We start from the raw sequence: 72,089 nt of genomic DNA on the forward strand, positions 1-72,089 counted from the left end.
TTTTCATGGATGAACAAAGTGTCTTCTTGAAAGAAATACTTTGCTGTTATTGTTGTTCAGTTGCTTAACTGAACAGTACAGTACAGTACAGTTACAGTACAGTGTAAATACACTTTTTGAACACTGGGAACCCAAAACTTTTGTGTGACTCACTTTACTGTGATATTTAATTTATTGATGCTATCTGAATTTAAATTCACAATATATGTTAATATCTTCTTCGAGTGTTGCTGTGTGGTAAAGTAATAATCAGTAAATCTAAAGTTTTGATAAAATAAATGCTCTATAAATCTGAAGTACGGATAAATAATATGCATACAATAAAAAGATGCATTCAAATTCTTTATGCTTATCTGATTTTCCCCACTTCTTTAGCTGAATTTACCCAAGTTGGTATATTCACTCATTCAAAAAACACTATCCTTATCACTAGAATATGGTTCCCTTACTTTATAGGCCCTCCTCCTCTCCCCATATTTAGATTTGCCATAGTAGAAATGTAATATTTGTTAAATGATTAAAGTCATGACTGAATTATATAGTGCCACATTTTCCTGATTCTTTTGCTCAGTGCTTAGGAAGAGATGAATAAGAAATATCCCTTGTCCTCCTAGTCTTCATCTTTTTCTGTGTTGATATATATTATTAAAACTTTTGTTGATATATATTATTATGTATATTATATTATATATATTATATATATACTATTTGTTGATATATATATTATTAAAACTTTTAATCACTGCATTTTCACTCCCTAGTTTACCACCAAATGAGGTTCTTTCAAGTAAGGAAATGCATCTGTATGGTGAAGCTCACATTTTATGCATATTTAACAAGGCCAGTGTTCTGGAACCTGTGTTTATGTCTTACCACATCGTGGTGCCATTGTTCATGCTAAATACAAGTCCAGCGTGCTTATCTGGCTCAATTATAAATGAAGCACATTTTTTTCAAGATGTGTTGCCTATGAACACATCTTTGCTTTCAATGTGGCTACAAAAAGGAATCTTAGCAAAATTAAATCAACAGTTTTTTAAATTGTGGTTCTCATAATTCATAATGCTATGCGAATTTAGCAAGTGCCCTTCAATAATCCCACTCTAGCTGCCAACAAAGGATACACGGTTGCTGGAAGACTAGCAGAATACCTTCCTCATCCTGCTGATAACACGTGTGAGGGTGGTGAGACGTGAAGGTAAAATAAATAATAAGGAACAAAAGGCCCTTCTCACCCTAGATGATGTCTTAAACTTCAATCGGTTTCTAAAGGCCACTTCATAGAGAAAAACGGGTCCTGTCAAGTGAAAGCCTGCATTTTAAAATGGGTCTCTCTGAGGCTAGTTAAAGCATGATTAATTGCATCTTCTTACATCATTTCTCATATCCTCTCATTTTTTTTCCTTTATTTTATTACACGTTTCCATTCAGTCAGTGCTGGTTTTCTTCCCGCTGGGTGCCTATCATTTCCAGTGAAGACATATATGGAAAAGACAGTAGTTAATTACTTTGGAATTTTAATTTTGCCATAAATTTATTTTTGTATATAAAAATAAAATGCTAGCTATTTTATCTTATGCCATAACTAGATAATAAAATGCCATTTTTCATTTGTGTAGTGACTTTCTTAAAATCTCCAAACTCAGCTTAAGCAATGTTATCTACTTTTATCATGTATGGATCAATTTACCATTTGTTTGTTCATAGTTGTTTCTAGTTTTTGAAAACTACAATGAGATAGGGCTTCCCTGGGGGCTGAGATGGTAAAGAACCTACCTGCAATGCAGGAGACCTGGGTTTGATCCCTGGGTTGAGAAGATCCCCTGGAGAGGAAAATGACATCTCACTCCAGTATTCTTACCTGGAGAATTCCACGGACAGAGGAGCCTGGAGGGCTATAATATGTGAGGTCGCAAAGAGTCGGACACAACTGAGCCACTAACACCTACTACTTACAATGAGATAAGTAAAGCAAATGTGAAAACACTTAATAGGTATAAATCTATTTATTTTCATTATAATAATTTAACATTTGATTTTGATTTTAAAAGTGTTCCCTGAGAAATCTTGAATAAGAATACAAAAAAAGAGATTAAATTTTTGATAATTTTAATATCCAAAAATTAATATTTGTTATACGGACAATGTTTTCACTCATCAGATGAAAAATGAAGAAATGGATACTAATAGATGGATAAAAATAAAGTAGAAAAGATATATGTTAGTAAAATTGGCATTAAATTATTATCCTGAAAATGCATTATTATATCTTTTTTTAATTCAATATTTGCTTTTAGCATTAGGCTATATTAAGTATTCTTCAAAAGAACGATATATTTGATTAATAAAATTCTGTAACATATGAGCAACATAAATTACTGAACAATCCCTTTATCAATTTGTAAATTAGTTCTTTTCCCCTGGTCACTGACCTACAGCCAGACATTCTGGAATGTGAAGTCAAGTGGGCCCTAGAAAGCATCACTATGAACAAAGCTAGTGGAGGTGATGGAATTCCAGTTGAGCTATTTCAAATCCTGAAAGATGATGTTGTGAAAGTGCTGCACTCAATACGCCAGCAAATTTGGAAAACTCAGCAGTGGCCACAGGACTGGAAAAGGTCAGTTTTCATTCCAATCCCAAAGAAAGGCAATGTCAAAGAATGCTCAAACTACTGCACAATTGCACTCATCTCACACGCTAGTAAAGTAATGATCAAAATTCTCCAAGCCAGGCTTCAGCAATATGTGAACCGTGAACTTCCTGATATTCAAGCTGGATTTAGAAAAGTCAGAGGAACCAGAGATCAAATTGCCAACATCTGCTGGATCATAGAAAAAGCAAGAGAATTCCAGAAAAGCATCTATTTCTGCTTTATTGCTGTGCCAAATTCTTTGACTGTGTGGATCACAATAAACTGTGGAAAATTCTGAAAGAGATGGGAATACCAGACCAACTGTCCTGCCTCTTGAGAAACCTATATGCAGGTCAGGAAGCAACAGTTAGAACTGGACATGGAACAACAGACTGGTTCCAAATAGGAAAAGGAGTACGTCAGGGCTGTATATTGTCACCGTGTTTATTTAACTTATATACATAGTACATCATGAGAAACGCTGGACTGGAAGAAACACAAGCTGGAATCAAGATTGCTGGGAGAATTATCAATAACCTCAGATATGCAGATGACACCACCCTTATGGCAGAAAGTGAAGAGGAACTAAAAAGCCTCTTGAGGAAGGTGAAAGTGGAGAGTGAAAAAGTTTTCTTAAAGCTCAACATTCAGAAAACGAAGATCATGGCATCTGGTCCCATCACTTCATGGGAAATAGATGGGGAAACAGTGGAAACAGTGTCAGACTTTATTTTTCTGGGCTCCAAAATCACTGCAGATGGTGACTGCAGCCATGAAATTAAAAGATGCTTACTCCTTGGAAGGAAAGTTATGACCAACCTAGATAGTATATTGGAAAGCAGAGACATTACTTTGCCAACACAGGTCCATCTAGTCAAGGCTATGATTTTTCCTGTGGTCATGTATGGATGTGAGAGTTGCACTGTGAAGAAGGCTGAACGCTGAAGAATTTAGTCTTTTGAACTGTGGTGTTGGAGAAGACTCTTGAGAGTCCCTTGGACTGCAAGGAGATCCAACCAGTCCATTCTGAAGGAGATCAGCCCTGGGATTTCTTTGGAAGGAATGATGCTAAAGCTGAAACTCCAGTACTTTGGCCACCTCATGCAAAGAGTTGACTCATTGGAAAAGACTCTGATGCTGGGAGGGATTGGGGGCAGGAGGAGAAGGGGACGACAGAGGATGAGATGGCTGGATGGCATCACTGACTCGATGGACGTGAGTCTGAGTGAACTCTGGGAGTTGGTGATGGACAGGGAGGCCTGGCGTGCTGCGATTCATGGGGTCGCAAAGAGTAGGACACGACTGAACGACTGAACTGAACTGAATGCTCACCTAAACTGCCATAAAGTTCTGAGGAATTTAGTTCTGTCACAAAGGATATAGGAAATACTTTTGTTCTCTCTATGTGGACTCCCAAATAATTTCCAGATCTGTACCACAACTTTATGTTTCACCAGCAGTAATCATTTCTGGTCACATTATAATCTCTCTCACAAAATATTTGTCCTAATTTTTTTTTTTTGGCGGCAAATAGTATTACTTTTTTAAAAATAATTATTACAATACTAGAGTAATATATTTCTTTTAAAAACATACCTATTCTTTCGCATCTATTTCTGTTTTTAAAGCTATATATGTTAATAAATTAAGGTGTATGACATTTTTATATATTAAAATTTAACTTTGATCATACTTATTGCAAAATTTGCAAGCTTATTTTTTAATCTTTTAATGTTATTTCTGATTATTCTGGGGTTTAAAATATTTACAAAACTTGCACTTTATATGTCACCCTATTCCTCTCTGATTATTTTCCCATAGAGTGTCATCCTTTTATATTTATTTTTCCTGCTTAAAGTATTGTAAGACTGCTCATTTTTACACATACTTCTAAGTTTATTGGGCAGAATATAGACTAGGTGTTCTATTATATAAAATAAAGATCCAACCTTACTTTTTCCAACCACTTTTCTAAAAACTGTATTTTAAAATAATGATATGTTTAAGATAGCTTTATATGCCAAAAAGAGTCAACATCTGCAGGTTTCTCCTGGCTTCAGAAAACACAGGAGACTTACTCTCAGTACTGCTAAGTCACTTCAGTGTGTCTGACTTTTGTGACTGAATGGATGGTAAACTTCCAGGCTCCTCTGTCCATGGGATTTCCCAGGCAAGAATATTGGAGTACGTTGTCGTGCGCTCCTCCAAGGGATCTTCCCGATCCAGTGATCAAACCAGTGTCTCTTACATCTCTTGCATTAGCACGTGGGTTCCTTACCACTAGCACCTCCTGGGAAACCTTCAGTTCAGTTCAGTTCAGTCGCTTAGTCATGTCCGACTCTTTGCGACCCCATGAACCACAGCATGCCAGGCCTCCCTGTCCATCACCAACTCCCAGAGTTCACCCAAACTCACGTCCATCGAGTCAGTGATGCCGTCCAGCCATCTCATCCTCTGTCGTCCCCTTCTCCTCCTGCCCCCAATCCCTCCCAGCATCAGAGTCTTTTCCAATGAGTCAACTCTTTGCATGAGGTGGCCAAAGTACTGGAGTTTCAGCTTTAGCATCATTCCTTCCAAAGAAATCCCAGGGCTGATCTCCTTCAGAATGGACTGGTTGGATCTCCTTGCAGTTCCTCTTAAATCAGACGAGAGGTGCCATGGGGACATTTGCTGTAAACGTCAGCATTGACCTCGGTGCAGTTGTGTGTTGCCCTTGCCTAATCATTTCCAACTTGAGTTAGTGGAACACTGAAAACTCTAGCTTCTTTAGGAAGTTTCTTATTTAGCCTGAACAAAGATAAACAAATGGTGTCTAGGGGGAGAAATGACAATAACAGGGTACTTTATTATGAACAATTATGTCTCTGGATATAGTTTGGGAAAGCCAGATAAAGGTATAAATAAGATTGAAATAGCTTTGCATAATAATATAAAAGAGTTTCTTCATTTGTGGCATGTAATATCTCTACTGATTATTGCTTTAGGAAGACAATCAGTCTTTATTAATATGGATTTAGACCTCGTTGAGTCTGAGAATAATTGTATTTCCTTAGAAGCTGTATGTGAGTGTCTGTCTCTGGAGTGTGTATGTGTTTGTGTGTATGTTTGTGTTTTATTTGGTGATTTCTGGAAGAACACTTGAACTTTTAAGAAGAGTAAGGTGATATCCTTTCTCCTTTGATAGGAAAAATCGGGGCAGAACTTGGAGGGTATAGTCTAGCCCAAACAACTCCTTTGCTGAAATTACTTTGCCCTTCAATACAACATATTGAAAATGATTTTATTTTTAAACTGAATATTGCAATTTGGGAATATGTATTGGTGGAAGATTTTGGAAAAATGTTGAAAATATTTTTCTTTTTTTTGACATTTTTGTTGAAATATAACATATACAGAAAAGTACAAATTTAAAGTGGGGGGATCAATAAACTGACTACACCTGTAACCAGCAATGGGATGTAGGAATAAAACGTTAGGAACATTCCAGAAAAATCTAACATGCAGTCATCTATTCATTTCTTTCCCTGGGTAATCACTATTTTGATCTTCATATCATAAATTAATTTTGCCTGTTTTTAAACTATACATCAATAGAACCATATATTATGATATTTGGTTCTTTGGCACAAAATAATATATCTGAGATTTAACCATGTTGTTTCAGGCAGTTATAAATCATTCATTGTCATTTATGGAGTGGTCATACTTTATTCCTTTAGCTCTTAATGGGGATTTGTATTGTTTCAATTTGTGTCTCTTCTGAATAGTGCTGCTTCAACACTCTAATCGGAGAAGGCAATGGCAACCCACTCTTGCCTTGAAAATCCCAAGGACGGAGGAGCCTGGAAGGCTGCAGTCCAGGGCGTCGCGAAGTGTCCGACACGACTGAGCGACTTCACTTTCACTTTTCACTTACACGCATTGGAGAAGGAAATGGCAACCCACTCCGGTGTCCTTGCCTGAAGAATCCCAGGGACCGGGAGCCTGATGGGCTGCCGTCTATGGGGTCGGAGACGACTGAGGCAACTTAGCAGCCGTAGCAGCAGACTGCATTCAGTGTAGGTTTGTACTACCAAGCAATGTTCTAAATAGTTTGTTAAGAATGTATTACCACCAGCAGTGTAAAATAAAGACGCCCTATCACTTCAGTTCCCTGATACCTCTTGCTATGATCACTTTTACATTTTAGAATGTCCCTTAAGTATCTAGTCAAATTTTATTGTAATTTAAATTTGCATTTCCCTGATAACAAGTGAAATAGGACATTTTTCATATGTTTTTGCCCACTTATATTCATCCTTTTTTTTATAATGAAGTACCTCTTCAAATTTACTTTATTTTAAACTGATTTTTGATCAAGTTGTAAAAATTTCCTCTGCTATCTTTTGCGAACTAGATGCTTATCAAATATATGTGCTATAGACATCTTATTTCATTCTATATGTTGCCTTTTCATTCTTAGAACCCATTTTGATGGAAAAAAGTTCTTCATCTTCTTCATACATTGCTATGTATTACCTCCCTCCTTTTTAGAAGTATTTTTAAAAATTCAGCATGAGATAGCTATGTCTAATCTGAGTTTAGGAGGATTCTCTGTTTTCTTCAAAAGTTTGTATTAAATTTACCTTTCATAACAATGTCAGCAGCACATCTAGTAATGAACCTTTGCTATCATAGGAAGAATGAAGTTCGTTTATTTCCTATATGGATGTCAACTTGCGTAACAGCCTTTATTTAAAATATTGTCCTTTCTCAGATGCTGTGGCACATATATGCGATGGAATGTTATTCAGCCATAAAAAAGAATGCATTTGAATCAGCTTTCACAAAGTGGATAAACTTAGAGCCTATTATACCAAGTATAGTAAGTCAGAAAGAGAAAAATAAATATCATATATTTACACATATATACGGAAGCTAGAGGGATTTCTAGGTTGCTCAGTGGGTAAAAAATCTGCCTATGATATAGGAGATGCAGGAGACATGGATTCAATCCAGCATTGGGAAGATCTGCTTGAAGAGGTCATGGCAACCTACTCCAGTATTATTGCCTGGAGAATCCCATGGACAGAGGAGCCTGGTGAGCTACAGTCCATGGGGTTGCAAAGAGTTGGACATGACTGAAGCAACTGAGCACACATGTGTGGAATCTAGAAAGACAGTACTGATGAACCTGCTTACAGAGAAGCAATGGAGACGCAGATATAGAGGTCAGACTTGTGGACACAGTGGAGGAAGGTGAAGGTGGGATGAACTGAGAGAGTAGCATGAAAACACATACTTTACCATATATAATATAGATACAGTGGGAATTTTTGGAGAAGGCAATGGCAACCCACTTCAGTACTCTTGCCTGGAAAATCCCATGGATGGAGGAGCCTGGTAGGCTGCAGTCCATGGGGTCACTAAGAGTTGGGCATGACTGAGCAACTTCACTTTCACTTTTCACTTTCATGCATTGGAAAAGGAAATGGCAACCCACTCCAGTGTTTTTGCCTGGAGAATCCCAGGGACAGAGGAGCCTAGTGGGCTGCTGTCTATAGGGTTGCACAGAGTCGGACACGACTGAAGCGAGTTAACAGCAGCAGCACCAGTGGGAATTTACTGTGTGACACAAAGAGCTCAACCCAGTGCTCTATGACAACCTAGAGGGGTAGGATGGAGTGGAAGGTGGGAGCGAAATTCAAGAGGGAGGGGACATAGGCATACCTATGGCTGATTCATGTTGATGTATGGCAGAAACCAATGCAATAGTGTAAAGTAATTATCCTCCAATTAAAAACAAAGTCAAATACAATTAAATACTCTCCTTTCACCATTATTCTTAATGAATTGGTTTAACACATATGTTCATATCTTTATTGTGTTTCATTGCATAATTTGTGTATTCTTGGTAAATTGCCACACTCTTTTGAAGATTATATTTCTATAGTAGTTTGTTCTTTCTCATCTTTTTACTTTTTTGGCTGCACCATGTGGCATGTGTGGTCTTAGTTCCCCGACCAGGGATCAAACCTGCATCCCCTGCACTCATGCACTGGAAGCAGGGAGTCATAACCGTTGGACCAACAGGGAAGCCCTTCACTTTGTTCTTCTTGAATAATACCTTGGCTATTCTTGGCCTTGATAGTGCAATTCTGTCATGCTTTACCCTGCTGATGTTGGTCATGGAAAGAAGAATGAGAGAAGGTTGACAGAATTTATAGAGCCAAATCATATCCTGAGAAAAGATATGTGCTTGGTTTTTTTAAATTTCAATCTGGTCCTATTTCTCTTAAACAGGTGTGTGTGCTAAGCTGCTTCAGTTGTGTCTGCCTCTTTTCGATGCTATGGGCTGAACAGTTTCCTCTCTCCATGGAATTCTTCAGGCAAGAATTCTGGAGTGGGTTGCCGTTTCCTCTACCAGGGGATCTTCTGGACCCAAGGATCAAACCCACGCCTCTTATGTCTCCTGCATTGGCAGGTATGTTCTTTACCACTACACCACCTGGGAAGCTCTCTTAAACATCAAAGAGGACATATTTAAAATCAGGGATGCTAGTCTGGATGTGGGCTAAGTATATGAGGAGTCCATTCTAAAGAGTTTCTTTTTTTATTTTAAAGCTTTTTCCTCCAACTAGACATGATTTACTTTTGTCTTCCCCCCAAGAAATCTATTATGTTTCATATATAGAATGTTTTATTTAAACTAAGTTGAAGACAATCTGTGGAGAACACTGTGAAAGGAAGGGTTTTTTCCTCTGAGGTTCTGTATCTAGAATAAACTTTCACAGCTGCAAAGAAACTTAAAGACTATTCTTCATTCAACCTTAGCATAAGATGAAGTAAAGAACTTTAGGAAAATGGCAAAATTTGAGGAATCTATATTTTAAGTTTGAAGATTATATGCAAGACATTATTTGGGGAACTGCTAACAAATGTCTCATTGGTTATTACTAGTAGCAGGGCACTATAAACTTGCCTACACAATATTCCATGTTAAGATAATAGATGGAATTGTCAAAGGTGGCTTTAATGTTAGCTTCAAAATACATTAAAGCAAAACTAATGCCATTTATGGGCTTCCTAGGTGATACAGTGGTAAAGAATCCACCTGCCAATGCAGAAGATGTAAGAGATACGGGTTCGATCCCTGGATTGGGAAGATTCCCTGGAGATGGAAATGGCAACTCATTCCAGTATTCTTGCCTGGAAAATTCCGTGGACAAAGTAGCCTAGCAGGCTACATACAGTCCATGGGGTCGCGTAGAGTCCAATACAAACAAACACACACAAAATGTTATTTATAGTACTGGAATGGAATCACTTCAGTGTACTGATTTCATTTTTGTCACATGTCAATAACTAATAGTTTCTCTTCCTAGAGTTAAGCCAATCATGAAAGAAAGATAGAATACTCATCGTTTATAATAAATCATTTACCACTATATCAAGCAAGTAAGGTTTTATGTTACTTTCTATAGCTGTTCAGTTCAGTTCAGTCACTCAGTCGTGTCCAACTCTTTGCGACCCCATGAATCGCAGCACGCCAGACCTCCCTGTCCATCACCAACTCCCGGAGTTCACCCAGACTCAGGTCCATCGAGTCAGTGATGCCATCCAGCCATCTCATCCTCTGTTGTCCCCTTCTCCTCCTGCCCCCAATCCCTCCCAGCATCAGAGTCTTTTCCAGTGAGTCAATTCTTCGCATGAGGTGGCCAAAGTACTGGAGTTTCCGCTTTAGCATCAGTCATTCCAAAGAAATCTCAGGGTTGATCTCCTTCAGAATGGACTGGTTGGATCTCCTTGCAGTCCAAGGGACTCTCAAGAGTCTTCTCCAACACCACAGTTCAAAAGCATCAATTCTTCCGTGCTCAGCCTTCTTCACAGTCCAACTCTCACATCCATACGTGATCACAGGACAAACCATAGCCTTAACTAGATGAACCTTTGTTGGCAAAGTAATGTCTCTGCTTTTGAATATGCTATCTAGGTTGGTCATAACTTTCCTTCCAAGGAGTAAGCATCTTTTAATTTCATGGCTACAGTCACCATCTGCAGTGATTTTGGAGCCCAAAAAATAAAGCCTGACACTGTTTCCACTGTTTCCCCATCTATTCCCCATGAAGTGATGGGACCGGATGCCATGATCTCCGTTTTCTGAATGTTGAGCTTTAAGCCAACTTTTTCACTCTCCACTTTCACTTTCATCAAAAGGCTTTTTAGTTCCTCTTTACTTTCTGCCATAAGGGTGGTGTCATCTGCATATCTGAGGTTATTGATATTTCTCCCAGCAATCTTGATTCCAGCTTGTGTTTCTTCCAGTCCAGCATTTCTCATGATGTACTCTGCATATAAGTTAAACAAGCAGGGTGACAATATACAGCCTTGATGTACTCCTTTTCCTATTTGGAACCAGTCTATAGCTGTATGAAGCTTTAATTGTTCACACAATTGCATCTTGGGTTATGGGTTCTTAGAGTTATGGAGCTGATGATTTCTGAACTTCCATCAGTTTAGTTCAGTTCAGTCACTCAGTCGTGTCCGACTCTGCAACTCCAAGGACTGCAGCATGCCAGGCTTCCTTGTCCATCACTACAAGCAGATAATAGAAAGTTATAAGCACATTTTAATCATTCTTACGTTCTCTCATTTGAGACCCAATAGTGACAAGATTATTATTCTTCTATATTTGCCAAGATTTAAGTTGTATCTTTTCTTTTGCTGTTGTCTGACCTCAGTATTTCAACTAGTCAAGTTTCAACCCCAGATGAGAACTGTTCTTGAACCAGTTCTGTGAAATCTGAAGGAAACAAAGATTGGATACATGGTCATTTAAGCATTCAGTAGCCTGGATCCAAAAGATTAGAAAGACATTTTCCAGATTAAATGGGTAAGTAAGGAATATTTTAGAAATGCGTAATACACTATTTATTGCAAATATATGCAGACTATAAAGCATGATAAAGTATTTAAATTTTGGAAGTAAGGACAATGTGAAGAGCATGACCTTTAAATATCTTAGTGAGAAATTATTTAAAGCACGGGTCCCGAACCTCTGGAATCTAATGCCTGGTGATCTGAGGTGAGCTGATATGATAATAGCAGAAATAAAGAGCACAATAAATGTGATGTGTTTGAGGTATTCCAAAATCATCTTCCCCCAGCTCCAGTCTGTGGAAAAAGTGTCATCCATGAAACCAGTCCCTGGTACCCAAAGCACTGGGGACTTCTGGTTTAAAGCACCCAATAATCAATTTTTAGAATAATTAACTTTATTTGATTTGACTATTTGTTATTATAGGACAAGGCTACAAATTAATTTGTTAACTTGTAGACCTAGCTAGTCAAAATTACTTTCTGCTGGAAAACAGAACCCTAAAGATTACAATTTTATTGCCCTGTAGACTATAACAAGTTTTGTCTCTGATTTAGTACACACATTTCAGACTATGTTTCCAAGTATAAGTATTTTGTTTCCTAAAGTATCATTTGAACATGCTTACTAATTAGTAAACTACCTGTTTGGCATACATTTATCACTTTTTAAAGTGTTTATAAATTGTATTTTGACAGCTTTGAACAATTCACCAAAAGTTTAAAGGACTCACCTGCCAGAGGCAATTAAATCATCTTGTCTGAGAAAGACACTTCATGGGCTCAGGCAAATCTTGCCACAGCCCCTGAAATGATTCTCAGGAGACACTAGAATCTTAATTTTGTTGACTCTATTTCTCTAAGCCTGTGTTCTGGCTTGTAATTTTGATTTTTTTCTGATAGATTATTTTGTTTTCATCTTGCCTAACTCAGGGTCATGGCCATGCCTTTTCCATCACAAGGTCCAGTGACTTACGAATCCATGTCTTAATTTGGGACATTAGGTTGTCTCACATATTAGCAAAGAGAGCGCTATAGGTACATGTCAAGTTGATTTGTACACAGTTGATAATTTATTCCATTGTGGGAGCAGCAAAGTTTGTATTCTGGATTATGTGACTATATGACAATTTCAGTTGAATGGCAAGATCTATTCTTTGTTGGATATCCTATGACCATGGATCAAGTCTTTTTAGACTATTTTATGTTAGTCAATTTGTGAAATTTACTGCCCACTGGAACGGAGAACAGCTCTTTGAGATATGGAATTGTGATTTCTTATGCTTCTGGGTTTACTTTTACTAGGCTAATCTCTAAGCTTTCTGAATGTCTGCTGTCTGTAAATCCTTGTATGCATGAGAAATCTTTTTATTCATATGTTTAAAGCTATTAATAGATTAAAGTATCTCTTAATTCAAGAAAACTTTATTTTATGAGTGTATATAGATTAAATATTTCCAATATTTCCAGGAGATAAAACTAAATGTCTAATACTTTATTTGTGCTAGCTGAATATTTCTAAAAAGTGTGGTTCATTGTCATGAAGGGGCTCTTTTCATGAGTATCTATGCAATCAAAGCTATTTTCATAATAATATTGACATATTTTTTACTCCCATTTTTATGGGAATACAAGGATCTGTTTAGAGGATGTATGGTATTTGATGAAAATATTTTTCAGACAGCTAAAAGAAAGTGTTTTTATGATTTCTAGAATTTGTAAAGGTGGTAGGTATTGTGTGTAAATACATGCATATTCAAATATGACTCAGTGTGTTCTCAGTAGTATTATCATTCTCTTGCTAGTATAATTGCTACTGTCTCTTTAATCTCATCACTGCCCACTTTTTTCTTGACAGAATGATAAATAGACATATTTATTCAAATTGAAATACTTAGCAAACATTTTCTTTAAACTGAGTAAGTACAACTATTAAGTCAAGGAAAAACTGAAAGCCTTTGATGTCATTATAAAATTTGAGTTTTCAAACAAAACTTATAATTTTATAAAATTCGTGTCTATTACTATGATCTTAAGAACTTACTAAGAGTAAGAGATTTTTCTGGTAAAAATCACCGGTGGTATTAACTAATACAATTTTTGATATTGTATGATCAATTGTGTTTAATCTTGGAAGATCTGTATAACCCAGTGAATTAATATTTTCCAAATGACCAATGGGAGATCTTATTAATATAAGGGGAAGAATGAATAAAGTATCTACTTAAAACATAGAATAAATCAATGGAAACAGTATGAAACAATGTGGAAAATTTACTGATATGGTATCACATTCCACACTGCAGACAGCCTTTAGAAAAAGCATATCATGTTTTGAAGTAATATCAAAGGAAAATATCCACAATAATCTAAAAATGTTCTTCAAATACTCTCTGCTTTTCCAAACATGTATCTGGTGAGGACAGCTGTCCTACATAAACTTTAATAATTTACAAGTTGAGTGCAGAAATATATTTTATTAAGGAGACATTAAAGTGTAAATGATCATACTCTTCTCACATTGAAAGGAATATAGTTTAAAAAATCATGTTACAGTCATCAATATGCTATGGATTTAGTATTACTATTTTAAAGCAAATTAATAAATGAATATTTAAAGTGCCTAATACAGTGACTGTTGAGAAAGAAACTCTCCAAAAACACTTAGTTTTTTCAGAATTTTTGAGGATTTGTGGAGCACTTTTGAATCCAAAGTTTGAGTACTAATGATGTTAGTCTTAAGAGAAAGAGAGAGAGAAAGTCAAAAACTGCTAGCTCAGAAATCTATTTTATGTAAGATGGCAAGTTTGTATTATTAAGAATCATCTTTAGATGAATCAGACTAGTTTGATAATTTTAGTTAAAAAGAGCAGAGAGAAAAATCACTAAATTCAAAAAGCACTATAGGAGAAATCTAGTGGAGAGAATGTTTTTGTTTGGTTAGCCTCAAGATGAGAGAGAGAATAATGGCTTTTACATTTTCCAATTTGAGATTCCTTAATGAAATTTTGAGATAGAAATTAGTTTTCTTACTTCAGAGCATGTTTAGTAATGTACACTCAAGGCAGTTTTTGCTCAGTACTGTATACTCAAGGAGGTTTGTATATGGTTAATTAACACTTCTTGTAGCCCTTTATAAATAATTAAGCCCAAACCTCTAGGGGCTATCATTTTGGTGATCAAGAATAACCTTTGGGGACTATATTTTATCTTATTGGTGGGGTCATTAAGAACAATTATTTACAACTGAGAAGTAAAACAAAAGTGTGGACAGTAATTCTTTCAAATTTATATTGAAACTTCTGCAACAAATTATTTAACAGTCTAAAAAAATATGGCTGTGCATGGACTGTGCATGTTGCCATTAAATAAAGGCTCACACACTCATAAATTACGTGTTAACTTGTAGATCTTATCCAATAGAATTGCAAATAATTTCTGTCAAGTAGAAAAATAACCCCAAAGGTTATGTGTTGTCCTGTAAGTCATTAATCATTTTTGCTTCTAACTGAGTAGACTATTTTAGAAAGTCTTTTAAGGTGTACTGATAATCATTTTTCTTCTAATTCTCCTTTGAACCAGGTTAGTCTCTGATCAGCTCCCTCCATCCTTAAAGAGTTGAATAAAATCTTTCTCATGTTTTCAGTCTATATGTGTCTGAAAATAATTTTTAGCTTCCTAAAAAAGTGAACAATTTTTAAAAGTTTCATTTTGCTCTGTAGGAATGTTTAATTGCTTCACCACCTGTGAATGCAGTGGTATGTGGGAGCCACTGAGTGTTAGCTCTTAGGGCCCTATTCTTTGCATCTTTGCCCAATTTTACATTCAGATCTTCAATGTCCCTAACTAGAAAAGCAGCCGTGATGGCAATATTTACACCACAAAATTTAGTATAAACTAAAAAATGATGACTTTTTATTTTATGAAGAGCCATTTTAAACCTTATAAAACTTTATAAAAGTCACTCAGTTGTTTCTGACTCTTTGAGATCCCATGGATTATACAGTCCACGGAATTCTCCAGGACAGAATACTGGAGTGGGGAGCCCTTCGCTTCTCCAGGGGATCTTCCCAACTCAGGGAGTTGGAACGCAGGTCTCCCACACTGCAGGCAGATATTTTACCAGCTGAGCCACAGGGAAGCCCTTGTACCACTTTATGCAGGTTAAAAAATTATATTGCTTAATTTTGTTTGTGTTTGAAGTTTAAAATAGTTTTGTACTTCCTTTTTTCACTAAATTTGCTTTTTAAAGTTATCTCTATTGTATCTAGTGGTGGTTCACTCCATTACATTGATTGTATCTTTATGTGAATATTCTATTTATTCATACCCTTACTAATAAATTTTGTGTTGCTTCCAGTTTATGTTATTACAAACATTTATCGTATAGCTATAATTATGAATGTATATTTTTATAAAATGCTACTTTAATCTTATTCATTTTCCTACTGAGTTTTCTTTAAATTCATTTGTGCGATACATACATGTATTAGAGATATGTGGGATATATACATATATATATGTGCATGTATATATGAATGCTTTATGTGTGTGTGTGTATGTGTGTGCATGTGTGTGTGTAGCTTTTGAGCTATATTTGTTGTAAATAATTTTTCCCACTCTATGGCTTGCATTTTCATTCTCTTAGCAGGATTCTCTTGATGAATTCAAGTTTTAATTTTAATGTAGCCAAGCTTATAATCTTTTCTCATTAAGTTTAAAAATTCTCTTTGTGCTTATTTTTAGAAAAAGGCTTTGCCTGTCTTGAACTCAAAAACATGTTTTACTAAATAATCTAAAATACATATTACTTTTCACCTTAACATTATTTTACATTTCTTTTAAAAACCAACCACAATTTGATTTTTTGAAACTCTGAAGTAGAATTAAGTTCCACCTTTTCTTCCATGTAGGTAATTTTCCAGCATCTTTTATTGAGAACACTATTATTTGTCTTTTCCCAGTAGTCACATATGGATGTGAGAGTTGGACTATAAAGAAAGCTGAGCTCCGAAGAACTGATGCTTTTGAACTGTAGTGTTGGAGAAGACTCTCGAGAGTCCCTTGGACAGCAAGGAGATCCAGCCAGTCCATCCTAAAGAAGATCCGTCCTGGGTGTTCATTGGAAGGACTGATGCTGAAACTCCAATACTTTGGCCCCTGGATGCGAAGAGCTGACTCATTGGAAAAGACCCTGATGCTGGGAAAGATTGAGGGCAGGAGGAGAAGGGAACAACAGAAGATGAGATGGTTGGATGGCATCACCAACTCAATGGACATGAGTTTGGGTAAACTCCAGGAGTTACTCATGGACAGGGAGGCCTGGCGTGCTGCGATTCATGGGGTTGCAAAGAGTTGGACATGACTGAGCGACTGAACTGAACTAACTGAACTGAATTATTTGTCTATCGCTCTGTAGCAATGGTTTCCCCAGTGGCTCAGCAGTAAAGACTCCACCTATAACACAGGGGATACATGTTCGATCCCTGGGTTGGGAAGATCTTTTGGAGAAGGAAATGGCAACTCACTCCAGTATTCTTGACTGGGAAATCCAAAGGATGGAGAAACCTGGCAAGCTACAGTACCTGGGGTCACAAAAGAGTTGGACATGACTTAACAAGTAAACAGGAACAATATTGGGGTAATACATTTAAGGGTCCACTTATATGTGAGCTTGTATCTGAGCTTTTATTCTGTAGATCTTTTGTTTATCTCTTCATTCTTTTTTTAGATATTGCTATACATTTATTAAAGAGGCTAAAATTAAAACAGGTGAGTATATCAAGTGTTGGTCAGGATGCAGAGGAACTGAAACTCTCAAATACTGCTGGTGTTAATTTAAAAAGGTACAGCCACATTGGAAAGCAATTTGGCAGTGTAATCCAACTATATATTCTTTTTTTTTTATAAATTTTTTTTTTTTTATTTTTTTTTTTTTAATTTTTTTTTTTTATTTTTATTTTATTTTATTTTGTTTTTAAAGTTTTGCCAAATATCAAAATTGTATTAGAACCCTCCTCCTTTCCCCATACCAAATATCAAAATGAAGTTTTCCATCACAATCCATCACAGGTATACATGTGCTCCCCATCCTGAACCCTCCTCCCTCCTCCCTCCCCATACCATCCCTCTGGGTCTTCATTCTTTTATCAGTGTGTATTTTCATATTTATGGCAGCTTTATAATTAGTCTTGACATTCAGTAAACAAGTTTTCTCATCTTTTAAAAAAATATTTGGTTCCTGTTGACCATTTGTATTCCAAAATAAATTTTAGCTTTACCTTGGGCAAATTTACAAGTTTCCCCAAACTCTTACTAAATTTTTATTGAAATTGAACTAAATCTAAATTTGGGGGAAAGCATTAAACTCAAAATATTGTCTTTGCGAATAAACCTCATAAATCTTTCATTTTATGAAACATAGCATTTTGAATTCCTGTGTAGAAATCTTCATCACGTGCTAATTTTATTCCCAGGTTTATAAGATTGTACTATTATAAATGGCATATGTTTTTACCTTTTATCTTATATTTGCTGTTAATACACAGAATGACATATTTATATTTTTAGGAATTTGCTTCATATTACCCCCAAAGAAAGATAAATAAATATATAGAACATTTTCCTGTGGTTTACTAGAGAGAATTATACTTTAGATATTAATAAAATAATTTTTCAAGTGATTTAAAAAAATCATTCAAGTCCATTTGCAGAAAACAATAAAATTCTAGGAGTGTTTCTTAAATAAGGTGATATGCAGGAAAAATTAACAGTAATATACTATAATAGATATCTGCCTTAGTTAGTATCCATTTATATACAATAAAAGCAGAAGAATTTCAAGAAAATAACTTTAGTTGCTGTTTTCATATTCTTTAAAAATCTTCTAGTTTTCACAGATTTTCAATCACACAATTAGGTCGATGTGTTATTTGTTGTTTTTGAGATGAGGAAGACTAGAGATGAGTATGTTGTGGCTAAAGTACGTAAGTGTTATTACTTGTACATAAAACTTGAGATGCTTATAAGACATTAAAGTGGAGATTTCAAGAAGCTTGAAACTAAACGAAGGCTTGGCAAGAAATAAGAATTTGAGAGTTATTGGCCTATGTGAAAGTCACTCAGTCATGTCTGACTCTTTGCAACCCCATGGACTGTACAGTCCATAGAATTCTCTAGGCCAGAATACTGGAGTGGGTAGCCTATCCCTTCTCCAGTGGATCTTCCCAACCCAAGAATCGAATCAGGGTCTCCTGCATTGCAGATAGGTTCTTCATCAACTGAGCCGTCATATGGATGATATTGAAACCTATAGGTAAGTATGAAATCACTGGAAATAAACACCATTTTCTTCAGTCCATTCACAATTCCTTACCTCATTGTCACTATTTCCAGACAGTTCATGCACTTATCATTTACTAACGTTCATCCCAGTTCATGTAGGTGCCTAATTGCTAATTACCATTGAATTTCACACACTTGCTAGGGGACAGCTACAAAACAAGTTCAGTTAAAAGGCATTTGCTGAAATCTCTGAGCTGTAATAAACACTACATGCTTACTGGTGTACTAATATAGGTTTAGTTTTACTAAAATAATTTAATTTTCTTTCCCCAGAAAGAGCTTAATAAACATTTGGATTAAATCAAAGCTTAAAATACTCAATATGCTCATGACTGCAACAGGAAATGTAATTGTGACTCTCAGGAGTGAAGTAAATAGTGATCAGAGATCAGGAAGAAAAGCAAATATATATGGAGAAGGAGAGAGATCCCTGGTGCTGAATAAAAGATCCCCATGAGTTCAGGAGTTAGTGTTCAGAAATCAAGATTTACACTGTGTTTATTTGAATAGTACTTTCTTCTTGTACTTTGTTCCAGATGCAGGAGTGAATTGACTAGGAGATGAGTGAAAGGTGCTGATGGTTTTCCTTCCCTTCTTTGGGAAAGAAAAAAAAAAAAAAACTGTAAGTAAAAGACCTGTTCAAAAGACCTGAACTCCCCATGGCTTTCAGGAAGAGGTTTTTAAAGGCAAAGTGAGAGGTGAGGGTCCCTGATCAGCTTGTAGACATTATTCTGATTGGTTGGTTGTGAGGTAACTGTGTGGTATTTCAGGAGTCAGCATCACCAAATTCTTGGTCCCTATCAATCTGGAGTCTATGTGCTGGTGGTCAGCATGCAGTTAACTTTTTCCACTCGATGAGGGTTTTATTATCTGCAAAACAGATCAGAGATAGCACTTGCTGCTGCTGCTGCTAAGTCGCTTCAGTCGTGTCCGACTCTGTGCGACCCCATAGACGGCAGCCCATCAGGCTTCCCTGTCCCTGGGATTCTCTAAGCAAAAACACTGGAGTGGGTTGCCATTTCCTTCTCCAGCGCATGAAAGTGAAAAGTGAAAGTGAAGTCGCTCAGTCGTGTCCGACTCTTAGCGACCCCATGGACTGGAGCCTACCAGGCTCCTCCGTCCATGGGATTTTCCAGGCAAGAGTACTGGAGTGGAGTGCCATTGCCTTCTCCGGATAGCACTTGAGGAGGAACTAAATTTCCTTGACTTTTTGTTTTATGGATGAACTATTAATACTCTGTCTTGCTTGACTGTTTTCCTTTGTTTCTGCATTTTCTCACTTCTTTGATTAAATGTGTTCTTTGGGACTTGGGAAAGAACCAGGAGGTTTTCTATAAACAAGAGGCAAGCGGGGGAGTCTAGGGTTCTGTCCATGGGAAGGTCCCACAGGGTCCTACTCAGTTTCAGTATCACATACCTGACATTAAAGACAGTGTAACCAAGACACACTAATTGTGATTCAGAAAAATTTGGGATGTAGATTTTTGAACTGGGTTGGCAAGACAGTCATACTGCTTATTACAAATGGTACAGTGGTTAGGGTTGCATTGGACTTCTTGAAAAATCTTGAAACATTTGGAGATGAACACTCTAAAGAATTACTTTAGGCAATCTTTTTATGTATACTTGGGGGCAGAAGGCATTTCAGGAGAGAAACAAGTGAACTACAAGGATGGGTGTGGACTGTGTTAGGAAGAGTTGCCAAATCAGTTCAGTCACTCAGTCACGTCCAACACTTTGTGACCCCGTGGACTGTAGCATGCCAAGCTTCCTTGTCCATCACCAACTCCAGGAGCTTGCTCAAATTCATGTCCATTGAGTCAAAAATGGCATCCAACTAAATAAATACTCTATAATGATAAAGAAGAGTATATATTTTGTGAAAATCATGTATTGAGGGATGATTGTGTGCATGCAGGCTAAGACGCTTCAGTTGTGTCTGACTCTATGCAACCTCATGGACTATAGCCCACTAGGCTCCTCCATTCATGGTTCTCCAGGCAAGAATACTGGAGTGGGTTGCCATGCCCTCCTCTTATTGAGGGCTCCCTCTGTGTTAATCAATGGACTTCCCTGGTGGCTCAGATGGTAAAGCGTCTGCCTCCAATGCGGGAGACTCAGGTTCAATCCCTGGGTTGGGAAGATCCTCTGGAGAAGGAAATGGCAACCCACTCCAGTACTCTCGTCTGGAAAATCACATGGACAGAGGAGCATGGTAGGCTACCGTCCTTGGGGTCGCAAAGAGTCGGACACGACTGAGCGACTTCACTTCACTTCACTTCTATGTTAATCACTGTATTAACTGCCATGCTTTCTCTCATGTAATCAATTCAGCAGCCCTTAAAATAGGTAATAATTGAACTTGTTTTGAAGGTTAAAAAAAAAACTAAGGCTCAAAAAAAATCACATAATTATTAAATAATTAAGCTTAAACTTCAACTGGGCCTTAATTGACTCCAAACCCTACATTTTACATGCACAATTACTTGTAGAGAATATATGCTTTCACAATAGTGAATTCTGACAAAATGTATATTCTGGCAAGGCTAGGGTATAAGGTGTATAGAGAATTTGATTACCTGACTGATTAAAAAAAAACAACTTTGGTTCATTGAATTCCCTTTACTTATATGACAAAAGGGAGATTATTACACTAGATCTACTTTAATCACACAACTTCTTAAACTCTGAGGCGTAAGGAGAAGTAGATAGATTTGAAATATGAAAAGAACTTGGTGTGCCATTGGTGCTTTTGAAGATACAAAGAGCAATGTTAGAAGAAATGCACTTAGCATTAAGGAACAGGGGAGAATGATGTCCCCACCTCTCTCCCCTCAACTGACAGCAAATAAGGAAATGGAGACCTTAGTTCAACTGATGCAAGGAACTGCATTCTGCCAATAACATAACTGAATGTGGAAGAGAATTCTTTTCCAGATGCTCTCAAAAGGACTAGTCCATCTAACCCTTTGTATCTGGCCTAGGAAGACCCTGAGCTTCTCAGGTGGTACTAGTGGTAAAGAACCCGTCTGCCAATGCAGGAGAGGTAAGAAGAGGAAGGTTGATCCCTGGGCTGGGAAGATTACCTGGAGGAGGACATGGCAACCCTCTCCAGTATTCTTGCCTGGAGAACCCAGGGACAGAGGAACCTGGAGGGCTACACTCTATAGGGTCGCAAAGAGTCAGACATGACTGGAGTGACTTAGCACACATGTACGACTTTGACAAAGTAATTATTGAGCCTGACCTAGAGAAACCATGTGATAATAAATGGATGTTATTCTAAGTGGCAAAGTCTGAGATAATTTGCAAGCAGTGTAGGAAACTAACACAGTGAGAGACAGTCAATATGCAGCACCCTCATTTTCTTGTATCTGATAGATGAGACAATTGTAAAGCTTTCTCTTTGGAACCAGGGGAAAGATAGTTCTCAAGGGGCTTTCAGTTCTATACCATAAAGATGGCAAAATAGTTTTATTTTTTATGCCTTGAATGGTCCTCAGTATTTATACCAATTTGAAATCCTGTTTCCAACATCTAAATGACAGCAAATCTCAGCTGAGTAGTATGACATTTCTGTTGAATGTGATTAGAATTGTGAGGTGGGGAGAAAAGATGACACTTTGCAACTCTTCCTCTTAAATCCATCAAACATAAACATGCCTGATTAAACTATAAGAAATACCTCTCTTTGAAAGTGAGCTCCGTGTATTAAGTAAGGCTGAGTAATAAGAAATATTGTGATGAAATTAAAAAAAACAAAACTGGGCAGTTGTCCAATTTGGGTGCAAAATACATTGAATATTTGATTTCAAAACCCGAATGCTTTTGGTCTAAATCTTCATGATGTAACATAGAGCCAAGCACACACACACATGCAAATTGAAATATTTTCAGTTAACCATCCTTTTTACAAATATGTATATGCTGTTTAATCTTGATATATTCTTAGTGAAATGCTAATGTAAGAAGAAAGATTTGCCTGAGTGGCTTACTTTAATAAACTTAAAATGAATTTCCTATGGACGCTAATACAGCCCAATGTCCTCAACATTATTTCCTGCATCAGAGATGCTCCAGAAAAGGATACTGACAAGGGACCTCCAATTAGATAAGTAGGAAATAAACTCAAGTCAGATGTTGGTTTTTATCATGGGTGAGCCTTGAGAAATTATGACTGTAAAAAGCCTCAGTTTTAATGACACCGTTTTATCTCTAGTAGGCATGTATTAACAATGAGTCTCTTCATCTTTTTTGCTCCATAAACTGTTACACCTAGCGTACCCTTGTGACTTCCCTGGGGAGGATGATTCAAATCATGGAAAATGGAGTCCCAGACTATTCCAGTTATGACTCAGGAGCATCAGTTATTTTATTTCATAATAAACACACCCAACTCAAGAAAGTATTCATTTACTCTGCTCACTTTCCATGAGGATTCTGCTTTGGGACTAGAGAAGGGAAAAAGAGAAAATAGGTTATTTCTCAATTTTGTTTTAAAAAAAAAAGTGTGAATTTGTGAGCAAGCTTTAAAGTTTTCAATAAATTAATTTAAAATAATTCACATTTATTAAACCCTTGCTCCACTGGAAATATAGCAGTTATAAAGACTGCTTCAGTAATCCTGTGTCTTCAACATAAAAGAAAGAAAGAAAGTGAAATCGCTGGGTCGTGTCTGACTCTGCGACCCCATGGGCTATAGCCTACCAGGCTCCTCTGTCCATGGGATTTTACAGGCAATAGTCCTAGAGTGGATTGCCATTTCCTTCTCCAGGGGATCTTCCCAACCCAGGGATCGAACCTGGGTCTCCAGCATTGTAGACAGACGCTTTACTCTCTGAGCCATCAGGGAAGTCCTTCAACATAAAGCACACATGATAAATAATAATGTTTATGATCATATTAACCAATGGCATTTTTCATTGTTAGTATGTTATTGACATACATAGAACATACTTTCGGAGAAGGCAATGGCACCCCACTCCAGTACTCTTGTCTGGAAAATCCCATGGACGGAGGAGCCTGGTAGGCTGCAGTCCATGGGGTCACGAAGAGTCGGACACTACTGAGCGACTTCACTTTCACTTTTCACTTTTCACTTTCATGCACTGGGGAAGGAAATGGCAACCCACTCCAGTGTTCTTGCCTGGAGAATCCCAGGGAGGGGGGAACCTGGTGGGCTGCTGTCTATGGGGTCGCACAGAGTCGGACACGACTGAAGCAACTTAGCAGCAGCAGCAGCAGAACATACTTTATTCCCTTTACTCTTGACTACAACTCTGTCATAGATGCTAGTCTTAAACCTTAGATACTACGTTTCGCAGAGGATAAATGTCTTACCTAAGATAAGAAAGTGAGCATATTTCGGAGCCCAGATACTTAATAAATTTGGTGAATGTCTGAATATAGATCTAATCTCTGTAGAATTCTTCTATTGAACTCCATTGTGATTGAAACATTATTGGGATATGTAGATCTGTTTATCTGATTATATATATTCCATTAATCAATATCACTAATCATTTTTTATTTTTATTACTTTTTCCTAGGTTAATCCTATTATTAGGACCCATGATATTACTTTTATATACCTTTCTATAGACTTCCAGGTATCTCTCCTTTCTTTTATCTATTTAATTGTTGCTTTCTTGACTCCTACCCCTTTAATGATTTAAAAGATTTTCATTCACTACTCTACCTATATTGAAATTATGCATCTTTATGATTTCTCTCATTTTCTTACATAATATGCTGACATCTCAGAAGATTTCTTTAAATTCTTCATCCATCAAATAAAACTGAATGTAAATATCGAACCATTCATATAATATTAAAAATATAAAACATGACTCTAAATTGAGATTATATATATTTGCTTTTATATTTTATATTTCTAATTTTCTTATTTTAATTTATATAGTAGCAATGTAATAAATATTTGATGTGATAGAACATTAAATCTTAAAAAGACAGTGACTTCCATTTTAGTTTTTATAAGTAAAGTCATTCAAGCCAGTCTAACAAATGAGACAATTGATATAATAATTTATTAATATTAATATATTAGTTTAAATCATGTTTATTGATTGAGTAAACATTCTGAAGAACAGACGTCAACTACATGTACATATTCACACATATGTCTTTTGTGTGCCATGGAAATGATGAATTTCATTGCCAAATAAATTAAAAAGTTTGGGAGGCTACACCATGTTAAATCATTACCTTTGTTGAAGAATTTGTCACAGTAGTTAGTACAAAGCATGAGTCTCTAAAAAGGAGTTTTTAGATAGATTTGCATATGTATTATCAATGATTAGCTCTATCAGTTTTAGTAATATCCATATTTTTATCAGTATCTATAATTTTTCCATCTGTAAAACTAGAGATAATTTATAATTGGGGTACACATTATAAGGCAACCCAAGGTTAAATATATGAGATTTTTCAGAATGCAATCATGAATATGATTTAACATTTACCTATTTTGACAATTTCTAGAAATATTATGGCTTATTCCAATGTGTGTTGATATGTAAATTATATAATTTAGTTTAATATTAGCTTGAGACATCTAACTCATGTTAAGTATTGGTAGAATAATAATTTTCATTATAGGTTATATTAAATTTGTATTATTAGCAAATTGTATGTGAGATTGCCCCAGGGCCACTTGGTGGCGGATTCTTGTTGATGTATGGCAAAACCAATACAATATTGTAAAGTAGTTAGCCTCCAATTAAAATGAATAAATTTAAATTTAAAATTAAAAAATAGCCTTTTATAAATGAAATTACCAAAATATAAAAGTAGAATTAATACTATTATGAAATACTGTATACTTCATTCTGATAAAATAAGTATAAAATTTTGCCACTGTGTTTCATGTATCCCTCCTTCTGACATTTTATTCATATTTTCATATATTTCCATTTCTCATAAAGCCTTATACACTGATATAGACTTCTCTTTTACTCATTAACCAACATGATAATAAAAGTCTTTTAAATAATTAACATTACTTACTACCATGTGACATCAAGCCCATATTTAAACTGCCCCAGTTGACCCATGGAGTTTATTTTACACTTGCTTGATCCAAATCAATTTTCAAACGAAGTGTAAGCACTGTATTTGGCTATTTAAAGTTGTTTAAGTCTCTTTTATTCTAGCTATAATAGCACTCTTCTCCTCAAATTCAATTTTTAATTTTTGGAGAAATAAATTCGTCTTATAGAATCTTCCATATTGTATGTTTATTTGATTGTTTCTATATTGCATTTTTGAACTGTCTCTCTATCCCTTCAATTTAAGGTAGCTTTTTATCAAAGGAAAGAAACTAATCAGTACTGAATCAAAGAAAGAAATAGAAAGTTTTACGCAAGCTTAATTGAGGATTATAACACAGGAAACAGTCTTTCAGAGAGCCCTGAGAATGTCTACACACACATGCGAGTGGTTGGTCACTGTGGCCGCTTACAGATTTGAGAAAGAAATGTTATTTTCTAAGAGTCACTTGGTGGTAATGATTTAGTCACAAGTGTGACTCTTGTGACTTCATGAACTGCAGCCCACCAGGCTCCTCTGTCCATGAGATTTCCCAGACAAGAATACTGGAGTGGTTTGCCATTTCCTTCTCCAGGGGATCATCCCAACCCAGGGATGGAACCTGAGTCTTCTGCATTGCAGGCAAATTCTTTGGATTCTTTACAGCCTGAGCCACCGGGAAGGAGTTTCATGGCTGATACCAGAAGGAGAAACTTTGACCTTTATGGTTCAGCAGTTATTTCTGTTATTGGGGAGGTCTGCTCAACACATAATACAGATGCACAGTACATACTAGAGGGAAAGGAGTAGGTCAAAATGGGCATAAAAACAATTTTATGTTGAAATTCTTTTACCTTGACTTTAAGCATGAGTTTTTATTTTATCAGTCTGCAGTTAGACCCAGAGGATTTAACTTGCCTGGATTCAGGTTCTGATTTTTAGGCTAGGGTAATTCATGCAAGGCTATGTGTACTGCCTTGTATCACTTCATGATGAACATTTCATCCCACTGTCTCCATCTGTGATACTGAATTTGAACTGGGTTCAGGAGGTGTCACCTGACACCCACCGCACCCCAATTCCAATATTTCACATTAGAATCCTGATGCCATAATTAAACAATGAGTAAAGCCAAGAGACTTCTTTTAAGGTTTTGATTTTGGCTATGAAAACTTGAGCAGGATTTTTTTCTGGTAAAGAATAGGGTGAAAAATAGTCTTCTTCTATGATAAACCATAATGGAAAAGAATATGAAAATGAACATATATATATTTATGTATGCATAACTGAGCTTGCCATACAACAGAAATTAACACAACACTTTAAATCAACTATATTCAGTATTTTTTTAAAATAGTCTTTTATCAACTCTTATGGCTATTGTGTAGTATTTTCTGTAAAACCCTCTGGCAGTGACTGGAACATGGAAAGTCTTCATGTCTGCTTTTCTAAAATATGATTTTAAGTAATTTACAAGGGGTGCCCCATTTTAATATACATCATTTTCCTCTTCTCTAAACCCATTACTTCTAACTCTATTAGTAAACAAAACTTTGGTAAAGCCTGTCAAAATATACTCAGAGGTATTGGAACTTTGGGGAAAATAGAATTTAGATCAGTCCCTGAGATGGGCAAGTGCAGAAACGGCTCAAGACTGAAAGGATGCAAAGGTAGAATGTTTATTAATAATTCAGTAGAAGCAAGAAAGAGAAGCTAGAAGAATATCTAAGACCCAAATAATCTCTAGAAATATTGGGACCACCTACACTCCCCATAACATATGGGATTAGAGTTTGAGTGGTAATAATTAAAATCTTAAGTCTTGAAGACACAGGAGACTGGAGAAGCCCAGGAACTAATATGTTTGCTGAAAAATTAATATAAGTTGTATTACTTGGTAGAGCAGTTTCAATCATGTTATGGACTGAGTGTTTTTCCTCCTCTACTCCAAATTTGTCTTAAAATCTAAAGTCCTAATGTGATGGTATTAGGAAGTACGGGCCTTTGAGAAGTGATTAAATCATGAGGAATTAGCCCTCATGAGTGGGATTAGTGCCTTTATAAAAGTGACCCCACAGAACTCTCTCATGTGAGGACATAAGGAGAAAATTACTGTCTATATAACAGGAAGCCAGCCTCACGAGACGATGAATCTGCTGGGACCCTGATCTTAGACTTCTCCATCTCCAGAAAAGTAACAAGTAAATATTATTTGAGTTACCTAGTCTATGGTATTATTATTATAGCATCTGGAACAGTCTAAGACAAAGCCTTGCTTATTTTTTTTTTTAAACTACATGGTTGGAAGTTCTAAACTTGAAACTATGCAGCACTTTCAATGGAAATATTTTTAGATTACTGAAGACAAACCACAACAGAATAGAAAATTCACCAAGATTTTATGCTTCTAGGAGGCATCAATTTTGCAAGAGGAAGAAAAAAGTGCATGGTTGTGTTTGCTTGAGGGTTTCTTCTTGTTAAGTTACAGCCTCAGGTTTATGAATATATTACCATTTTTCTATTTAAACTTTAAAAGATTAGAGATAAGTAAACTCTAGCAAGAAATATATATTCGTTGTAATATTGGTGTGTAAGTGTGCCTTTATACATGAACTGTCTAGATGTCTGCAAAGTTTTCGGTGCAAAATCCTTAATCTTCAGGACAATGATTTAAGTCTAGCAAGTGAGGAAACTGTGCTAGTGTAGATGGAAGTTTCCCAGGGCCACATTATTTGCTCTATCACTAACAGAGTAGATTTCAAAGCAGAGGTTCCTGAACTCCATTTCCAGTGTTTTCATTACATTGTTTATTTATGTCACAATTGCACTTAAAAACACAATGCTAGGCAAATTATCGCAGGAAACAGGAAGAAAATGTCTAGAATACAAGTTAAGAAACAAGTGATTAAAATATTAAGTATTAAAAACACATAAATCAGGATTTTCTGTTTACTTTTAAATATTTTACATGAAAATAATCATTAAATTGCATATCAGTTAAAAAATACTAAACACCACAAATTTAATATTTTTCTTTAAAAATTTTTTTTTCAAATAGTACAAATTGATATGAAATATTCCACAAAATTTATATATCTTAATGAAAAAGAAAACAACTTTATTTAACAATTTTTTATTAAATACTGTTTAAATACCATTATAAAACTTTCATGAACAATTTGAAGCCTATATTACATATTTGTAATTTGTGTATTTAATACAGTATCTGTAGCTTTGTTTTGATTGACATATGTTCGAGCATCTAATGTTTTGAACATTTATTCCTCTGTAAAACAGAACAATATCCTCTAGAAAATATCTACATTTCAGTATTTCCAGAAATTTACATTTCTTTATGTGGAACTCTTTCATGGTCTGAAAGCATTTGTCAAGTGCAATTGAACTTGATGAAGTTGGAATACATGCTTTCTTTATGATTTGGTATATTACAAGGAGGCAGAGTGAATTGCACTTGAGTAATAAATTGGAACTAAAGCCATAAATAAGACATTTTTGAGTTAGTTTATGATTGTTTCCAAACTCAGATATAACTGTCCAGGAAAATACATAATAATAAATTCTCTGATTTTCTAATTCAAGGTAGAATTAGTAACAGAACTCCTTAGCACTTTATCAACAGTTCCTCTACACATAACATAATATTATAGGTATTGCAGGAAACCTAATGAACTATAATATAGAGGCCCAGCCAAAAGAAGTTTATACTTCATGGGAGAAGACTGGTATTTAAGTATACACACAACAGCGTGAATTGCACTATAGCTCTTCACAATTCAGGTCATGATAATTTGCCTAGGGAAGAGAAGAGATAACAAAATTTATGAGCAGAGAAATGACTAAGGAATAAGTCATCTTCTATTGAATCCTATTCCCCACACCAAAACATAAAATATGTTGATGTATGGCAAAACTAATACAATATTGTAAAGTAATTAGCCTCTAATTAAAATAAATAAATTTAAATTTAAAAAAAAAAAAAAAAAATTTTTAATTTAATTTATCCTAGTGCACTGGGATGACCCAGAGGGATGGTATGGGGAGGGAGGAGGGAGGAGGGTTCAGGATGGGGAACACATGTATGCCTGTGGCGGATTCATTTCAATGTTTGTCAGAACCAATACAATATTGTAAAGTTTAAAAATAAAATAAAATTTTAAAAAAAGTTAAAAAATTTTAAAAAGGTGAAAAAAATAAAATAAAACTCTTTAAACATGAAAAAAGAATAATTTATCCTAGTGAAGTCTGAGGAGCCTCTTCCTAGCATCTAGCATTGTGATATGAATTTAGAAGGTGATAAACAGGTAGTGCCTAATGAACTATCCCTGATAGCTCAGCTGATAAAGAATCAGCCTGCAATTCGGGAGACCTGGGTTCGATCCCTGGGTTGGGAAGATCCCCTGGAGAAGGGAAAGGCTACCCACTCCAGTATTCTGGTCTGGAGAATTCCATGGACTATGTAGTCTATGGAGTCACAAAGAGTTGGACACGACTGAGCAACTTTCACTCACTCACTCAAACAGGTAGTGCCTGATGAACTATGGATGGAGGTTCATGACATTGTACAGGAGACAGGGATCAAGACCATCCCCAAGAAAAAGAAATGCAAAAAAGCAAAACGGCTGTCTGAAGAGGCCTTACAAATAGCTGTGAAAAGTAGGGAAGCAAAAAGCAAAGGAGAAATGGAAAGATATACCCATTTGAATGCAGAGTTCCGAAGAATAGCAAGGAGAGATTAGAAAGCCTTCCTCAGCGAACAATGCAAAGAAATAGAGAAAAACAACAGAATGGGAAAGACTAGAGATCTCTTCAAGAAAATTAGAAATACCAAGGAAACATTTCATGCAAAAATGGGCTCAATAAAGGACAGAAATGGTAGGGACCTAACAGAAGCAGACGATATTAAGAAGAGGAAGCAAGAATACACAGAAGCATACAAAAGGATCTACATGGCCCAGATAATCACGATGGTGTGATCACTCACCTAGTCAGACATCCTGGAACGTGAAGGCAAGTAGGTCTTAGGAACCATCACTATGAACAAAGCTAGTGGAGGTGATAGAATTCCAGTTGAGCTATTTCAAATCTAAAAGATGATGCTGTGAAAGTGTTGCACTCAATATTCCAGCAAATTTGGAAAACTCAGCAGTGGCCACAGGACTGGAAAAGGTAATTTTTCATTCCAGTCCCAAAGAAAGGTAATGCCAAAGAATGCTCAAACTACCCCACAATTGCACTCATCTCACACACTAGTAAAATAATGCTCAAAATTCTCCAAGCTAGGCTTCAGTAATACATGAACCGTGAAATTCCAGATGTTCAAGCTGGTTTTAGAAAAGGCAGAGGAACCAGAGCTCAACTTGCCAACATCTGCTGGATCATCAAAAAAGCAAGAGAGGTCCAAAAAAACACATCTATTTCTGCTTTATTGACTATGCCAAAGCCTTTGACTGTGTGGATCACAATAAACTGTGGAAAATTCTTCAAGACGTGGGAATACCAGACCACCTGACCTTCCTCTTGAGAAACCTGTATGCAGGTCAGGAAGCAACAGTTAGAACCGGACATAGAACAACAGGGCTTCCCTGTTGCCCATTGGGCTTCCCTGGTGGCTCAGATGGTAAAGCATCTGCCTATAATGTGGGAGACCCAGGTTCGATCCCTGGGTTGGGAAGATCCTCTGGAGAAGGAAATGGCAACCCACTCCAGTACTCTTGCCTGGACAATCCCATGGATGGAGGAGCACTGTAGGCTACAGTCCATGGGATCACAAAGAGTCAGACATGACTGGGTGACTTCACTTCACTTCTTCTTCATAGAACAGCAGACTGGTTCCCAATAGGAAAAGGAGTACGTCAAGGCTGTATATTGTCACCCTGCTTATTTAACTTATATGCAGAGTACATCATGAGAAACGCTGGGTCAGAGGAAGCACAAGCTGGAATCAAGATTGCTGGGAGAAATATCAATAACCTCAGATACCCAGATGACACCACCCTTATGGCAGAAAGTGAAGAGGAACTAAAGAGCCTCTTGACGAAAGTGAAAGAGGTGAGTGAAAAAGTTGGCTTAAAACTCAACATTCAGAAAACGAAGATCATGGCATCTGGTCCCATCACTTCATGGAAAATAGATGGGGAGACAGTAGAAACAGTGGCTGATTTTATTTTTCAGGGCTCCAAAGTCACTGCAGATGGTGATTGCAGCCATGAAATTAAAAAAACGCTTACTCCTTGGAAGGAAAGCTATGACCAACCTAGATAGCTTATTATAAAGCAGAGATATTACTTTGCCAACAAAGGTCCATCTAGTCAAGGCTATGGTTTTTCCAGTATTCATGTATGGATGTGAGAGTTGGACTATAAAGAAAGCTGAGCGCCGAAGAATTGATGCTTTTGAACTGTGGTGTTGGAGAAGACTCTTGAGAGTCCCTTGGACTGCAAGGAGATCCAACCAGTCCATCCTAAAGGAGATCAGTCCTGGGTGTTCATTGGAAGGACTGATGTTGAAGCTGAAACTCCAATACTTTGGCCACTTGATGCGAAGAGTTGACTCATTGGAAAAGACCCTGATGCTGAGAAAGATTGAGGGCAAGAGAAGGGGATCACAGAGGATGAGATGATTGGATGGCATCACCAACACAATGAACATGGGTTTGAGTGGACTCCGGGCGTTGGTGATGGACTGGGAATCCTGGCATGCTGCGGTTCCTGGGGTCGTAAAGAGTCGGACACCACTGAGTGACTGAACTGAACTGAACTGAAACAGCTAGTAACTGAAACAGATAAATACAGAGCAATATTTAACCTGCACACTTAGGAGCTAAACTGCTCCTGAAGGCTGAAAGTTGGAGGCTGCGCCATGTGCTAGGCTTACATCACATCTCTGAAATTAGTGGTATTAACTCTATTTCACTGATGCAGTAATTAGAGGTGCAAAAGGCTTGTTGTTTCTTCAAGTTCACCCAGACAGCAAGCCAAAACAAGAACCCAGAAAATTTAGACTTGAACCTTAATGCTTATTCCACTAAACCATTCATCAATGCTGTTACCAAACATTCTTATGTAAATGTGTAGGAGTCATTCCCTTATATTTTTAGAAGCTCTGATAATACCCATACTTTACTTTGGACTTCCAGATGGTGCTAGTGGTAAAGAAGCTGACTGCTAATGCAGGGGACGTAAGAGACACAGGTTGGATCCCTGGGTAGGGACGATCCCCTGGAGGAGGACATGGCAACTCAATCCAGTGTTTTTGCCTGGAGATTCCCCTGGAGAGAGGAGCCTGGTGGGCTACAGTCCATAGGATCACAGAGTCAGAAATGACTGAAAGACTTGGCTGGCACATCTTTTTAAGGCCTGTCCACATAGTTCTCCACAGGAACCCCTTAAAGAGAGAAGGTTTATTACCCCTTTGATTTTTAAAACGTAAAAGAAGATCTATAAAACCTAGAGGGCTTTCCCTATTTGAGACAAATCTTTTTGTCTAAGCCACTTTGCATAAAACTTTTTCAAAGGAAAGTAATCTGTGTTAGGCTAGCATCTTCTCTCTCCCTCTCTTTAAAGGTTATTATTATTATTATTATTATTTTGGATGTGGACCATTTTTAAAGTGATCCATTTGCTCTTGTTGTTTAGTCACTTAGTTACATCTGACTCTTTGCAACCCCATGGACTGTAGCCTGCCAGGCCCCTCTGTCCATGGGGATTTTCTAGGCAATAATACTGGAGTGGATGGCCATGCTCTCCTCCAGGGAATCTTCTCGACTCAGGGATTAAACCCATGTCTCCTGTGGTTCCTGCATTGTAGGCAGATTCACTGAGCCACAGGGGAAGCCCTTCACTTAGCATGCTGCTGCTGCTGCTAAGTTGCTTCAGTCGTGTCCGACTCTGTGTGACCCCATAGATGGCAGCCCACCAGGCTCCACCATCCCTGGGATTCTCCAGGCAAGAACACTGGAGCTGGTTGCCATTTTCTTCTCCAATGCATGAAAGTGAAAAGTGAAAGTGAAGTCACTCAGTCATGTCTGACTCTTAGGGACCTCATGGACTGCAGCCTACTAGGCTCCTCCATCCATGGGATTTTCCAGGCAAGAGTACTGGAGTGGGGTGCCATTGCCTTAGCATAATGCCCTCCAAATTCATCTATGTTACAGCAAATGGTAAAATTTTATTCTCTTTATGGCTGAGTAGTATTCTGCTGTGTGTATATATTACCACATATTATTTATCCATTCATCTGTTGATGGACATATTCCATATTTTGGCTATTGTAAATAGTGCTGCTATGAACAAGTAAGGTGCATGTATCTATTTGTGTGGTTATGCTTCCCAACACAAAGGAAATAAAAACAAAAATAAACAAATGGGATCTAATTAAATATAAAGACTTTTGCACAGCCAAGGAAACAATGGACAAAAAGAAAATACCACTTACTGAGTAGGAAAAAATAGTTGCAAATGATATGACACAAAAAAGATTAATATCCAACATGTGTAAATAGCTTATGCAACTCAACAGCAAAAAAGCAAGCGACCCAGTTAAAAATGGACAGGAGAACTGGATAGACACTTTTCCAAAGAAGACAAGCAGGTGCTTAACAGTCACATAAAAAGACATTAAACATCACTCATCATCAGGGAGATGCAAATCAAAAGTCACAATGAGATATCACATCACACCGTTCAGACTGATGATCATAGAAAACGACACAGAAAACAAAAGTTGGCAAGGATGTGGAGAAAAGGGAACCTTTGAATACTGTTGGTGGGAATGTAAATCGATGCAACCACTATGGAAAACAGAATGGAGAGTCCTCAAAAAAACTGAAAATAGAACTACCATGTGACTGAGCAATTCTAGCCCTGGGTATATATCAAAGCAAAAATATTAACTTAAAATGGTACACAAATCCCCTGAATCTTTAATATAAAATCTGATTCTCAGAGAATGGCCTGCTTGGCCCACTTTAAAAATGTGCCTGTGATAGAACATTTGATGGAAATAGCAGCATCCATAAGAAAACTTTCTGACAAGGGAGATATGAAAACAACAAAGACAACAATTTTTAGCAATCACTTTCTCAACTCTGGTTAAGGCAATATACGTTTTATGTTGCTGATTGTTCTGTAGTAAAAATTACCATCAATGAACAATGCTTTCCATTCTTAGCGCATTTAGAAATTATGCAAATTAAAAGAGGAGACAAGAATATTCTTATATGCCTGAGTATATCTCTGTGTAATGACCACAGTTGGCCAATTTATCTCTTCAAACTGTCAGTATCAGAGGCTTCCAGTGGAGAACCTAGATTAAAAAGGCAAATGAATCATAAATAAGCTAGCTCGTACTTTCTGCAGATGACTGTCTAGCATTTTGGTATGGCTTTATTTGAAATATACATGTCTGGTGGAAGCTAATATGGGACTTGGAAAGAGACAGTAAATAGAGAATACATCCATTTATAATGGTAAAAGAAACTTTAAGTATTGAGACTTTTACATTTCATCTGGGATCTGACAGATAGGATTATCTGTATTTGGATTTAGAGCAATCAAAATATCCATGAAAATGGCACAGGAAAAAGATGGTGGCTTGAAATGGCTTGATTCTGCCAAGTATATTAAAGGAGTTAGGATTGTTCTAAAATTTTCCACAAAACAGCAAAGTGCTGAGACATCATTGAAAAGGGATGTGACATGTGTCATCAAAAGCCTACACTAGCTGTCAGAATTCAACCATTTGTTTCATGATTCTTTGGTAAAAATAAAACTATCCTCTGGAACCACAAGAATACAATGGATTCATAGTGAGCTTGAAAAAAAAAATCCTCTTTAACATGTGTCTTCAAGCCTCTGGTCTTGCCCAACAAAAGTTTGGAGTTTGAACAATTCTAAAGTTAACCTGTGAGATCATCAATGGCCCTTGAACTTTTCATCTTTTAACTACACCACCTAAACCTGTCATTGATGACTATCCTCCAAAGGATAGTGGCCCAACAGGCTCCTCTCTTCATGAGATTATCCAGGCAAGAATACTGGAATGGGTGGCTGTGTTCTCCTCCAGAGGATCTTCCCAACCCAGGGATCGAATCTGCAACTCTGACATCTCCTGCATTGGCAGCCAGATTCTTTACCACTAGTGCCACCTGAGAAGCCCTCCATATTGGTTCCCTAAACACATCCTAAATCCTTCTTCCCTGGCTTCCTTTTTCTGACCCTTTACTCCTGATTTCAAGCTTTCCAAATAATACAACTGTATCTTGATGTCGTTGTATCATGCTTTGCTTTTAGGAAGGCCTCAACTAATGTACCCCCTGTCATATACATCAGGCTCAGTTCAGTTGCTCAGTCCTATTGCTCAGTTGTGACCCCATGGACTATACCAAACCAGGCTTCCCTGCCCATCACAAACTCCTGGAGCTTGCTCAAACTCATGTCCATCAAGTTGGTGATGCCACCCAATCATCTTATCCTCTGTCATCCCCTTCTCCTCCCGCCTTCAATCTTTCCCAGCAACAGAGTCTTTTCAAATGAGTCAGTTCTTTGCATCAGGTGGCCAAAGTAATGGAGTGTCAGCTTTAGCATCAGTCCTTCCAGTGAATAGTTAGGACCGATTTCCTTTAGGATTGACTGGTTTTATCTCCTTGCTGTCCAAGGGACTCTCAAGAGTCTTTTCCACCACCACAGTTCAAAAGCATCAGTTCTTCGAATCTCAGTTTTATTTGTGGTCCGACTCTCACATCCATACATGACTACTGGAAAAACCATAGCTTTGACTAGACGAACCTTTGTCAGCAAAGTAAGTCTCTGCTTTTTAATATGTTATCTTGGTTGGTCATAACTTTTCTCCCAAAGAGCAAGCGTCTTTTAATTTCATGACTGCAGTCACCATCTGCAGTGATTTTAGAGCCCAAGAAAATAAAGTCTGTCACTGTTTCTATTGTTTCCCCATCTATTTGCCATGAAGTTATGGGACTAGATGCGATGATCTTTGTTTTTTGAATGTTGAGTTTTAAGCCAGCTTTTTCACTCTCCTCTTTCACTTTCATCAAGAGGCCCTTTAGTTCTTCTTTATTTTCTGCCATAAGGTGGTGCCATCTTTATATCTGAGGTTATTGATATTTCTCCCAGCAATCTTGATTCCAGCTTGTGCTTCTTCCAGCCTGGCATTTCACATGATGTATTCGGCATATCAGTTAAATAAGTAAGGTGACAATATACAGCCTTGATGTGCTCCTTTACCAATTTGGAACCAGTCCGTTGTTTCATGTCTGATTCTAACTGTTGATTCTTGACATGCATACAGATTTCTCAGGAGGCAGTCTGGTATTCCCATCTCTTTAAGAATTTTCAACAGTTTGTTGTGATCCACACAGTCAAAGGTTTTGGTATAGTCAATAAAGCAGAAGTAGATGTTTTTCTGGAACTCTCTTGCTTTTTCAGTGATCCATTGGATGTTGGCAATTTGGTCTCTGGTTCCTCTGCCTTTTCTAAATCCAGCTTGAACATCTGGAAGGTCTCACTTCACATACTGTGTAGCATCCTAATTTTAGGAAATGTATTTTCTTCAAAATGATAAGATATATTCAAATTAGAAAAATATTTTAATTCACTTTGTTAAACTACTTGTTGCTTATTGTTACTCATTGTGTCTGACTCTCTGCGAATTTATGGGTGGTAGGTCACCAGGCTCCTCCATCCATGGAATTTCTCAGGCAAGAATACTGGTGTGGGTTGTCATTTCCTTCTCCAAGGGATTTTCCCAATCCAGAGATCAAACCCCCATCTCCTGGTTCATCAGGCAAATTTTTTTTTTTCACTGAGACACCTGGGAAGCCCTGGTTAATTTAACCAGTTGTAAAATAACTTTTGTTAAAGTCTGCAAATTTCACACCTCTTTGGTGATGGGAGATGGTCGTGAGTAGGGTAGAAACCAGTATAAAAATGTTTAAGCTTAGGTAAAGATGACTAGTATAGTAAAATTAGATGTAAAATTAGATCTCAGATATCTGAATCTCCTTAAATGTAATTAATTGAAAGACTAGTTAGAGTTAGAGTTCTTTTATGTAACTCAAAGGTAAATATAGTTTTTGTTTAGCCAATATTTAAGAATTTGAAATTATCTGTTACATTCTGCTCCTTTCGTTTTTACCACCAACTTTCCCACTTTATCACTCCCTCCCATACTTTATAGACAAATTTCTATAGGGAATATTATATCATCTTGGGTTAGTTTAATTGGCTATTGTCATTCAGTAAGTGTAATTACTATATATGTGTGTGTGTGTGTAATATGTCTTAAAAGCAAAAGATAACATTTCTGTATAGAATAGTTTAGTTGATGTTATATTTTAAATGTACTTTTGTAACTATTAATGGATGAGCAAACAAGGTATATAATATTAAACAATAAATAAGCATTAAAGTACATATAATCCACATTTTTATTAATTGTATTTTGTTAAAACAATTCAGAGTCTGAATATATGGGACAAGCAAACAATTCCAAGAAAAGTCCTGTGGTCATAATATACTCTTCCCCCTCATGGCACTATTTTTCATAGAATCATCAATGTTTTACTAAATGTGTATTCTTTACTAAAATCATATGCTTTATTGGAGGCAGGTGCGAGGTCTGATTTATCTTTGCTTCATTCACTGTGTATCAGCACAGTGCTTCACACATAAACACTTTCTGTTTTACCTCACTCCACACACCCCTGAAGTTCAGCTTCATATTTCCAACTGTCTGCTTAGAATCTGCATTTGGTTGCCTATAGACATTTCAAGCTAACCATGCCCATATCCAAACTCTAGGTTCCTCCCATTGCTTTGTCGTTTTAGTAAATGTGTAAATGGCCAGTGTTGGCTGCTCAGAACAAAGACTTGGGTACTCAACCACCACAACTTTCTTTCTATTACAATACATTTCTAATCAGTTAAACAAACAAACAAACAAAAATCTTTATTAGCTTTATTTTCTAAATAACCTAAAATTGAGCCACTTCTTACCATCTCTACCCTTAACATCCTTATCCAAACCTCTTGTTTCTCTTGAACTATTGCAGTTGCTTCCTCATGGATTGCCTTCCTCCCACTCTTCCTCCTCTATTCCCAACAGCTCTCAGAGCTTCCTCATGCACAAGATAAAGCTTATCTCGCTATTAATAATCAGGACCTCTGCTACTTTTCTTACCTTATAAGAAAATGTGTGTCACTCATTCCTGTTCCACTCTTTGTGACCATCACTCATTCCTATCCAACTCTTTGTGACCCCATGGACTGTAGCCAGCCAGGCTCCTCAGTCTGTAGAGATCTCCAGACAAGAACACTGGAGAGGATAGCCATTTCCTTCTCCAGGGGATCTTCCTGACCCTCACTCTATCAGGGAGCAGTGGGGGCTTCTCTGCTCACTCCCCTCATCATTGTCATCTTACCCCACCCATTCCCTCTTCCTTCTTCTTTATAGCAATTATTATTATTTCACTACAATAAACATTCTGCTTATCATTTGTGTCCTTCATTAGGTTATAGGCTCCATGAGATCAAAGACTTTTCTTTCCCCACCCCGGTGGTTTTATTCTCAGTACAGGGATTGATGCTCAGCATATAGCAGTTTCTCAGTACATGGTTGTCAAAACAATAAATGAACTATTTCAAATGATAATATAAAGATGCATACTAAGAAGGGTTTCTGTTAGAAGTAGATGAGGATATTCATAAAGGTGAGGTGTGACTACTGGAGGGATTATTTAAAATGAGGTATACTGGCAGAGTTAAAGGAACTAATAGATGATGGTGAGGCACCAAGGACCTAGCCACAGCAAAAAAAATATCTCCTTCTTTAGACTAGAAGAATCAGAGAGAAAAGGATAGTTATAAATTAAGGAAGAGAGCTAGCCCAATGGATCTCTGACTGTAAGGAATGTCAGCCTTTCCAGCTGTAGTGAAACAAAGAGGGTGAAGATGGAACAAATAGAATCTCTCCCTTCTTTTCCTCTCTAATCTCCCTTTGGTACCATCCATTGGCCTAGAGGAATTGGACACTGGAAAGCAAGAGAGCATAGATGCAGTGTGTACAGGTTAGCCTCTTAAAAGAGACAAATCAGGACAATGAAATTAAAAAAAAAATAAGATCTGCTATAGAAGGCATGAGGGAAATCGGAAATTTGCACAAAGAGTTAAGATTTTTAAAGTTATTAATATATCTTTACATTTTTCATTTTGTCTACATGATCTTCTGGAAGAACAGCTATGACAAACCTAGACAGTGTATTAAAAAGCAGAGATATCACTTTGCCGGCAAAGGTCAATATAGTCAGAGCTATGGTTTTTCCAGTAGTCATGTATAGATGTGGGAGTTGGACCATAATGAAGACTGAGTGCCGAAGAACTGATGCTTTCGAACTGTGGTGCTGGATAAGATTCTTCAGAGTTCCCTGGACAGCAAGGAGATCAAACCAGTCAATCCTAAAGGAAATCAACCCTGAATATTCATTGGAAGGACTGGTGCTGAAGCTGAGGCTCCAATACTTTGGCCATCTGATTCGAATAGTCGACTCATTGGAAAAGATCCTCATTCTGTGAAAGACTGAGGGCAAGAGGAGAAGAGGGTGACAGAGGATAAGATGGTTAGGTGGCATCACTGACTCAATGGATCAGAGTTTAATCATACTCTAGGAAATAGTTAAGGACAGGGAAGCCTGGTGTGCTGCAGTTCATGGAGTCACAGAGTTGGACAGGACTTATCAAACGAACAACAACAACATGAACTTATCCCTAGTAAACTTGAGGCATTCTTCTTCTATCAGGGGAAACTCCTTTAGGGAATGGGTGAAAAACATAGAGAATTGCTTAGGGTAACGTGCAAAGAGTAATAAAGGATTACTCTTCAGCTGCTAGAATTCACAAGAATTATCTTGCAACAAGACAGAAGAGCTTATAACACAGGATTTGAAAAAAAAAAAAAAAAAAAGAAGAAGATTTTCTAAATTCTCTCAGCATTTGTTGTTGTCATTCAGTCACCCAGTTGTGTCCAGCTCTTTGCGACCCCATGGCCTGCAGCACACCAAGCCTTCCTGTCCCTCTAAATCTCCTGAAGTTTGGCCAAGTTCATGCCTACTGCATTGGTGATGCCATCCAGCCATCTCATCCTCTGACGCCCTCTTCTGCTCTCAATATTGGGTTTCACTGGTTTGATCTCCTTGCTGTCCAAGGGACTTTCAGGAGTCATCTCCAGCATCACAGTTCAAAGGCATCAATTCTTTGGTGCTCTGTCTTCTTTATGGTCCAGCTCCCACAACCGTACATGATCACTGGGAAGACCACAGCCTTGACTATATGGACCTTTGTCAGCAGAGTAATGTCTCTGCTTTTCAAACATTGTCTGGGTTTGTCATAACTTTCCTGCCAAGAAGCAATCATCTTCTGATTTCATGACTGCAGTCACCATCAGCAGTGATTTTAGATACCAAGAAGGGGATATCTGTCACTACTTCTACCTTTTCCCCTTCTACTTGCCATGAAGCAATGGGGTCCAATGCCATGACTCTTTTAATATTTATTTTTAAGCCAGCTCTTTCACTCCCTCCTTTACTCTCATCAAGAGGCTCTTTAGTTCCTCTTTACTTTCTGCCATTAGAGTGATATCATCCACATAGCTGACGTTATTGATGTTTCTCCTGCCTATCTTGATTCCAGCATGTAACTCATCCAGTATGGCAATTCTCATGCTGTGCTCAGCATATAGGTTAAACAGACATTGTGACAACAAATAATCTTATCATACTCCTTTCTCAGTCTTGAACCAGTTTTTCCATACAGGGTTCTAACTATTGCTTTTTGACCCACATGCAGGTTTCTCAGGGGATAGGTAAGATGGTCTGGTATTCCCATCTCTATAAGAGCTTTCCACAGTTTATTATGATCCACACAGTCAAAAGCTCTCAGCATATAAAGAACCAATTCAGAAACTAGATCATAATATCTTATATAGATGAAAATTCTATTCTGCTCATGAGGTTAGTACTGTAGTATAGTAGGATGAAAGAGCAAGAAATAAGAGTGCCATCCCAGAGAAGATAATGTGTACTTGTTAAATGAGAGGCCATGGAAAGCATGGAATTGTTCCTTTAACCCATAATGAACCCTGGGAGGTAGTATTGATACATCAAGGTGGCTAGAAATATGGGTTTTTCATTGATGTAAACTCAGTGGCACAGCATTTTTCCATGGAAAAGAGCTTGAGTGTAGCTTCCTTTTATTCCCACATAGTGGGAATGTATCCATTTTCTTTTAGGAGTGATAGTGGCATGGTAGTTAGCTCAACCTCTGGCAGAGGAGATTAGCAGAAGAAGGGGCTCCCAAGAAGGACAGTGGGGACCTATAGGGCTGAAAGGTAGACCACTGGATGGGGGCTATGGACATTACTGCCGGACCTTGAGTCAAAGGACAGCAGCAGGACGAGTTGAGGTAAAGCCCGAAGAGTCAAAGGCATGCTCTGATCAAGCTGATAAATATGAAACCATACATTCTGCCAGTTTCTCTGACACCAGCAGAGTCCTCAGGGATGGGCCAGTCACACTTTGAGAAGTCTTCCTTTCAGAGAACAGCACGATGCAGGCCAACTGTGAGACTCTTCATTTGATGGCATGTGTGTAGTCAACCTCCTCATACCAGCAGACACTACAGTGAATAGTAATAAGAACAAAGGAGATCTAAAACCATGGGGCTTATCCCAGGGACTCTCATCTCTGAAAGGCTCCTTTCACTCAAAGACACTAATCTCCTCAAAGTTTATCTCAAGTTATAAAATTAAACCAGACTTGACTCTCTCCTCTCAAAAAAATTAAGTTTCCTTTTTACTCTTCTTACCCAGCAATGGCTAGAGGTACCCATGAAGATAATATGTCATTTTCAAAGGATAAAGAACTAAAATTTCCTGCAAACTTGAGTATACTATGTACAACTATAATTCCAGAAAAATTCAAAATCCTCTTTAGTTACAGATCACAGATATACTTTAAAGTGAATCCATGTTTAAACTTATTCAGGCTTAACTGTGCATTAAATTCACTCTTGGTTCTGTCAGATCATTGATTTGACATTGATCTGATTCGATTATACTTAGATAGATGATATCAGCCCTAATATTGAGGAAGTAGACAATGCAAAGTAATTAGTCACAAAGCTCTTTTGTAAGCCTCCAATATAATGAACTCTGGGTAAATTAGACTGTAAGCATAATATCTCTCATTTTAATTTGATTTCTGAGCTCCAGAATTAGGAAGGCCATCAGTAAGATCCGTTGTTATTTTGCCCAATATAATTAGAGGGTCAGCAATTTGATCTTGCCTTGATGACAAAACAATTACCTATGGCATTCCCTTTCCCATTTAGGAAAAAAAAAAAAAAGCCTGTGCTTACTGAGGTTTCTTTTCTAATTAAGGAGAGTTAGTCTGCTTGCACAGGGATGGAATGAGCAAAGCATCATGTCAGACTGAAGTTCAGTGTGAGTATAAGGACTATTCCAGGCAGGAAGAATCACAACCAGGGAAATTGCAATTTTCTGGCTCTCACGTTATTACCCACTGTCTCAGTCTATATGCATGATAAGCCTTCTCTTTTATCTCCATGGCTGTGACTGTTGGTTGTTCTCTTCTCCCATCTCACCTGTGTTTGCACTGTCAGTGCCTCAGCTTTCCTGCTGAATTGCTGAATGTTGGGTCATTTCAATTTTCCCCATTTCTTCAGTTACTCGAGCTGGGAGTTTTACAATGGAATTTCTCTATTAAACTATAAGAAAATAGAAAGTAATGCAAAAAAGGACACATAGAAGGTCTGTGTTTGTTCGGGTTCTTAGCTTTTGTTTGTTGTTTGTTTTTGTTTGTTACCATACTGAAAATGTAAGATTCTATGAACTCTCTTGGTAAACCATTCCAATTGCTTATACCCTTGAATGAAGACATTCTCTTAAAACACTAATTTGAAATTTTGGACATTCAGTTAATCCCACTTCCTTCCTATTAACAATCAATATTGAATACTGTGGCATATAAATAATATGGTAGTTCTCACATATTATTTTATATTTACCACATCAAAACTCCTGGCTGTTTTTGCTCCCCCACTTACACTTTTTTGTTTTGTTTTCTTCAGCTTATACAAATGAAAGAAGGGACTATTTACAAATGGCTGAAGTTCTACTTTTATTATTAGACAGTGTCCTGAATTACTTTTTGGGAGACAATATCAATAGCATCAGTGACAGAAACCCGAACACTCCAGAGAGAATGGGAGCAAAACTCACAGTGAGCCCTGTGGACTGTAACAGAAACAAACAAACAAAAGAAACAGGTTTTTAGTGCCTAGAATTCCTAACTTTAAAGCAGAATGAATCTCTATAGAGACTGCAGGGTAAAATTTGCCAAGTATGTAAACTACCATCTTCCTTTTTAATCTTAGTGTATCTGTCTTAGTCATAGAATTACTCCTAACCTGTAGTAGTAAAGACATCTGATACCTACTTTGTTGTTGTTTAGTTGCTAAGTCATGTCCAACTCTTTTGCAACCCCATGGACTGGTTCCTCTGTCCATGGGATTTCCCAGGCAACAATACAGGACTGGGTTGCCATTTCTTTCTCCAGGGGATCTTCCCGAAAGGCCCAAGGACTGAACCTGCATCTCCTGTACTGACAGGTGGATTCTTTACCACTGAGCCACCAAGGAAGCCTGATACTACTTTCAGGTCAGATCAGATCAGTTGCTCAGTCGTGTCCGACTCTTTGCGACCCCATGAATCGCAGCACGCCAGGCCTCCCTGTCCATCACCAACTCCCGGAGTTCACTCAGACTCACGTCCATCGAGTCAGTGATGCCATCCAGCCATCTCATCCTCTGTCGTCCCCTTTTCCTCTTGCCCCAATCCCTCCCAGCATCGGAGTCTTTTCCAATGAGTCAACTCTTCGCATGAGGTGGCCAAAGTACTGGAGTTTCAGCTTTAGCATCATTCCTTCCAAAGAAATCCCAGGGCTGATCTCCTTCAGAATGGACTGGTTGGATCTCCTTGCAGTCCAAGGGACTCTCAAGAGTCTTCTCCAACACCACAGTTCAAAAGCATCAATTCTTCGGCACTCAGCCTTCTTCACAGTCCAACTCTCACATCCATACATGACCATTGGAAAAACCATAGCCTTGACTAGACGGACCTTTGTTGGCAAAGCAATGTCTCTGCTTTTGAATATGCTATCTAGGTTGGTCATAACTTTCCTTCCAAGGAGTAAGCATCTTTTAATTTCATGGCTGCAGTCACCATCTGTAGGGATTTTGGAGCCCATAAAAATAAAGTCTGACACTGTTGGGCAGGAGAATTGATCAGTTCCTACTGAAACAAATCCCTGGAGCTAAGTTCATAGATGTCAGAAGAATATAGGTAAGGATATCTGCTGTGGCAAATTCAGCTCCGTGCCTTGGAGCAAATTGCTCAAACTTGCTGACTTTGTTTTTATCTGTGTTACTTCTTTGTCTGTTTTATGTATAACAAGAACCATCACATCAACTTCATAAAATAGTTCTGAGAAGTAGTGAAATGATAAAGAAGGATAAGCACTCGACATGGTGCCTAGTAAGTAATAAAGGCCCAATAAATGTTCACTGTTTTGATTATTTAGTTTTAGTATTATTCCTAATTTTCATCTGGAGAAGAAATTCTCTATGGGATTTTTATTCTCTCCAAACACTGTTTGAGGCCTATGGACACGCCACAATTAAAAGTCAGTTTCATCTACTGTTTTGAGCAAACAGGTATGTCTAAGAAATCCCCTTGTAACCATGTATCCTTCTAAAGTACTGAGGATTAGGGCTTCAACAGAACTTTAGAGAGAACATTTCAACCCATAATAGTTGCCTATGAATAAGTCTTAATTTTACTTTTAGTATTCAGACTTAGATCATATTTCCTTCCAATTTCCTAAACTGCCATGGTTAGAGAGAATTATAGATATGGGTATTCATAAGGTTTAGCATTTCCAAAATTGTAATGATTAGCGACTGAACTGAACTGATAATGATTTTAGTATCTAGGTATCTCAAAAGCTGGGCTTCCCTGCTGGGTCAGTGGTAGAGAATCTGCCTGCAATGCAGTAGACGTGGGTTTGATCCTGGTTGGGAAGATCCCCTGGAGGAGGGCATGGCAACCCACTCCAGTATTCTTGCCTGGAGAATCCCATGGACAGAGATGCCTGGTGGGCTACAGTCCATCGGGTTGCACAGAGTCAGACATGACTGAAGTGACTAAGCAGCAGCAGCATCTCAAAAGCTCCTTTCCTTCATCCTTCCTTTTCCTTTTTTGTCTTTCATTGTCCTTTATAAAAGGGCAAGTGATGCAAGAATATAACTCCAAATGATTGAATTTATCTGCAAATTGCTTCCAGGTGCTCATATCACTTTCTATCTTCAAACAAAAGATGAAAAAAAAAAAAAAGGTTCAATGTTACAGAAGAGCAAAATCATGATGAATTTAAATGGTTTTGGTTTTCATCTCATTTACCATCTGAAATATTGCTTGTTTATACTTCTCCAGTCCATATTTACTTATGCATACCAGTTTATACCACTAGTACGGTATGAAGCTTTTATTTATTCTGATTTTTCAATTGCCAACACAGCACAAAATTCAACAATAGGCACTGAAGAAGCATTGATTGACTTAATAATGTGGGATTTTCAAGGGCTTTAAATTCACTCACTTGAGGGTACCAAAAATTTCACAACTTCAGAGGATGTATTGGTAATGACAGATCCAAAGAGATTAGTCATACATACACAAAAGAAGCAGTTTAAACTCTGACAACCTCTGTTTATATTCTATTTCCTTATTGTAGATGTAAATGGTACTTTAAAAGGCTTTAAACTATATTACTCCATTATATACTCAATATAGAACTTTTAACTTAGTTGGCATTTCTCCACTGCTGTTCCTTTTAAGAAATGCAGAGATAAATATGATATAGTTAAACCACCATCTAACCACACAGACCAAATTTTTCTTTTTCTGGTGTCCGCAGGAAATCATAACAAGAATAAGGGCAAAAATAAACTAGCTACAAATAAATCCATACAACTCCATTGGTCTCTAAATTAAATATGTGTCATATAGTATATAAGACTATAAAAATTTTATCATATGTGGATTTGTATTGTCTACAGTTGGAGCTTTCATTAAATGATAGTGTCACTTAGTTCTACTGAAAATTAAGAAAAAAAATTTAATGATATCTAAATCAATGAAATCAATGATTCAATATCACTACTTTTCTATTTTAATAGAGTATGTTGGTTTACTGGGGTTTCACTGGTGGCTCAGTGGTAAAGAATCTGCCTGTGATATAGGAAATGAGGGCTCAATCCCTGGGTTGGGAAGATCCTCTGGGGAAGGAACTGGCAATCCACTCCAGTATTCCCATGGAGAGAGAACCCTGGTGGGCTACAGCACCTGGGGTTACAAAAGAGTCAGACACGACTTAGTGACTAAACAACAACATGTTAGTTTACTAGATAAATATTTAGCATGTAGGGTGATCTGTTGAAACTACATGGACAATGTTCCCTGTCTTCAACTGTGTATCAGGATATTTCCAGTTGTACATAACTAAAGGCCAACTCAACTAGCCTTACCCAGGAAGAGAACTTTCCAAAAAACTTTATAATCAAGGAGTGGCAGTAGCCTCAAGGACATCTGAAAAACAAACAAACAAAAAACTATAATTAGAACCATATTTTCTTTCTCGCTCTGTCTACCTGAGTTGTTGGGTCTCCCTTCCCTCTTGGTTCTTTCTCATTGTTTACTTTTTATGTCTTGGAAATCTTAGAGTTGTGGTGGGTATCATGATGGATGTGTATGTGTCAGCTGCTCAGTCATGTCCAACTCTTTGTGACCCCATGAACTGTAGCCCTCCAGACCACTCTGTACATGGAATTCTCCAGGCAAGAATACCTGAGTGGGCTGCCATTTCCTTCTCCAGGGGATCTTCCCTACTCAGGGATCAAACCCAGGTTTCCTGTATTGCAGGTAGATTCTTTATCGTCTGAGCCACCAGGGAAGCCCCATTATGATGGACACCCTTCACAATATCCTGAGAGACACTGGATATCCTGGATGCTGAAACATGGATCCTTTCAATTTAGCAAAAGTTGGAGGAAAAATGGATTCCCTTAATGTGAGCTTGCACAGAAAATCCCAGAGAAGCACTTGGATCTGTTTAGTTTATATGTCTGTCTCTTGGCTGACCATTATGGACTCTAGGAATAGTAAATATAATAATTTTACTCTCCTCAATAATGTGTCCACTCTTCAGTCATATGTTTTGAGAACTGTGATTTCCAATTAATTTGAAAGTCTTAGGCCCAGGATTGAGTAAGCATCCCAAAGCGAAGTGGTAGGTGAAAAGGATGCTGTGTATGCAAATACAGCACATCTGCTACAGACATCTAGTCAGATGAGTGACTATCATTACTAATTTGGAAATATTAAGTCATCTTTAAAATTGCAGTGAATCAAGAGAGTCAAATTGCTGTCAATTTGAATGTGTGCAAAATCAATTCTTTTGGTGGCAGCTTAGGTACAGAGGAGGTGATTTTGTACTTCATGTGTTTATCCATTCATTCATTCAGACATGTGCTTAGTTGCTTCTGATACATGCTTAAGAGTAGTCATAATCTAAGTTCAGTTTATGTATTTTACATTACTGTTTTCTTTTGACATTTCCAAAGCCATATCAAAGGTAAAAGAAAGCTACAGTGAGCAATCAAATATATTTACCTAGATTCACCAATTGTTAACATCCTCTCTCTCTCTCAATATTATATTTGGCAAAACTAATACAATTATGTAAAGTTTAAAAATAAAATAAAATTAAAAAAAAGAAAATAAATTAAAGGAATTATGATTCTTTATCCCAAAATACTTTAGAAAGCATCTTAAAAAAAAATTAAGATATTTGCCATAGCACCATCTGAACAGTAACATTGGTTCAATAAAATAATTTAATTCAGAGTTCATATTTAGCTTTCATCAAAATTTTATTTATCATTAGTTTAAAACAAAGGTCCAATAAAATTTGATGCATTTGATTCCTGTGCTTCATTTGTTATTTTAAATTTAAGCTCTTTACTTTCTTTTTTTAAATTTCACAGTATATTTTTTCCCAGAGTTTATGCCATTTATATTGCAGAACATCTTGCATTCTATATTTACCCATTTGTTTTGTATTATTTGATTTAGATTAAACACTTTTGGAAAGACTACTACAAGGCTGAAGTTTGAATATTTTATTGCAATAATTCTGTAAGCATGTAAATTCAGTCTCACAATATTAGTAATGCTGAATTTGATTACTTGATTACAGAGATGGCCAATAGAAATTGTAAAAGATAGTATTTTTCCCCTTTTTGGGAGAAGGTATGTAAATATTAAATTCATTAAAACCATTTATCAAATGATTTTAGCATCCTTCAGTGATCACTGGAATTAATTGTTACATTGGAGGTTATGAAATGGTGATTTTTCTCATTCTAACACTTCTTCTATGATTATTAACTAATGTTTTTCTGTAAAGGAAATTTCCTTTTTTTTCTCTCTCTCTTATTTTCTATTATTATTATTATCATCATTGCCAAAATCATTATTGATTTTAATGCCACTGTAGGTCTGTGAATTTCTCAGTTCCGTGTATTATGATCTATGTATGTCATTATTTGGTATTCATTTTAGTACTCAAATTGTCCCAATTTAGTTTGTGGGAATACCATCACACTAGCTCTGTGTTATTGTTTTCAGGCATTAAGTATTCTAAGCTCACTCTGTCAACCTAAACTTGTAACCATTCATTTTTATAAGGAACCTGGTTTCTTTTATTAGGGAATGATATTTTGGAATCAATATTTGGGACTTAATCAATATTTGTTGGACATTCCTTTGCTAACAATGGTCTGTCTAGAAAAGCAGTGGTTTTTCCAGTAGTCACTTATGGATGTCAGATTTGGACGATAAAGAAAGCTAAGCACCGAAGAATTGATGCTTTTGAACTGTGGTGTTGGACAAGACTCTTGAGAGTCCCTTGGGCTGTAAGGAGATCTAACCAGTCAATCCTAAAGGAAATTATTCCTGAATATTCATTGGAAGGGTTGATGCTGAAGCTGAAACTCCAATATTTTGGCTACCTGATGCAAAGAACTGGATCCTTAGAAAGGCCCTGATGCTGGCAAAGATTGAAGGTGGGAGAAGAAGGGGACGACAGAGGGTAAAATGGTTGGATGGCATCACTGACTCCATGGACATGAGTTTGAATAAGCTCCAGGAGTTGGTGATGGACAGGGAAGCCTGTCTTGCTGCAGTCCATGGGGTTGCAGAGTCAGACACAACTGAGCAACAGAACTGAAATGATGATACTGAATTGTCATTATTTATAAGGCTTCTTACTGAACAGAGATAGAAAAATATGTCTATAGATACCACCTATATTAATATCTTCAATTATCATCCAACCCTATCACATTCTTTCTCACCTTCAAAGCTCACATGACACTTTTCTTAAGCAGTGAAAACTGGACTCCAAAAATATTAGTAGATATATTCACTTTCTATTAGAATGTCTGATGAACTATGGACTGAGGTTCGTGACATTGTACAGGAGACAGGGATCAAGACCATCTCCATGGAAAAGAAATGCAAAAAAGTAAAACAGCTGTGTGGGGAGGCCTTATAAATAGCTGTGAAAAGAAGAGAAGTGAAAAGCAAAGGAGAAAAGGAAATATATAAGCATCTGAATGCAGAGTTCCAAAGAATAGCAAGGAGAGATAAGAAAGCCTTCCTCAGAGATCAATGCAAAGAAATAGAGGAAAACAACAGAATGGGAAAGACTAGAGATCTCTTCAAGAAAATTAGAGATACAAAGGGAACATTTCATGCAATGATGGGCTCGATAAAGCATAGAAATGGTATGGAGCTAACAGAAGCAGAAGATAATTAAGAAGAGGTGGCAAGAATACACAGAAAAACTGTACAAAAAAGATCTTCATGACCAAAATAATCACGATGGTATAATCACTCACCTAGAGCCAGACATCCTGGAATGTGAAGTCAAGTGGGCCTTAGAAAGCATCACTATGAACAAAGCTAGTGGAGGTGATGGAATTCCAGGTGAGCTCTTTCAAATCCTGAAAGATGATGTTGTGAAAGTGCTGCACTCAATATTCCAGCAAATTTGGAAAACTCAGCAGTGGCCACAGGACTGGGAAAGGTCAGTTTTCATTCCAATCCCAAAGAAAGGCAATGCCAAAGAATGCTCAAACTACCGCACAATTGCACTCATCTCATATGCTAGTAAAGTAATGCTCAAAATTCTCCAAGCCAGGCTTCAGCAATACGTGAACTGTGAACTTCCAGAGGGTCAAGCTGGTTTTAGAAAAGGCAGAGGAACCACAGATCAAATTGCCAACATCTGCTGGATCATAAAAAAGCAAGAGAGTTCCAGAAAAACATCGATTTCTGCTTTATTGCCTGTGCCAAATCCTTTGACTGTGTGGATCACAATAAACTGTGAAAAATTCTGAAAGAGATGGGAATACCAGACCACCTGACCTGCCTCTTGAGAAACCTATATGCAGGTCAGGAAGCAACAGTTAGAACTGGACATGGAACAACAGACTGGTTCCAAGTAGGAAAAGGAGTACGTCAAGGCTGTATATTGTCACCCTGCTTATTTAACTTATATGCAGAGTACATCATGAGAAACACTGGGCTGGAAGAAACACAAGCTGGAATCAAGATTGCCGGGAGAATTATCAATAACCTCAGATATGCAGATGACACCACCCGTATGGCAGAAAGTGAAGAGGAACTAAAAAGCTTCTTGATGAAAGTGAAAGAGGAGAGTGAAAAAGTTTTCTTAAAGCTCAACATTCAGAAAACGAAGATCATGGCATCTGGTCCCATCACTTCATGGGAAATAGATGGGGAAACAGTGTCAGACTTTATTTTTGGAGGCTCCAAAATCACTGCAGATGGTGACTGGAGCCATGAAATTAAAAGACGCTTACTCCTTGGAAGGAAAGTTATGAACAACCTAGATAGCATATTCAAAAGCAGAGATATTACTTTGCCAACAAAGGTCCATCTAGTCAAGGCTATGGTTTTTCCAGTGGTCATGTATGGATGTGAGAGTTGGATTGTGAAGAAAGCTGATCGCTGAAGAATTGATGCTTTTGAACTGTGGTGTTGGAGAAGACTCTTGAGAGTCCCTTGAACTGCAAGGAGATCCAACCAGTCCATTCTAAAGGAGATCAGCTCTTGGATTTCTTTGGAAGGAATGATGCTAAAGCTGAAACTCCAGTACTTTTCCACCTCATGCGAAGAGTTGACTCATTGGAAAAGACTCTGATGCTGGGAGGGATTGAGGGCAGGAGGAGAAGGGGACAACAGAGGATGAGATGGCTGGATGGCATCACTGACTCGATGGACGAGTTTGAGTGAACTCTGGGAGTTGGTGATGGACAGGGAGACCTGGCATTCTTTGATTCATGGGGTTGCAAAGAGTCAGATATGACTGAGAGACTGAACTGAACTGACTGATACTCACTTTCTATAATTTACAATATATTGAAATTTTAGAATAATTTTATTTAGTTAGGCTTTTTTTAATTTTAAATTTTTGGATGCACTTGGTTTTCATGGCTACATGAGTTTCTCTCTAGTTTTAGTGAGCTGGGGCTCCTCTCTAGTTGTGATGTGTGGACTTTTCTCTGTGGTGGCTTCTCTTGTTGTGAAGCCCGTGCTTTAGGAGCAAGGGCTTCAGTTCTTGCAGCACACAGGCACAGTAGTTGTGGCTCCAAGACTCTAGAGCACAGACTCAGTGGCTGTGGTGCACAGGGTTAGTTGCTGTGCAGCATGTGAAATTTTCCCAGAACAGGAGTCAAACCTATTTCTCCCACATTGGCAGGTGGATCCTTTATCACTGGGTTACTAGGGATACATTATTGCCAAATTCAGACTTAAATTGAAACAAGTAGGGAAAACTACTAGACAATTCAAGTAGGACCTAAATCAAATCCCTTATGATTATACAGTGGAAGTGACAAATAGATTCAAGAGACTAGATCTGACAGACAGAGTGCCAGATGAACTATATGGATGGAGTTTCATGACATTGTACCGGAGGCAGGGTTCATGACCACCCCCAAGAAAAAGACATGCAAAAAAGCAAAATAGTTGTCTGAGGAGGCCTTACAAATAACTGAGAAAAGAAGAGAAGGAAAAGGCAAAGGGGAAAAGGAAATATATACCAGTTTGAATGCAGAGTTCTAAAGAATAGCAAGGAGAGATAATAAAGCCTTCCTCAGTGATCAATGGACACAAATAGAAGAAAACAATAGAATGGGAAAGACTAGAGATCTCTTCAAGAAAATTAGAAATACCAAAGGAACATTTCATGCAAAGATGGGCTCGATAAAGGACAGAAATAGTATTGACCTAACAGAAGCTGAAGATATTAAGAAGAGGTGGCAAGAATTCACAGGAAGTTTATGACAAACAGGATGTTTATGACCCAGATAATCACGATGGTGTGATCACTCACCTAGAACCAGACATTCTGGAATGTAAAGTCAAGTGGGCCTTAGGAAGCATCACTGTGAACAAAGCTAGTGGAGGTGATGGAATTCCAGCTGAGCTATTTCAAATCTAAAAGATGATGCTGTGAATGTGTTGCACTCAATATGCCAGCAAATTTGGAAAACTCAGCAGTGGCCACAGGACTGGAAAAAGTCAGTTTTCATTCCAATCCCAAAGAAAGGCAATGCCAAAGAGTGCTCAAACTACTGCTCAATTGCACTCACCTCACAAGCTAGTAAAGTAATGCTCAAAATTCTCCAAGAAAGACTTGAATAATATGCGAACTGTGAACTTCCAGATGTTCAAGCTGGTTTTAGAAAAGGAAGAGGAACCAGAGCTCAAATTGCCAACATCTGTTGGATCATCCACAAAGCAAGAGAGCTTCAGAAAAACATTTATTTCTGCTTTATTGACTATGCCAAAGCCTTTAACTGTCGGGATCACAACAAACTGTGGAAAATTCTTAAAGAGATGGGAGTACCATACCATCTAACCTGCCTCTTGAGAAACCTGTATGCAGATCAGGAAGCAACAGTTAGAACTGGCCAAGGAACAACAGACTGATTCCAAATTGGGAAAGGAGTACGTCAAGGCTGTATATTGTCACCCTGGTTATTTAACTTACATGGAGAGTACATCATGAGAAACGCTGGACTAGATGAAGCACAAGCTGGAATCAAGATTGCCGGGAGAAATATCAATAACCTCAGATATGCAGATGACACCACCCATATGGCAGAAAGTGGAGGAGAACTAAAGAGCCTCTTGATGAAAGTGAAAGAGGAGAGTGAAAAAGTTGGCTTAAAACTCAATATTTAGAAAACCAAAATCATGGCATCTGGTCCCATCTGCCACTTCATGGCATATAGATGGGGAAACAGTGGAAACAGTGACAAATTTATTTTGGGGGGCTCCAAAATCACTGCAGATGGTGACTGCAGCCATGAAATTAAAAGATACTCTTTGGAAGAAAAGTTATGACCAACCTAGACAGCATACTAAAATCAGAGACATTTTAATGTCATTAATGACATTAATGACATTTAATGGACCAAAAAAAGGCCCATCTAGCCAAAGCTTTGTTTTTTCCAGTAGTCATGTATGGATGTGAGATTTGGACCGTAAAGAAAGCTGAGATTCGAAGAATTGATGCTTTTGAACTGTGGTGGTGGAGAAGACTCTTGAGAGTCCCTTGGACTGCAAGGAGACCAAACCAGTCCATCCTAAAGGAAATCAGTCCTGAATATTCATTGGAAGGACTGATGCTAAAGCTGAAACTCCAATACTTTGGCCACCTAATGCGAGGAACTGACTCATTGGAAAAGACTCTGTGGCTGGGAAAGATTGAAGGTGGAAGGAGAAGGGGACGACAGAGGATTAGATGGTGGATGGCATCACCAAATCAATGGACATTAGTCTGAGTAAGCACCGGGAGTTGGTGAGGGACAAGAAAGTCTGGCTTGCTGCAATCAATGGGGTTGCAAAGAGTCAGACACAACTGAAGGACTGAACTGAACTGACTAGGGAGACCCCATACAATACACAGACAATAATTTGAATCACGATAATTTTGGTTTTACCAAAATCAAACCTATACATCAGTCTTAAAGGCATGTTTTGTTTGTCTTTCATTTTAGATTTTTTTTTTTTTTTTGCTTTTAGAAAATATTCTTTGAGGAGAAGAGTATTTGAAAATTGTATGAAATAATTACTTGTTCTGTGTTCTCATTATTTCAATTTGATAAAAAGTTAAATGCAATAATTTCTATTCATACAATTTTGGGGTTTGATTTTTCTATTTTGTTTATATATTTTGTATTTTGAATATGCAAAGCATTAACATGGTTTAAAATTCAAGCCATTTAAAAATGTATACCCTGAAAAGTCACACTCTTATCCTTATTCCTTATCAAATGTCATCTGCCCTCTAGAAGCTACATTTTCCGTTGGTTTCTGATTTACCTTTTCTATATATATATTTTGCAAATATCAGCCTACTTCACACCAGACTTGTACTCTTACTTCCCTTTCAATCTCCCGCAAAAGTAGCCTAACTATATATATTCTTTCATTCCTTTCATTTCTTGTTAGGCAATTCATGTCAAAAAAATACTAATATCAGTTTGTAGAGGACTTCTACATTTTGATCAAGCTTCACTATACTACCTTATGAGAGTGTACAATAGTTTATTCAGCCCTGTCTCTTATGAACAACACATAGGCAGTTTCTGATATTTTACTTATCCAGCTGACTCCACAATGAATAAGCATATATTGTCTCAAACATGAGGTGGACCTATAACTTCACAATCAATTCTCATTAGTGCAGTACATGATTAATTCTCATAAGCACAGTTCTCATAAGGTAAATGTGTATGCGGTTTTCATGGAAATTTATTCCTCTCCATAGTGGTTATATCACTTATCTCTTGAACAGCAAAGTCAGATAGTGACTGTTTCTTCAGCAACTGACTTAAGAATGGCTGTTGTCATTTAATTTTTTTGTCAAGCTGTTGCCATGATGAAAAATATCTTACTGAGGTTTTATTTTCTATTTCTTCTACTGCAAGTAAATTTGAGTGTCTATTCATATGTTGAGGGAGAAGGCAATGGCAACCCACTCCAGTACTCTTGCCTGGCAAATCCCATGGACGGAGGAGCCTGGTGGGCTGCAGTGCATGGGGTCGCTAGGAGTCGGACACACCAGAGTAACTTCACTTTCACTTTTCACTTTCATGCATTGGAGAAGGAAATGGCAACCCACTCCAGTGTTCTTGCCTGGAGAATCCCAGGGACGGGGGAACCTGGTGGGCTGCCGTCTTTGGGGTCCCACAGAGTCGGACACAACTGAAGCAACTTAGCATTCATATGTTGAAGGGCCTTTTTTCTACATTTATTTAGAAAATGCTTTCCTTAAGGAATGTTTTTGGTGCTTTATACCCTTTAATATTTTTATCTTTTTATTTTGAACTAATTTGGCATTGCAGATAAGTTGCAAAGATAATGCAGAGTAGAATCTCAGTGTAGTTCTCACTCTATTTCCTTCAATGCTAATTTCACGTGTACTCATAGCACACCTAGTGAAATCAGCCAATTAACACTTGTTTTCAGCTACACACCATATTCAAATTTCATGTTTTTCCACTAATGTCTTTTTCCTATGCTAAGATGCTATATAGATCTGTTTCACTTTGAAAACTGTTCGTATATTTAAGAGATTTTTTTTTTCTCTGTGATATAAATTGGCAATATATTCTTCAGACTTGTCATTTGCCTCTGTTCCCTCTCAATTGAACTTGCATCTATCATTCATGTCGCTTCACTTGCATATACCTTGCTGTTTTGAAACTAGTTATTGTATTTCTTTCTTCATAGCATTCTGAGCTTTTTTCACTGCATTTATCAACAAACTCCACTTGTTTTTTTTGCATTTTTTTCTCTCCCCTCACTCAACTATAAAAGCTATGCATGTGGGAACTGTGTTTGGTCACACCATACAGCCGGCCTTTGGAAGAATATCTGCCACATATCCCCTTTTTATTATTTGTCTATTGAGTCCATTAACTAGATCATCAAGAAATTTCTACATTGAAGAAGTAAGAATATTTAGTTTGGAACAAAGAAAGTTAAATAGAAACATGATATAGGCTTTCAAATATTTAAGATGTAACTATATAAAAAATTAGGTTTATTTTATGTAATTCTGGAGGCCAATCAGGACAGCAAAATTCAGTTTTTGTTCCCCAAAATTAGAAACTGTTTTTTCCCCTATTTTTTTAAACTAGAAGAATAAAAAAACTGTCTAACAATGGAAGTGTCTTTTTAACTAAAGAGTATTTTCAAAGAGAAAATGAATTGAATCTCAGACTGATGAGATTAGTGAGGAAGTACAAAAATAAATTTAGTTTCATGAAATAAATTCTAGTAAGTGTATTTTTAAACCTTAGATCATATAAAGCTATGAAAAAGAATTCTAATGGTAAATGTTGATATAACCATTCTTTTAAAATAAAGAAGAAATTGAGTATTAGCCTAGATGAATGTTTTTAGCAATTAAACAGCTAAATGGGAAAGTATTTTGGGTAGTAAATATTTCTGGTCACCAGAAAATAATACTATATTTGTAATCTTTTCTCTGCTTATTGTTTCCAGTGATGCAAAGTTTTTGAATCATGCACTGATCTGATACATTTGTTAAAAATGAAGCTATTTGTGTTTGTTACTAGTCTTTTCCTTCTTTTTTTCCAGATAGGTAAGCCATACCAACTATAAGCATGTTAGACTTTAACTGGGATTTTGAAGCTTATATGAGTTCTTGAAGAATGGCTAAAAATTGAATCCTAATGACTTAAATACACATTTCTATATTTTTCATTGGGTAGTACCTGAAATGAATAAATTAATGTAAATGCTTGAAGGATAAGGAACTCTGCTCAATGTTATGTGGCAACCTCGATGGAAGGGGTATTTGGAATGGATACTGTGTATACACATGGCAGAGGCCCTTTCCTGCCTACCTGAAACTATGACAATATTGTTAATTGGCTATACACCAATATAAAATAAAAAGATTCTTTTTAATTGCTTTTATGTTTAATCTCAAATTATAATTAATGGGTTTTGGAAGATAACATATCCCACTAAGTGTGCCAATGTTCCCATGGCATCCAAGCTACTCTCAAAATATTTCATTTATGGACCAACCTGTCTTTAACCCATAATTATTTTTTATCAGTGCTTATATCCAATGTGTTGATTTGAAGGATATAAACACATTAAACCTAATGTTAAAGGTTAATGGCAGAAAGAACCAAAATCTTGGAAATGCAGTGAAAGCAAATTATTAAATCATAAAATATTTAACTGTAGGAGTTTTTTTTTATTTTTTGCTTATGGCTAGCTACCCAATTGGAAAGGCCAGCTCGTTTTCTGTTTTCTTTAAGGCAAACATTCTGCTGCTGCTGCTGCTAAGTCGCTTCAGGCGTGTCCGACTCTGTGCGACCCCATAGACGGCAGCCCAATAGGGTCCTTTGTCCCTGGGATTCTCCAGGCAAGAATACTGGAGTGGGTTGCCATTTCCTTCTCCAATGCATGAAAGTTAAAAGTGAAAGTGAAGTCGCTCAGTCATGCCAGACTCTTAGCGACCCCATGGACTGCAGCCTACCAGGCTCCTCTGTCCATGGGATTTTCCAGGCAAGAGTACCGGAGTGGGTTGCCATTGCCTTCTCCAAGGCAAACATTCTGCATATCACCATATGCTCAAAGAAATTCTTCAATTTCATAATCTATTCTACATTTTTTTAGTACATTGTATTTCTCACAGAGTCTGGCTTTACAAATGCACCTGCACAATTTGATGTTTATAAAAATGGCAATTATTATGATGTACCATTGAAATAAAACTTTGTTGGATAGAAATTAAAGAGTGAAAACAATGATATGCTAAAAACTATTATTTTGCCAGGCTTTCCATTCATCAAAATTGCAATTAATTTCTTCCTCCCATTCCTTCCATTATCATTGTGGTTGAAACAAAGACCAGTAATCTAACATCTGGTTGCAGATTTAAAAAGAGAACACTTCCCTCTTTCACAAAGCTCTGTCAGTATTGTGTTTACATTGTTAAATGAGTAGTTAAAATTCCCTAGTGTTTGATGTTTTATATTTATTGTGATTTAGACTCTGGGAAATTTGCAATCCAAGTACGGAAGATGTGTTTGATTAAAAATAAATGTCTTAAAACAGCCTCTCCTGCTTTTCAGTTGCTTTGAAATGTCTGCAATACTAAGAGTTTAAAAATAACATTAGTGTGTTGTTAGCATTCACTTTACATTTCATATGAAACAATTGTTTCTTGTACACAAATCCAGAGTTTGTAAGGGTTAGTCCTCATCTTGTCATCTGGTTTGCAACCCAGCATTTCATTCTGAATGAATTCCCTTACGATCTAAGTTCTTTCATTTTCCCAGCTTTCCTAGTCTTTCTATCTTTTGCTTTCCTCATTCATTTCCTCCTCTCTCTCTGTCCAAGCACTACTATTAATGTCATTATACAAAGAACAAGGCCAATATGTGGGCTTTTCTCTAACACCTTATGGTTTGGTTTTATGCTCAAGGCAGCCCCTTTACTCGGCTTTTTTCCCACTGTTCTCTGACTAGGCAACTGTTTTAGTGTACCGCTGATTGGGTGACTTAAAGAATAGGAATTAGTTTTCTCCTAATTCTGGAGGCTAGAAGTCTGAGATCAAGGTGTCATAGGATTGGTTTCTTCTGAGGTCTATCTCTTCGGTTTTTACATGGCCATTTCTCCCTGTGCAATTGTGTTTACCGATTTCTGCTGGCTGAATCTATCTACTTCTGACAGATGATATGAAGTCTCAACTATGATACTGAATTTATTATTTTACCCTTGTAAGTCTCTTAGTACTTATCCACATAATTTGATACTCCATTGTCAAGTGCTTACATATTTTAAAATGTTATGTCTTCTTGGAGAATTAAACCTCTCTATCATTATGTGATGCCCTTCTTTATCCCTGATAACTTTCTTTGCTTTGAAGTCTTCTCCATCTGGAATTAACATAGTTATTCCTTCTTTCTTTTAATTGATGTTGGCATGGTACATTTTTCTCCATCCATTTAATTTTAATTTAAAGAATCTGTCTGCCAATGCAAGAAATGCAGGAGACGTGAATTCGATCCTTAGGTCAGAAAGAGTCCCTTGAGGAGGATATGACAACCCATTCTAGTATTCTTGCCTAGAAAATCCTGTGGACAGAGAAGCCTGGTGGGCCACAGTCCATGGAGTTGCAAAGGAGTCAGACATAACTGAGCATGCACACATGCGTGTCTTTATATCTACTGAGAGATTCTTGTAGACTGTGTACAGTAGGATCTTTTTTTTAAATTTACTATTTTATTATTATTATTATTTTACTTTACAATATTGTATTGGTTTTGCCATACATCAACATGAATCCACCATGGGTGTACACGTGTTCCCCATCCTGAACCCCTCTCCGTCCTCCCTCCCTGTACCATCCCTCTGGGTCACCACAGTACACCAACCCCAAGCATCCTGTATCCTGCATCGAACCTGGGCTGGCAATTTGTTTCTTATATGATATTATACATGTTTCAATGATCTTTTTTTTTAAATTTACTCTGACAGGCTCTTTTATTTAATGGATTTACACTCCTGATGTTCATAGTGATAATTGGTAGACTAATATCTACCATATTTGTTATTGTTTTCTCTTTGTTGCACTTGTTCTTTTTTTCTATTTCTGCCTTCTATTATTTTTCCATCTTTTGTGGTTTTAATTGAGCATTTATATGATCCTACTTTCCTGTCATTCTTAGTATATTGGTTATACTTCTTCTTTATTTATGTTTTTAGGGCAATATATATTTACAGCTAAACCAAGCCCATTTTCATACAACACTATATTACTTCATAGGCATTGTGAGTATTTTATAGGAATAAAATAATTCTAAGTTCTCTCTTCTGTCCTTTTTGTCATTGTTGTAATTTATTTCACTTGTATATAAGCATTTCACTTATTTGTATATGGTGGCAACAGTGGTAAAGGATCTACCTGCAAGTGCATGAGACAAGAGACAAGTTCTATGCCTGGGTCACGAAGATTCCCTGGAGAAAGAAATGGCAATCTGCTCCAGTATTCTTGCTTGAAAAATCCCAAGGACAGAGGAGCCTGATGGGCTACAGTCCATAAGTTTGCAAAGAGTCAGACGTGACCGAGCACAGTGCACCTGTGTGTGTGTGTGTGTGTGTGTGCACGCATGTATAATTGTTAGATATATATACAAGCATATGTAGTTGAATATATTGCTCATATTGTTATTTTGAACAAACTGTTATCTGCTATATTAATTAAGAATAACAAAGCTAATTTTTTAATTTACCTTTCTCTTTTCCTTCTTCAATGTTCTTTATGTAGATATGAGTTTCTGACCTATATTATTTTTTTCCTTCTCTCAAATGAACCTCTTTTAACAATGTTTGCAATAAAGGTCTCCTGATAACAAAGGCCCTCAGATTTTGTTTGCCTAAGGAAATCTTTATTTCTTCTTTAACTTTGAAGGATAATATCACAAAGTACAGAATCCTGGGTTAGTTGGTCTTTTCTTTAAGCACTTTATATATTTAATTCATGTTTTCCTTACTTGCATGGTTGTTGAGAAAAAGTCAGATATAATTCTTGTCTTTGTTCCTCTGTGTGAAAGTTGTTTACTTCCTCTGGTTTCTTTCAGATTTTTTCATTAAATTAGATGCTCTGTAGTTTGAAAATTATATACCTAAGAGTAGTTTGTTGTTGTGGCTGCTGTTGTTGTTTTTGTTTTGCTGATGTTTATCCTGTTTGTTGTTCTCAGTTTCCTGGATTTGTGGTTTAATGTCCGCCATTAACTTGAGGGAAGTTCTTAGTAGTTTTTCAAATATTTCTTCTCCTCTCTCTCCTCCTTTTGATTTTCCCAATTATGTTACTAGAGCTACCTTTTGTACTTGTCTCACAGCTCTTGAATACTCTGTTCTGTTTTTTTCAGTCATTGTTCTCCTTGCCTTTTGGTTTTCAAGGATTCTCTAGCTCAGAGATTATTTTCCTCAGCCGTTTCCAGCTATTTAGTATCAAAGCCATCCTTCATTTTATTATTTTTGTTTTATCTCCAGCATTTCTTTTGGGGTTCTTTCTTAGGATTTCCATCTCTCTGCTTACATTGTTTATCAGTCTTGGCATGTCATCTACTTTATCCACTAGAGTCCTTAGCATAAAAATCATGGTTGTTTTAAATTCCTGATCCATTCATTCCAACATCATTTGTCTAATCAGATACACACTATCTCTTGTCAATTTGTATATTTTGCCTTTTAGTTGATGTTGTAATTTTTCCCTGATGGGTGAACAAGTTGTACAGAATAAAAGGAACTGATATTAATAGATTTTAGTAAGATATGGTGAGATATGGGGAAGAAGAAACATTCTATAGTACTATCATTAAGTCTCAGACTTTTAGTGAACATATTGGTCTGGATTATAAAATTCATAATAGTTTCTCAAACATTTTCCCCCAACTTGGTGGAGACAAGTTGGCTAGAATGAGTTAGGGTGGTGAGTATTTCTCTTCTCCCAGATTGGTTAGACTGTGATAATACTCCAGCATGTTAGGCTCAGTTTAATTAGTTTCCTCTAATGGCAGACTTCATCGAGAATGAATACTTTGGTATATTTCAAATGGTTTCTCTTTCTGTCCCCACACTAGAAGCAGGAGAGGATTATTTGTCATTACTCATCTTGAGAAACTGTCAAGCTCCTGAAAGTTAACCCTTTATTTTGTTCAGCATTTTATTCGTTGTTAGGGCAGAGGAGTGACTTCAATACTTTCAGAACCAAAACCCAGTAATATTGAGATGACTGTTTTTGACTATAGTAGAGAAGCAATGCAGACCTGTGGAACTCCTTACTTAGTATACATAACCCTGGCTGCAGTTAGATTCACTTACTGGGTTCATAATTCAAGTCACATTGTTTTGTTTTTTCTATTCCCTTAAGTGTAAGTTTTGAATAGGAATGACTGCTTCCTGACCTCAAAACTGAATCAGTCTTGTGTCACTGTAAAAAGCTTAGGCTGACTTTTATAGCTAAAGCATTGCTGATAGTTAATGCAATAATTAGTGCTCAAGGACCTTTCAATTCTGCTGATGTCCTAAATGTGAAAAGAACTGTATAGAGAAGCACAGAGATAACTTTTATTTATTTATTCTTTTGCTACTTTTATTTATTTTTCCTCTTTTATTGCATTGGTTTTTAAGATGGAACCCAATTTTTGAAATCCAAATTTGCAAAATACATTTTTACCAGAGGTAAAAGGGTATCACTTAACACTTTATGTTAAGTTAGATTGGAGACTTTTGTGAGCATTTTATTGAGATATTTATGAAGGTAGTGTTTCCCTCAGAAGAAATTCTTTATATATCAGGTGGAGCATTTTAACCTCTCTCTTGTTCCCCTGGTGGCTCAGATGGTAAAGCGTCTGCCTACAATGAAGGAGACCCAGCCGGATTCAATCCCTGGGTTGGGAAGATCTTCTGGAGAAGGAAATGGCAACCCACTCCAGTATTCTTGCCTGCAAAATCCCATGGACAGAGGAACCTGGTAGGCTATAGTCCATGGAGTCGCAAAGAGCTGGACACAACTGAACGACTTCAACTTTCTTTCTTTTCTTTCTTTCTTTCTTGTTCTCTATTGGGAGTAAGCTGATGACATAGGTACGTATGTAAGATTATTCTCCTCCAAGTTTCATTATCTCTTTCTTAATGCTTGGAAATTATGATCCTAATGGCTTTCTTGCTGCACTGAATAAGTGATTTTCCACGTCCTACCTTTTTCTGTCCAATTCTTTATAAAAAGAAAAATATTTTAGAATAGCCATAGACATAAGTGTAATGATTCCACATTAGTAGAGTTTGGCAATGTGAAGTACTGCAGCTTGAAAACACTAAGCCTATCAACCAAAGGGCACCACTCAAGCTAATGGAGTTTTCATTTCTTGTAATCATTATTCTATCCTTTGCATGTAAGCAAAGGACAAAGTACCAAAGAAATACTTTAGAAAAAAATTAAAAAAAAAAAAAGGAAATAGGAACATTCTTTACAGAAATTTATCAGTGTGTAAGACTTTCAAATATCCCCTCAGTGTTTTCTTTTTCACTATGCTTTTTTCTGGTTCATTAGGATTAGTATTAAGATGCTGATACACTTTAAGAAAATTTAACATTAGAAGTAGAAATTGTTTTTTCATGTAACCCAAAATAAGCCTTGAAGATCTTTTTTCTTTTCTTTTTTTATTTTTTCTGCTTTGGCTTTCGTTCTTACTTCTGTTGGAGAAACCAGAAGACTTCACCAAAACATATAAAAGTGAATTTGGGAAAAGGAAGTGGTAAACAGACTAAATGTATTTTTACTCAAGAGAAGTAGTGTCTATGATAAATATAAATACATCTGTCACAAAACTGGCAGATAAGCAATTTTCAGAAGTCATTAAAAAATTGCCTCAGAGACATGCAACTGTCTACATATATATAATAGTCTCCTAATCCATATTGATGTTGGTATTACAGTTTGCAAAAACTGTCAAACATAATACCCATCCATGCTTACTTAATCTGTTTCACAAATGAGAAAATTGAGACTTCTCAGAGATCAAATTTTTTTTATTGTTTCTAGGATTTTTTTTTTTTTTGAGGGCAGTTGCTTTAAATGTTGTGTTAGTTTCTACTGTACAGCAAGTTAATCAGTTATAAATACAATATAGCCCCCTTTTTTGGATTTCCCTCCCATTTACATCACCACAGAGTGTTGAGTTCTCTGTAGAAGATAGGTAACTAATGAGAATCCACTGTAAAGCACCAAAGGTCAACTTTTTAAAAGTTAAATGCCAATAATGAATTTGAGTTAGAGAGCTGAATCTGACAACTTTCCCTTGCTACATGTTATAATTGCAATACAGTTCAAAAATCCCCCAAAGTATTTTATATTCTTCACAAATTTAGAATTTTTTTTTGTATTTTCCCTTGTTCTAGAAATAGTTTGATTAAAATTTATATTCATAAAATAGTTGGGGAATATTCTTTTCCCGAAGCAAATTTTAAAAGTTGCAGCTTGTCTGGGGAGATTTTATTGTCAAATGCTACCAGTGAAATTCTGGGGTTCAGGGAAAGAGGTTTATTTGGTTTACTTTTGAAAATTAAGAGAATAGTCATTAGCTACTGTTTAATCTTTAAAGGGTAGAGATTTACTCCAAATCTTTATTTTTTAACCTCTTTACCATTATATTTTTTAGAGCTGTAGGAAACAGATTCTAGGATGGTTGAATTAAAGTACATTAGTAAATTAGCAGAATGAACTAGACCAGAAGTCATACAGTTAAGCCACAAGGGATCACCTTGTCAAAGCTGCATAATGAACAGATGAGCAAAAAATCTTAGAGATTTTGAATCACTTCCTTGATTTCCCTATGACTCACGCCTGCTAATTTTGAATTTATTCTTTTGATATATTCCGGGCTACCTATACATATAGTCATAAGAAAAGTTTCTCTTTGCATATATGTATATACATGTATATGTATGTATGTATCCATTTTTAGTTCAGTACCCTAAAGTTGATGATCGGTTGCTAGAAATTATTTGACATTTAATTGTGCAAAGCCACATATCAGCTCCAAAAGATATAAAATTGAAAGTCTGTATTTAAAAATAGCATAGAAACATTTAACTCCAATTCTGAACAGAGAAAAGTGTTAGTAGGTAATAGTGCTCAGTTGAAATATTATAAATTTTACTTGGCTATTTCCTCCTTGTTAATTCTTTCCTATGGTTATCATGTTCAATCACATTATATTTTTCAAGTATTTTTATTACTCTTTTTCATAAAGACACAATTATTTTCTCAAAAGGAAAAATAAAATAGTTGAATGCAACTTCTAAGTAAGCATATTGCCTTTAATTGGGAAAATGAAACTTTTCTGAACTGAGGCAGCTTTTGTCACTTCTCAATATATAGTGAAAGATATAGTTTTGACTTTGCTTTCAATAAGTAATAGGTGCATTAAGGATAACTTTGCTTTATTCTCCTTATTAATAAAACTTTAGAGTCACGTGAATCTTAACAAATCACCTTCCATATATGAGAACTCATGATTGCTGATATATAACTGCCATGATCATACTTTTTGTCACAGATACATCATCTTATCTTTTCCCCAGTTTTTATTTCAATTATTTTCTTGAATCTAAACATGATCCAAAGTATTTTATGCTGTCAAAGACAATGCTAAAATGACACACTATTTTACAAAATGGACGTTAACTTTGAACAAAGTCTGGGAGATATTGGAGGATAGAGGAGTCTGGCATGCTACAGTCCATGGGTTCACAAAGATCAGACGTAACTTAGCGACTGCACTAACCACAACTATTCAAACAAAAAATACACTGGAGTAGAGAGATGATTGGCTTTGTATGGAGATAAAACAATATAAAAATCTCTGCTCTACCATTTTCTAGCTATAAATATGTAGGCAATTTATTTAACCTCTTTCTATAATCTCAGTTGTCTCATCTGAAATACAAATGGAATATTTTCTTCACTCTTTAGTTATGAGTATTAAATGAAACACCATAAGTGAAATTTGTGCTCCACATACTTTGTCATAAAATAAGTAATAGAAAGTGTGACTTTTTCCGTTCCCTCTATTTTCTTCCCTTCAGTCTTCCAGGATAAGACTCCCATTCACTATTCAAATCTTTTTGAGCTTGTGAATGCAAGTTTTATAAAGACAGTTCTTTTTTGTTTGTTTCTTAGAGACATATAATGGCAACCCACTCCAATATTCTTGCCTGGGAAATCCCATGGACAGAGGAGCCTGGCGGGCTACATTCCATGGGGTTGCAAAGTGACTGAACAACAAAAGAGATGTATATACAAAAGGAGGTCCAATCTCTCTATGGTTTTTGCCATCCTCAAATAACAAGGAGTTTTGTTCTTTCCTGTAATTGTGAACTGAGCCAGTAGGGATTTACCACTTGACTGATCCCTGCAATGTCAGCCAGTGCAGCTGAAGGCCAGGGTATGGCTGAGGAGTATGTATAAATGTGTGTTTTATTGGACATTCAAGAGCAAGAAGACTAGTATCATTCAAAGTAATTCTTATCTCCAATTTTGATAAGACAAATAAAATGAGCCTGCTTTATTAAAATATGGCTATTCAACAATGACCACACAATTTGGATAGAAATCTGAACAACATAATTCATTCTAATTCATCATGCTGCTAAATTAACAGCATGTACTATATGTCTTGTGTGTTGTTTTTTCATTTTAGATCTAAAATCATCCCCAATTTATAAAGAAATATATCTGGTTTAGTGAGATTTGACATGGTTTTGTCCAAAAATTATCAGTGGCAGAGGTAGGATTTGAATAAATAGCTGTCTAGAAAGTCTGTATTTGAAATGAGTGGTCAACAGGGAGAAACGGGGACCATGATCCTTGTAGTTTTTGTTAGCTTTAGCTACAAAGCACATGATAGATTTGAAAAATTTTTTAAATTCCCAATTCCTAGATGCCTGAATTGTTTTTTGAAATATCAAAATTATATCCCCCCCCTTTTTTTTGCTGTAGTTCAAACACTGTTTTTCACTGAATGATGTATGAATGTGTAGCAACTTAATCAAATTGCCTAGAATTGAAGAAGAAAAAAGAAAAAACACTGTCATATTTGATTTTCTGTGAATCATATTTGACAACTAGAAATAGTATATAAATAATAGTTAATGGACTATGTTCAACACTCATATTTCATCGTCCTTCCAGTGATATAAATCGTCACAGTAAGAAATGCTATATTTTATTTGTTAGGACCCTGAAGAGAGCAAAATAAATAAAAAATAGGATGTGGGTCTGAGGGTGAGATCAATATGAGATTTCACTGAAATGTTAAATATTCTGTTTATGATAGATTGATCCCTTGTCTTCCCTAATGTCGAGGTTGTTAAAGCTGAAAGGCTTTCAGGCAAGACAAATGCACTAGAACACAGTTAGAAGTTTGACTTATTATATGTTTATGTATGACATTGATGAAATCATATTTTTAGAAATAAAACTAACATAGAGAAGATATATGATCAATACAAATGTTTATTGCGTGTTATTTTTTGGCCACTACAAATGCCTTTTGCTATTTTCTGGGATCCATTCTAATTTCCAACAAGGACCCAGAGTAATTAAAATGTATGTAAAATTATATCACTTTAGGGACTTCCCTGGTAGTTCAGTGGTTATGATGCCACACTTCTAATGCAGGACACACTTCTAATGCAGAAGGTGTGGCCGAAAAAAAAGATTTTATCATTGTATACTTACCTCTTTCCAATCTCCTAAAACAGTCTTTTTAAACCTGGACACTATAACATTTCAGGTAAAGTAATTCTTTGTAGTGAGAAACTGTCCTGTGTATTGTATGATGTCTAGCATCAGCCCTCAACTCAGCTCACTGAATGCCAGTAGCACTCCCACCCCATTTGTGACAACCAAAAATGTGTCCACATTGCCAAGGGTCCCCTAGGGAGCAAAACTGTCACCCTGTTGAGAATCATTGTGCCAAAGACTTTACATACAGCTGAAAATAAATATCACACTCATTATCCTGGCTTTCAGTTCAGTCATTCAGTCGTGTCCGACTCTTTGCAACCCCATGGACCACAGCATGACAGGTCACTCTGTCCATTACTGACTCCCGGAATTTACTCAAACTCATGTCCATTGAGTCGGTAATGCCATCCAACCATTTCATCCTCTGTTGTCCCCTTTTCCTCCCACCTTCAATCTTTTCCAGAACCAGGGTCCTTTCCACTGAGTCAGTTCTTCGCATCAAGTGGCCAAAGTACTGGAGTTTCAGCTTCAGCATCAGTCCTTCCAATGAATATTCAGCACCGATTTCCTTTAGGATGGACCGGTTGGATCTCCTTGCAGTCCATAGGACTCTCAAGAGTCTTCTTCAACACCATAGTTCAAAAGCATCAATTCTTGGGCACTCAGCTTTCTTTATAGTCCAACTCTCACATCCACTACTGGAAAAACCAAGGCTTTGGCTAGATGGAACTTTGTTGGCAAAGTAATGTCTCTGCTTTTTAATATGCTATCTAGTTTGGTCATAGCTTTTCTTTCAAGGAACAAGTGTCTTTTAATTTCATGGCTGCAGTCACCATCTGCAGTGATTTTGGAGCCCCCAAAAATAAAGCCTATCATTTCCCCATCTATTTGCCATGAAGTGATAGGACCGGATGCCATGATCTTAGTTTTCTAAATGTTGAGTTTTAAGCCAACTTTTTCACTCCCCTCTTTCACTTTCATCAAGAGGCTCTTTAGTTCTTCTTCACTTTCTGCCATAAGGGTGGTGTCATCTGCATATCTGACGTTATTCATATTTCTCCCAGCAACTTGATTCCAGCTTGTGCTTCATCCAGCCCAGCATTCCTCATGATGTATTCTGCATATAAGTTTAATAAGCAAGGTGAAAATATATAGCTTTGATGTACTCATTTCCCAATTTGGAACCAGTCTGTTGTTCCATGTACAGTTCTAACTGTTACTTCCTGACCTGCATAAAGATTTCTCAAGAGGCAAGTCAGGTGGTCTGGTATTTCCATCTCTTGAAGAGTTTTCCAGTGTTTGTTGTGATCCACACAATCAAAGTCTTTGGCATAGTTAACAAAGCAGAAATAGATGTTTTTCTGGAACTCTTGCTTTTTCGATGATCCAGCGGATGTTGGCAATTTGATCTCTTGTTCCTCTTTCTTTTCTAAAAGCAGCTTGAACATCTGGAAATTCACGGTTCATGTACTGTTGAAGCCTGACTTAGAGAATTATCCTGGCTTACAAAATCCCAAAACGATCTGTCCATATTACCTACACCACATGATAGGCTTCTTGTGGCAAAAGGAGAATGCTTCTATAAAGGGGGAAAGGAAGTTGGGAGGGCTATCTTAAAGGAAGAGAATATGACTTCTCATCAGTTTTATTTTTGCCCATAAAGAAGAGGACTCTTTCTTCCTCTTGGGCTCTCCTTTTGTCACAAGGCTAAAAAGCTTCCTGTTCTGATCTCTCGACTCTATTTAATTGAGTTTTCTGTTGACTTATTTTCAAAAGCCCTTAAATAAGTTGTTGTCTCAATTTGGACTGCTTTTCTACCATATTCAGATTGAGACCTGGATTTGATCCCTGAGTTGGGAAGATCCCCTGGAGAAGGGAATGTTAGCCCACTCCATTATTTTTACTTGGAGAATTCCACAAACAGACTATGGGGGTAGCAAAGAGTCAGACACTACTGAGCGACTAACACTCAATTTGGACTGCTTTTCTACCATATTTAAATTAGTCACTTAGTCCTTTGAAGGGTATCACCTTGTTTTATATCTTTCACAAAACTTATTATTGTATTTTAGGGTACATGTTTATTTTAATTCCTCTTCTACTGGAATATAAGGTCCATAATAGACAGTCTGGGTTTTTACACTATTTTTATTTAACCTAAACAGTATTCTATATATGAGGAATATAGTATTATAATGTCAAAAACATGTCTCAATAAACACACAAGCTATAAAAAATTAAGTAGAATTTACTCCTTTAATCAGATCAGGACTGGACTAGATTACAATAAATATAAGAAATATGTTCAAGTTCTATAAAGCTGTATAAAAGATAAGAGTCATTAAAAAGTTTTAATTTCTCTCTCCAATAAGATAGGTTTAATACTATCCATGTATACAATGTGATAATGAATGGAAAGATGACAAATGAATAAAAAAGAATGAAGGGTATGAGAACACATAAATTAAAAGCTCCTGAACTTCTTCAGGCAGTAGTAGGGAGTCTATCTTTTCTCTTCCTATTGCATTAATATATCTCTGCTACAGTTATTAACATGAAGTCTCCCACTGGTTGTAAGATTCTTGAGGGCAGAACCATGAATTGCATTCAGTTCTCGGCAGTATTTTTCACAGTCTTGGTGTACTTTGCTGTTGCTGTTTAGTTGTAAGTTGTGTCCAACTCTTTCACTGGTAGCCCACCTGGCTTCTCTGTCCACGTGACTTCCCATGGCAAAATACTGGACTGCATTGCCACTTGCTTCTCCAGGGGATCTTCCTGAGCCAGGGATCAAACCTGGGTCTCCTGCTTGGTGGGTGGTTTCTTTACCACTGAAGCACCTGGGAAGCCTCACCAATAAATGTTTCTCTATTGACTATCTGATGAATGAGTGGGATTTGTGTATTGAGGGCTTTTCTGGTGACTCAGCAGTAAACAATCTGCCTGTCAGTACTGGAGATGAAGTCTATCCCTGCAACATGAAGATCCCCTGGAGAAGGAAATGGTGACCCACTCCAGTATTCTTGCCTGGGAAACCCCATGGACAGAAGAGCCTGCTGGCCTATAGTCCATGAGTTGCCAAAAGAATCAGATATAACTTAGCGACTAGCAACAACAATTGATTGCTTTGCTCATGACTCTTGATTTATGTAATCAATTGATATTTATTGCTTATTTTGTAATCCTCAAGAACTATTCTAGGGAATAGGATTTCACTATTATGCATGATTTTGCCATTACCCTCTCTTCTCTTAGGTAGCATGAAAAAAATATTGCTTCAGCAGTCAGAGGCCTGCCCACCTACCCCTCTATCCTGCACCCAGAAAAGGATAAAGAATATCAATAATACTAAACTGATGTCACTTTATTGTTTGAGCTTTACTTTTCTCTAATTTGAAAGCCTGCAACCAAGTCAATGAAATTAATGATGGGGAAACTGAGAATCAATAAAAGGAAACACATTCATTGCATCGTGTGTAGTCAGGCAATAGAACTCTGAGGCAGATGAGATCAAGTCAAATAATATGGTTGGATATGAAAACAGAAGGGATAGCTTTATCTTCATCCATAGCACTT

General features: G+C 36.9%; 1 non-coding gene across 1 annotated transcript; it reads left to right on the forward strand.

Annotated features, from left to right (window-relative positions):
* Positions 1-31,502: 31,502 nt before the first annotated feature.
* TRNAY-AUA (transfer RNA tyrosine (anticodon AUA)) lies at positions 31,503-31,574 on the forward strand. Its single transcript has one exon. It is a non-coding gene; the product is annotated as a tRNA-Tyr (tRNA).
* The last annotated feature ends 40,515 nt before the right edge of the window (positions 31,575-72,089 follow it).

This window comes from Bos mutus, chromosome 15 (genome assembly GCF_027580195.1).
Source record: "Bos mutus isolate GX-2022 chromosome 15, NWIPB_WYAK_1.1, whole genome shotgun sequence".
NCBI classification, from domain to species: domain Eukaryota; kingdom Metazoa; phylum Chordata; class Mammalia; order Artiodactyla; family Bovidae; genus Bos; species Bos mutus.